At 42.1% G+C, this 69,004-nt stretch overlaps 2 protein-coding genes across 2 annotated transcripts; one reads left to right on the top strand and one right to left on the bottom strand.

Moving 5' to 3' along the window:
- Positions 1-5,923: 5,923 nt before the first annotated feature.
- On the top strand, positions 5,924-9,720 carry T265_00669 (hypothetical protein; the record flags this gene model as incomplete). Its single annotated transcript, XM_009164497.1, has 3 exons — positions 5,924-6,173; positions 7,182-7,667; positions 9,196-9,720. The coding sequence occupies 3 exons, from the start codon at positions 6,030-6,032 to the stop codon at positions 9,451-9,453; spliced, it is 888 nt and encodes a 295-aa protein (XP_009162761.1).
- Positions 9,721-35,208: 25,488 nt separating this feature from the next.
- T265_00668 (hypothetical protein) lies at positions 35,209-43,312 on the bottom strand (the record flags this gene model as incomplete). The annotated part of the gene is made up of 3 exons (XM_009164496.1): positions 35,209-35,382; positions 40,632-40,730; positions 43,268-43,312. 3 exons carry the CDS (start codon positions 43,310-43,312, stop codon positions 35,209-35,211), a joined length of 318 nt encoding a protein of 105 aa, XP_009162760.1.
- Positions 43,313-69,004: the final 25,692 nt, after the last annotated feature.

The raw sequence follows: 69,004 nt of genomic DNA, 5'->3' as shown, positions 1-69,004 counted from the left end.
AGTACGGGCTGTTTTGTTGTATGGCTGTGAGACTTGGCCTATTCGAGCAGCGGAACTGAGACGTCTTCAGGTGTTCGACAATCGTTGTCTCAGAACCATAGCTGGTGTGGGTTGGTGTCGGCGAATCCGTAACGAGGCAGTTAGAAATCGGGTTTTCGGTTGTGTAACGAGTACTTCCATTGAAGAATGTGTTCAGCACCAGAAGCTGCGTTGGTTGGGACATGTGTTACGTATGCCGAAGAGAGTGCTGTTTTCCATACCCAACTGAGTGGGGTAAACAGAGAGGTGGCCAACCCTTGACTTGGCGGAGGAGTATGAAGTCGATCACGAAGCGCTTGGGTGCTGTCGGCTGGACTGGACTTCCGGGATGGGGACTGCGTGATCCTCACTGCTTGGTTGGAGACACTGCAAGATATGCTTGCCAACCGATGTCAGTTCTTGTTGTCTTGTCAGTTTCTATACAGATTGCCTGAGTGAATGTCTGGAAGTGTAGGCACCTCGGAATGATTGTTAAACTAGCACTAAGTCCCTCCCCCCGTACACCTCTATTCTTTTCTTTACAATAAGGCTTTCAAATAAGTCATGGTTGTACGGCAGTGAAGCATCGGTGTTGAACACTGATGTCATGCTGTCGTTGATGATGATGGGGCCTCAGTGGTCGAGTTGAACAGAGCTTGGGGTGGTGCCTGCGAAGGGCTAAATTAAGGCAGCATCATCAGCCATGGTTTCTTCGTAGATGGGATGTTGGACAGAGAGGGGCTACGTCCTCTAATGTCCCTAAAAGAAGTCTTGACAACATGCACGGTGGTCTTATTTTCGACTCGGATAGTTCCGACCCATATGTACGGTCACATTTGAAGTGTCCAGGTCCGATGTATACTGGAACTTCTCGTGGTCGCGTGCAGTCACCGTGACACCTACCGTAAGTCTCAATCACTTAGCAAGTAAGATTCATTGGGATCAATGAATGGAACATTCATTTTCGCACATTAATATATATTTTTGTTGTATTCTTGTTTTCCGTTCTGCAAGTGCTCTGCCTAATCGGTCAATAATGACACCGGATCACCCGAGTTATTGAACCGTCTCCATAAGCGGTCAGAAGGATAATGTGCAGCAACGTGTAAAGATTCGGTTACCAGGCCTTATTTCCTGCAACGGGCCCGACGATTTGCACGCTTAACCGTGTGGTTATCAGTATAGGTTGTAACGTAACAGTTATGTTGCGGTTGTTAGCCGCAAACTGTTCTTCACGGCTATTTAACCGTAAAACTCGATTAGTGGATCGTTAAAAAACCGTCAGATAGTCCACCTAGGAAGAATCGCGCTACGGCACCGTTATTCAACGTCCCTGTTGGCGTACAATTAGGTTATTTCGTAGTTATGTGTACGTTTTGCTTCCTGGTCATTATCATAATGATGGCGGTAAACGTCTTTGTAGTGATTAGATTTTCCACGGGAATGCTACATTTAGACGCATTTGGCGCCTTTGTACTAACCGGTGTCCTCGTTGAGCAGTCCTGGAGTCAAACTAACCAGATGGCCATCAGTGACTGTTGGCGCGGTTTCATTCTTGATCTTTCTGAGGCAGATCTTCATCAGACTCCCCTGGAAACGAGCTCCTCGTCTAGTAGTAGAGAAACTTTATTCTCCATAAGTTTGGGCAACATGTCTGGGCCTACAGTGCAATGCAATTTCTCCTTGGAATACATTGACCGTAACCGGGATGAGATAACCACGACTGTATATGGTGTCAAGAACTTTGTTTGTCGTCCATCCGAGCGCACAAACGGATGTTGTGGATTCCAGAAGATTCATCGCTACATCTTGATGCGAGGCGCTCTATACTTTTTGTTTTGGAGCTACACAACTGGTTAAACGACAGCTAAAACTTAGCCTGTATGTGGACAGAGAGGTATAGTGGGAACAAATGCCTCAATACTTGGAAGAGACCAGTGCAGTATGGGATACACTGAAGACTTGCAAAACACGGCTTAAAAGTGATTAATCGAAGATAATATTGCAAGTCGAATATGTAATAAAGACCATGCTCTAGAACACTGGGTGGTATACATTCAGCTGTGATGAATAATTTAGCCGTCGGCCAATATCTGGTTCTACACACTGTTATAATCTCGGCCTCAATCATTTGATCCTGTGCATTGATGCGCTTATGGCCTCCAGCCTCCTTTTTCCTCCAACAGTCCCGGCTTTCCCTCAAGATGCGATCCCTCCTACGCATGACAGCTGGTATTTGGATATCCTGTGTCTTTGAATGAGGTAGATTGTATGCAGCTAGACACCGCTGGCTGTTGATAAACCGAGCTGAATAGTGGCTATATGGCCTCTGAATGGGCCATTGTCATCTGTCAGTCGGACGTGGTGGGACATGCCTGGCCACCTTATGTTTTCGATGTATTTCAAACAACTTCGAGCGCATCACTAGCAAGATCATTTGTTGTCTCTCAATTCGGTTTTGATGTGTGCATTCCGATCGCGTCTGTTCAGAGTATGTACGTACGCACGTTTGCGCCCGAGATACCGGTGTCCGTGGTGTCATCGGGGAGGCTAGATGGGTGCAACCACTAGTTGGCTTGATTCAGGATTGTCGAACCCAATAAGCTCCTTAGGCGTTCAAGAGAGCTTGTTATGTCATGCCGAGAGCCTGCATCGCGGAGCAATTTTCCTTCAATTTTTATCCCAGTCCGAATACCATGAGGAACTTGCAAGAAATCACAGTTCACTAACACTGAAGGGAACGATCTGCTTCGTGGCAGACCCGATGGTCTGAACGTTGAGGGGGTAGACTCCTTGTGGCAACGTTCAGCTCGACAGCCCTGGCATCACTAGATCAATAACACTAGCAATTCCGACCAGTTCCAGCATCCTTAGCCCAGTTGTTTTTCATCCCACTCACTGCAGCGTTATCCTAGACATCAGCATCTCCCAATTGACTGCAAACATCTCGCTCCACGCTGCCCCGCCTCCCGATAGTTGATGGGTTGGACATGGCGATTGGTCCCGTGGATGTGCTGGTTGGTGACCCCAGCACCGTCACATCAATAAAGTATGCCGTTATCAACGCTGGGAATAAATCTACCCTCGTGTTGTACTCTTTTTAGTGCACCTAATTTATCGCCAATGATTCACTGAGGAAGTACACGCACGTGTATAACGCAGAATAAAAATTGCAGTGCTTTGGTAAAGTCTTGGTGGACGTTCCGAACTGTTGTCAGAGACCGATTTCCGTGGACGTGGCATTAGAGGTGGACACTTTGGTCTTGATGGAGATGAAACCACCACATGCGGTGGTGGTGGAGCGGGACCGTAGGCCAATGAGATGAAACAGTGACCGACGAGACGTTTGGAATAGAAGCCGAAATGCGACCGAAGAAAAAGGAGCTTGGCTTGTGCTGGGCGAGGAAGTTGAAACTACAAAAGGCTTTGGAACACTGTACCGTTGGCGGGATAGATCGGGCGACCTGTTTGAATGCAGATAAGTCATTCCACAATCGAGAAAGCTTCGCCTTACACCCGAAGAGGGACGAGCCAGTTCCAAGGTAACCAGGTTTGTCATGAAATAATTTTCCTGACACATATTGTGCACTATGAGCACGAGCATCTGATCTGAAGACTTGCTGAACTGGAGGCACACTGGTAAGGTTGATGGGATTGCTTGGACAGTTGTCACGTGAATAGGGGTACCTGAAAATCAGCTTCGGTCACTGGACTGACCAAATGAGTCTTGAGCCACTGCTACGCGATCTCGGCCGCTAATCGATTTTGTCGATGTTTCTGGGAAAGCAGAAGATAAAGTCACTAATTTTGGCTTTGTCGCTGTGTTCACGACAGACAGGCGACGTCACGGTCATCGTACCGGTGGTGGGTGAATCATAGATTCAATCACGTGTCTTGCGCTTCGCCCATTGTAGTAAAATGCAACTCAGCCGGATGGGGTTTGCAACAGCAGCTTCAGCCGTCACTCGAAATGTTTCGCCATCTAATCCGGAGTCAAAGTTGAAGGGAGGTTCACGTGGCACGGCCGAAGAACTGGAACGACTTCGCGCCAACAAAGGTTTGTCTCTGCTCGGAGTAGTTGGTTCCAGTTTCCAGCTGGCGCTCATTGACCTAAACCGAGGACTTCGATCAAAGCTGGTTATTTTGGCGTACACCTCATAGTCCGATTCACAGAAACAGCCAGAGATTGAAGCGCTGCGTGGATCGTGGGCACGTGGAGCACCATCCTCTTCGCTCAGATGATTCGTATTGCAGTAATTCATCCCCTCGTTGGGCATATACTGGTTGTCATGGCTGGTTGTGATGGCACACGGCGAGTTCTATCTGGGCCAGGGTAAAAATGTCGATACAGAGTTTCCGGTCTCCCACCACCACCCGTTCAACCTCTGTTCTCTGCATAGTCGGACCAACGTCGTAAAGCTGCTCATCCCAGTTCCACTCATCCAGGTCTGGTTCCGACCGATTGGCAACGTCAGGGTGGACCAGCGGATGGTCAATAACCGGCATGGTTGACAAAGATCGGTCCATACTGATCAATATTGATATAGGGTGTTTCCATGCCCTACTCGATGTGTCCGCTGTCTGGTGCCATCATGGGGTTGCACCAATAAACAATCCGTACAACGACTTGTTTCTCAACTTGCATCGGCCGATTTGACTGTACCTTAGCCGGGTTATGCGTGGGTCAGAAACTCAGAACTTGTTTGGACGCATGTATCTCGTGCGATGGACCACTCGATAAACATGGCTGTCCTCCTACCAAATTTCTCGCCGACCACAATAATGAGTAATGCTCATCTCATACCGGCACACGGACTACTAGCTGCTCCGGAAGAATATATGGGTATCTGGACTATTGGTTTGGCGCACACGTTTTTACAAACGCCCGTTTTGCGTTCCCACCACCACCTAGTCATGGTTTCAACTATGCCAGCCGGCGCCAGCAGGAGTTGCCCACTCGTAGTCAATGTAGAGCTAGCGAGAACTTAGATAAGAGACAAACCATTATCGGTTCTATTGAACTTATCCAAATCGTGTGTGTGATGAGGTGATCAGGAAAAGGTGTTTTGTGGAGCAGGCAGCACTTCACTTGAAGAATGTACCCACTACTGCAAGTTAAGCCGACTGGACTTTCTGCTGCACGTTCCGAGTTGGTGCCTGCAGAGAACGTTGTTCTTTTTGTCTTATTCTACGTGACGAAATCCTAGAGGTAGACATAATTTGACATGGCACAAGGAAATGGGGGGTTGTTACGAAATGGGGTAAATCATAGGCTATACGTGATTTTCCCCGCGCTTGGCTGAAAACAGTGATCTGGTGGCTAATCCAGTACATTTGCGTTCCTGCTGTCGGTTTGTATTCCGGTTGTCCCAGGCTCCGCTCCATATTTCGTTTTCTCTCTCGACTGGCAGCCTATGTTCAAATGAGCTGACGCAGTTGTACGGTAGCGAAGCACCAGTGTTCTCTTCTGGTGTTGTTGTCAATGATGATGATGACAAATAGACTGCGGGCGCTTTCACGTCTCCCTTGATGTGATATCTGTACAGCTGCCAAGTGGTAGGCCCCTCAGTACAAATGAACGAACTGCCCTGTTTCGGTCACGAGCTTAGGATATCAGCAAACCCTTTATCTAGACAAACCCTGTCTGGAGTGAATCATCAATGGTACAGGTTAAACGTGAAAATCTAAATGGCCTAACCATCTTGGTCGAGATTTGTAAAAAATGACCAGTTCGTATGGAGCTGCTGTCGGCAGATTGAACAAAGGCTATTGATAGCTATGTGTTGAGCTGTATTGCTTATGATGGTCTTTGCTTGTACTCCAATAGCTGTACTCCAATGGACTTCAACAGTGAATAGTGACAAGTTACCATTGAGATAGAGGCTTTATTCGATTGGTCTTAAAAGTGAAAATCAGTGGTAATTTGCACGGTCGAATATATTCTATTTCTTTCGTCTATCCGCTTTTCTCCACAGGACTCCAAGTCATTTCGGGAAATGTGATTTCCCATCATGTCATGTTCAGGCTCAAGGGACTCAGAAATCGAACTGTTGAAGTCTATGTTTCAACCAGGGGAGGAATTGATTTTCGAGGATACGGAAGGTCTAGATTCTTGGATGCCGGAAAATCAGCGAACAATTGGCTTTGTATTGAAGGTTAGTTTCCACATTTCTGGTGTCTCCTTGATGAGAAGTATAGTACCAGGCATCTGTTGGCAGCTGTTTTTGAGTCACAGGCATACACGTTTGCCGTGAATCTTTCATACCGTTTCATAACATAACATACCGTGCAAAATAAAAACGACTGCTTGATTTCCCCTCCAGTAAGTTATGAGGTGAAATGACGAGAGCACATAAGATGTTCGGATATATCGCATGTACTAACATGAAGGTCATACGTGTGGTGCTAAGTAGGTATAAGGTCATGTGTGCGAGCCAACTTATAAACCACTTGTTGTTTTTGCCTACTGGAATTCAAAATTTAACATTCAATACAGTAGGAATTCCAAGGAAGGCATTTCAGCTTCACTAGGTACTTCCATCAGTTACCGTTGGAAGTATGCTTTCCGTCAAAACTTCATTTATGTAATCGACTTCTTTTAATCAGTCTCCATGGGTTCCATTGGAGTTCCTATCCATGCTCAGAAGAAATCATTATAAGGACTTGAACGCGTGGTGCGGAAGCTGCGTTACTTTCATAAGCTACGTGGATGCATGTTCCGATTCGTAAACTTACACACTTTGTCTTGTTATCGTGCGGCAGAAACGGTAGTGCCGGGATTAGGTGTAGATCGACACTTAATCCCCATCCGGAATGACCTAGTTAACGAAATTTCGATTGAATTCACCAGTTTGCCAGTCGTTTTATCCACGTCGTTTTATCTGAACTGTTGTGTTTGGTGTTTTCTTGTTGTGCTTCAGTGTAAACTCCAAAGAGCAGAGTTCTGCAGTTTGAAGTTGTTTTCATCACTAAAAACGTTTTACTGGCATCAATTTGGGTAATTTGTAGTCTTTTGGCCTTGCTCGCCTCATTACTTCGGTGGCGTTTACTACAAGACGGTTTCAGAGACATGCATTTGTTATTAATTCTATCGTTTTTTGGTTGTTCACTCTTGAAGGGATTGTGGATTACTACACCTCCATTACTGTCCTATTTCGTGCTAGCTACGTGAGGAGGTGGAACTCACTGTTCACCTGCCACCAGGATATCCTTCGGGTGATTCTGCCGATCCAGTGCTGCCTATTGTGACCATCCGTCTTCTCCCTTGTTCCAAGGCGACTGGAATTAATGAGCGTCTCCTCTCCAGCCGTTTCAACACATGGTTGGAAGAAGTAGCTCGAACCGGTGAGCCAGTAGTATGTTCGGCGATCGAATGGGTTCAGTCCGAAATAGCAGCACAGCAACAGCGGCACGGACAACAAAATTCGACCGATCCAGCAATTGAGCAGTTACCTGCGTCGGTCGATCCACCGCGCGCAAATGCTGGTGACTATGAAAAGTCGATCGTCTGCTTATGGATTGTCAGTCATCATATACGAAGTCCCATCAAACGACGTCTGATCTTGGAGTGGGCAGCCGAATTAAACCTGACCGGTTGTTGTATGCCCGGTAGACCAGGGCTAGTGATTGCTGAAGGTGAGGCACACAAAGTAAGTAACCTAGTTATAACCTGTTTATCTCGGTTATAGCCCCACTCCACGTTGTGTACGGAAGTTGATTATGTTCCGCCATCTGAACGACAGCCTCTGTCATCTTTACAAGGGAGCTTAGTAACCAACCACTTTTCTTGTCCAACATTTTGTCAAAATTCTGAACCATAGTCTTGATAGACTCAAGAGAGAACCCTGGTATCTGTTGTGGGGTTTGCGGGATATGTATTGTTCATGCCCACATCGCTGTCGTTGTAATTATTCTAGTGAGTCCACACCAAAGGAGGTAAGCACTTGACTCGAGCTTCGTTCCTATTAAAGCTCATCAGCAGTGCATATCCAATAACCGCGCCGCGGTTTGAACTCCCGACACCTCAATATGAACGATACATATCCCACAAACCCCACAACAGATATCAATAAAGTTGTCTAACGGGTTTGAAGCGTCTGTGGCGCTACCTGATTGGGAAATCCTGACAGGCGGGTTGATCGATTGTCACAACCAGAACAGTTACTGGGTCGTCGTTCGATGATGAGTCGGACACACCAATCACTCAAGTGTGAACACCTTCGCCCGTTCAAACGTGGAAATTCGGATGCGTCCAACGTGCGCTGATGGAGTAGTAATAACACGCTCGCCTCGTATGTGTTCGGAGTTCAAACCCCGGGATGGCCATGGGATATGCACTGCTGATGAGCTCTTATAAGAGCGAAAATCGACCCCAGTGCTTCCCCTCTTTTTTGTGGATTCACCAGAATAATTACGCCAGAACAGGGGGACGACTGGTCAGACGAGAATGGTGTGAATACGAACAAGACCCTTGGTAAATGGCTACCAGGGAGAAACTCGCTCAGCTGTAACTTTTTTGGTGCCCAGCTGCCCTTCAACCCGAGGAAACCACGGGGGCTGAGATACTGCCAGGAGCAGTCGAGATGCAGAGGCTGGTTTCGAACTATAGTCCACGCCTAAGCCACTGAGCTGCCTCGATTCAGGATGGTCCATCAAAATATCACTCGTCATCCATGGCCTAGCGTGTGGTTCCTGTGGAGAAAAGCCACTTGTTCGAGGCCTGGTAGAACTCTTAACAATGGGTTGCGCTATTAACTTGATATTCCTGTATTCAACTGCATCTGACTGGTTGCAGCAGAATGCTCTAACTCAACTGGTGTCACAGCATGTTTGTGAACTTGTGGCTTGTAGTTAGCCCATCACATAACATTTACTGAAGCACCACGTACCTGTGGACAGCTTGTGCGGCATGAAGAGTCCAAATAATTGTTTTTTAATGGGTAGTTGACCTTTTTTATTGATTGATACGGATGATGCTGATGTGGAGATGTCGTCGAAACTAGGATCCTAGTTATCCCCAACCAAAGTTTCTGTCGCTGTTAGTGGAATCTCCCCTGGTAACAATGGGTTGTTTTTACGGGATGAAGGCGGGATGAGGACAGGGAAGCCCTACTCCAACTTCGTGTCACTGCGTTTAAATGCTACTTGTGCCTTTCTCTGTTTGCTGTTTATTCTTAGGCCGATGAGTATTGGAGTCGCTTACGCAACTTGCAATGGAAACACATACAGTTAAGAGATCGGGAGGTGATCGGTAAGGAGGGCTATCGCTGTCGTCGGTTTCCAGACGGGTTTGAAGAACTCTTTCTTGCACATCAAAGTCGGTTTCAATGGTTGAATCAACGAGGTGTTTCTTCGGATCAGTTCAAATTGGTGTTTGGAATCCCCGGACGACTACCGCAAGGAGCAGAGATCCACAGGCGTCACCACAGGGCATGAAGATGATATATACTTGCGGTCGAATTGGTATGCCAAAGTGCCAAAGTGATTATCATCACTGTTGTTCGATAAAGATTGCCGCGTTGCATTTCGCCATTTTGTTCTCAGGCAACCTCCATACCAGCGATATAAATGTCTGTAAGCCTACGAACAGCTGGGGCTTCCTGGCACCCTTATTCCGTTATTTTTTTACCTGCACGTTGCCACTACTTTCCCTTCACAATGTTTGTTACTTCGTCTGGTTGTGATAAAATACAATTTTCGTAAATATTCTTCTCACAGCTCTGCGCTGCACCCTACGGGCCAAGCAAAATCGCAAATTTTAAGAATCTGCGACAAGGATTTGCATCCTTTCAGTAGCGTTGTAAAATTTTACTGTGAAATGCAGTTGCAGAAATGCTCAAGGGTGCGGTTAAAACTGTTCAACTCAAAAAGAAAACCTAATTTTGCATCAGACCAAGCAGTCGTCGAACTGCTTTAGAGTGTGAAAGCTGAGTGGTCTGATGACAATTGTGGGCTGTTCGTTGGATGAACGTGGCGGTCATGGGCAGCTGATGGACCTAAACCGTGGAAAAAACATGGTTCCCCAATATTTCAGATATCAACCTACCCGTCAACAATCCGAATATGTCTCTATAACCCTCTTTTGGTGACCCTCGGGAACGCCGAACTGCGGTACCACTTTGTCTTGCATCTGACCGCTCCTTATGAAGCTTATTCACTTCCCCCGGTCCTGAACCGAAATTTGGCGATATTGAGTGAATCGGTATGTCACATGCTAACATCAGCCATGTCAGGATAAATGTTTACTCAGCACGTAGAATTTCAATTGTGTAGGTGGCTTGTGTTTCATGTGGATTGATTACACAGGGCACGTCAGCTTTAATTCGACGGGACGGCTGATTAGAGAACACGCTGTGTAGTGACGAGTAAATCAGTAAGAGTATTCAGAGTTCCCAGCAGACTATTATCACGACTAAGAGTTTCCATGGGACACCTTCCGGTTCCCAAGTTCATCCGTTGGCTCAGTCAGATGTTCCTGTACTATGGCCATGATGAGGATACTGTGTTCCGGGATCCAGCTTTAGCGAAGTAAAACAATTAGGTTAAATAACGTTGTGCTCCAGCTCTGCAAGTTCCGACTTTGGATGTTCGATGCGCATACCGAATCATGGTTTACCGGAAACAGTGGCGCAATCAGGGGGGTGGTCAATTATTGATCCAAAAGAGTACTAAAGGTTTGGTTACTGACGGTATGCATTCCCTTCAGAATGCGGTTCGGAGTGTTTGTAGGTGTAGACATCCCGAATTGATTGTGGTAGACAAACACCAGGTTCATTTCACATCTTTCATTCTACAGGAACAAGCGAAGTGTTTTACGCAGAACGAACCGCAGTGAAACAGGTTTACAGACCGCTCCATGTCCCGACATGACATAATTTGCATTGATCCGTGTTGTCTGCTTGAGGCCAGGATGTCCAAGAAAGGTAGGAGCTTATCAAACTCACTTTCCTGCGTGGCTTCATGTTTACATGTGAGGCATTAAGTTTTGGGAATCTCGTCTTTAAGGAACCGCATTCGCGGAGTATATAATCTGTATAATTGATGTGGGTGACTGGCTCGGGAACAGATTCATACAGTGTGATGTTCTCCAACTTGGTGTCGAGTAACGAACCTGATAGCTTGTTCATCGCTGTGCCATCTTACGGGTTAGGTATTTTACCTAATTAAAACTAGTTTCAACGTGCACATCAGAAACAGCTTCTGAAGGGGACCACCAAGATTACCTCCTGGATGTCACATGCATATGAACAAACGTACTCGACTGTTTCCCATCCGGTGACCTTTTTGGGTGGGGGGACAACGTGACCACATTTTCCAATTAACAAGAGTAATGTTTCTCATGGTGCTTATCAAACAAAACGTGTCGTATGATCTATGTTTGCTTGAACGCTTCCTGGCAGGATCAATGGTCATAAAGCATCGTACTTGTACATGGATTAGCGAACAATTTTAAAGAAATTGGTCCTTCCAGTGTTTAATCAGTCCAAACATTTTGTGAGTGTGTTCATTCCTGTGCCGTTTTACTGCTGGTTTGTATTGCGGCCATTTGTACCTTGTAGCGGTACTGTGATATTGTATTTTGGCGTTCGCTCGCGTAGAATCATCTGTATGGTATGCTCCTTAGCTGAGCACTCCGGTTAGTGTTCCGCAGTGTAGTTTCTCTAAAGTCTCAGCGCTTGTGGGTAACCGTTGGTTCTTTTAATGATTTGAATAACCTAACACCTAACTGTGCAACCTGAGAAAGTGGCAACCCCTGCGTTGGTTTGGGTCGTGCTCTCTTCCGTGCTTCAGCGAGGTTTCGTTGGCTAAATGCCTTAAGTAATTTTATTACTTATCAGCCTTAGGCAGTAGTTAGAATTGTATGCTGGTTGCGCGCTAAATCCGTGGCCTTCTGTTACGTGAATTGCGCTAATGAGACGGATTTATGCAGATGGTCGTATGTTGGATACACAGCATGGACTTAATTGCCCACCAGTTATGCCAGAAATTTGAAGTTGAGATTATGCAACGGTTGGTCAAAAGTTGCGAGTTAATTGTTTATCCGTCACTCAGTGGAGGTGGCGGCACGTGCTGGGCGGGATTTTTTGTTTGTTAGTCTGTTAGCGGTGCTTGATGGTTAGGTTGAGTTTTCTTTCGAGTCATCCTTTTACTTCTGTTCTCCTTTTATTATCCGTTACTGGTGGTCCTAACAACACTTCACACGTATGGGGTGCAGTAACCGCCGTAAACTAATTGAACCTCACCCAAGTTCAAAGCCGACGGACTATGTATTCAACAAGCTAATAGGATCGATCATTATCGCACCAAATTAAAGCACATCGAATTTTATGGGATCTCAAAAATGCAAGAAAAACGTTGTTTCTAGTGAAATCAGTAGGGCGCATTGATAACCTACGACAGACTTGTCGAATCAGTTGCTCAGAAAATTGGCTGAAATGATCGTGTAGTCCAATACACAATTTAACCAGTCGGACTTGAATTCAAACACATCCTACTCCAGTGGACGAACAGCAACTGGGTCGCGTTCTGCGCGTGAACATCTCAAACGACTTTGGGAAAAGAGGTCAAACCATGAGGTTGAGTAAGCTTAGACCACTCAAATCAATGTCTAACCACCCGGTTATTTCGAACCGATCTGACTGAACAACTTATTAGTCAGGGAAGCTGACTCATCCAACATTACAAATAACTTGTAGGGATTCATCATGTTGTCCTGGGATGGCGGTTTCGGCGCCGTCCTTAATAGTCATTCAAAAAACGGAACGTGAATTGGAAGATGTCGCAGGGAGGGACATGTGGTTATCGGGCACTTAAGGGAACACCCATCTACGTTGTACGAAATTCCAAAGCTCACCAAAACGCAGTTGCCTTAGAACTTACCTTGTCGATGATGGTTACCGACATAGATACACTTTGGTCCATACGAACATGCTAGTTAAGTACTGTGTGGAAGGCATTTTTGAGGTTATCGGGTCTGTACCAGACGTTACTACCAAAGGTAGGATAGTGAGCCTGGTACGGCACCGCTTGTAAGGTTAATAAAAGCTTTATTTAGTCTATTGCTGGTTTCATCCATTCGGGGCCCATCAGATGTACATGCACCTATTTGCAGATAGAGATGTTAATGAATGGCTCTACTCAGTCTCTCTTGGATAATTTCGTACTGACTGAACTATGAGGTCAGAGCCTTTTTGCGACGCGAATCTCGATTTGTTTAAATTATCCCGTTGTCAATAATAAACGGCTTATTTCTGGAGGTTTTTCAAACAACGAAAAGATGTTGTCATCCATGAGCAGGTATTCGTTTTCTCTATGTGCACATGCAATTGACTATAAAATAGATGGCTGGAGAATATGACTCATGTGTATTATGCGGTTGTTTTTGGTCGCGAAATATTCTTTGAACCGAAGTTATTCGGAAGAAGACAAGCCCAGCACTAGCATTTCTGTTTTAATCGCTGAATGTGTATGAGGACGTGGAGGTGGGAGGCGAAACAGTACGCTTAATTTTGGAAAATCCCTTACAGTCTCCAGATGATTCACCTCAACATTTGAGTACGGTGACAGCGCTGACTTGCTGGCGGCGTATCGTGGCTATTTAAACGAACCATTGTGAATAAAATATTAAAATACCCTCATGGTTTTGTGGAGGTGAAAGATACTTCCTAATTATTCCACTCCCATTGCTGAGTTATTCAAGAGAACCATTCCTGCATTAAACACTCCTAACTTGACGTCAAGTGGTTTCCTACATTCTGTGGAATTGGCTAGCTCTCTATCAGTTTATCTCCTCCCAAGTCGTACTAAGAACCTTGTTAACTCTAGTATCCTTCCGATGGTATTCTCAGTTTTAGCCTACTAGAAAGCAGAAACAGGTGACATTCATATGGTATAATTATCAAGCTAGACATTGGTTCGCTAGCATCCTCCCTAACACTATCCTACCACCCAAATTACTTCCATTAAAACTCTGACGCATTCAATATTAACACAACGTATGTGTGTTTGGGCTTAATGCTAAGCTGTGAAAACCATTCCAGACAAGAAGAGTTCCTGATTGTATATTCTAGTCTTATCTGCCCTGGTTGGGTCTGTTGATGGACCGGCCTCTCAGGACTTCCTAGTCAAGTACTTTGAACCTGGTGGACTGTTGGTTTTTGAGGCTACTAGTGTGGACCTCATTCCAGAAAACCACTCAAATGAATCCCAGTAAATCTGGCGAATCTCCATAAAAACGGAACACAATGCGAGTACGTTTCCAGGGCTAAACATTTCAACCTTATATTAATCAAATTCAAGACCTATAGGGCTATCAGGTTCACCTTGGGGATTGTCAGGGGTTGCGAAAAATTTCACCGTTTATTATTAATCGTGTACCTAAGTAACTCGAATGCACATTCCAAACTAAGAAGAATCTTGTCAAGGTAGTTACTATTTCAACGCATGACATCCTCGCCAGCCAGTCTTTCCCATCTTTTGTAACGACCAGTTTGGATTAATAAAGTCAGGAACGTTTCTTTTGAATGGCATCTCCCTTTTACTAAAAGCTTCGGGGGGTACCCTTTGCAAAAACAGCCTCACGTAAATCATTTGCAGTATTACAATTCACTCACCATACGAACGGGAAGAAATGCGACTAGAGTGCGCTTGTGGTATCTCGGTTTTTTAGAAAGAAATTGGTGGAGTTGTGTCAGACCACGATTCCCAATTGTTCAGGATCCCATATAAATCGAACAACTGTCCGGGTTTCAAGTCTCGGTGCAACGGATTCATGCACTACTGATGCAAGCTTCACCGAAACTACCACCGCACTAGTGGTTGACGGTCTAATTTGTGCCCTTGACCTTATTTCGGATGGGTTTGTCTGGCGACTGAAGAATGTACAAGGCGTGCTTACATGTCGTCAGTTATGTATTCTAATTGTTCTGGCGTCTCAGTGTCTTATGGTGACTCGACACCTTACATTTTGGAAAAGAATACTCTCAGACAATTCGGATTTGCCTCCGGTATTTGAGTCGAACGAAGGACGCTAAGGATGTCCAAGCTGCCGGAACCATCACTGCCTCACGCGTCGGATTTGAGGACTTGGTTTGTGCAGTTAGGCATGTCCCCGAAATTTAACGAAGCAACATCGAATTTTAGGAACTCATTTCCGGATAACCGAACCCTTTTCCCAAGTCGTATTGTGGTGAGTGAACGTAAGGTGTTTTCACTTTGATCATCGGTTTAATGGGCCAGCTAGATCGGTTTCTATTCATTCAGAAGAAGTTTGATGATAGCTTATTTATGGTTGAACGTAATTCATGTTTTTCACCGTCAGAGTGGGATGGGATGACTTCATTGATGATGCTTCTACTGAACTGTGATTCCATTAGGATAATTTTTGTGGTGCGTTGTGGCAGAAAAGGACTGATTAGCCAAAATTTGCAAATGCATGCGGTATTAGTCACTGTTTGGTGCGGCGAAAATGTAAGAAAAATGTGTATCAAGCACAGTTGCACGCAAAACTCATTATCTAGGGGCAAATGTCATATAAGCGTTTTGTTCAACTTGAAGAAACTCTTTGGTATACTTCTATACCTCGAATGAGGGTCATGTCTTTGAAATTTGTGCGATTCTTTAGGCTGGTTAGAAGTCAAGGTACTCGCATCCCTGTTGAAGATTGACTTCGTTCTCGCTTGCGCCTTCATTTGGGGGATACGTCGAATCAAATGACAGTTTGCGTTCTCCCGTAAGTTGTCTCTTGTGAAACGGGAGTACCGTATTCCCGAGACTACGAAGTCCACATCCTTGCCACTGAAGTTTGTGAGTGATTGCCTTTATTGGCAAAGCGGTTTAAATCTGGTGTATAGGTCTTTGTAAGCATTCCTACACCGGCCTATAATAGTGAACCTAGTCACTCATAGGTGAAAGAAAAAATGTGGGATTTTGCTAAACGGGGGTGTTGTTCTATCAGAAAAATTGTCTCCAAATCTGGGTCTAAAATTTTGATCACATTGTGTTTACAGGACATACTCTCAATCTGGCCGATCCATAAATCACTTCCAAAATTTGAAGCCACAAATCTTTAAGTTTAAATGGTTACATCGACACGCCTCACCTTTATACATTCACGTTACCATCTTTACTGGTCAGACTTAACTGTCATTCAATACACCCGACACAACGCGTACGGCCGGACTATTTTCTAGGTTCTGCAATGCATTTCCTGAGAGCATCTTTTATGTGGTCATTACGCCATTGTCGGTCTTTACATGGCTGGTTTTTGCACTTTTCTTGGAGCTCATCAGATCACGAGACTTAAACATTTACTCCACTCGAACAGTGAATGTAACCACACTGGGTAAAATGCCTTCCTCAAGAGAGGTCATCATTCACTTTGGACCAGGGATCCGTGTTTTGATCAAATTCTTGCAAAAATCCTCATACGGAATCATAAATTCACCAACCTTACATTTTTTATTTCTTCCCACCATAAGTTTGAACGACTGTGAACAACATAAACCAGAGTTGTACTAATTAGCCTTATGAAGTAAGTTATTAGCTTAGCGAATATACACTCATTTGCAAACCAATTTGCTTTTTTTTCGAGAGACTCACCTGAAATCCAGCTGAATCTCTCGTTTGTGATGTTCTCAGCCGGGTTCCAGGTGAGTCTCTCGAAAAAACCAAACTGGTTTGCAAATGGGTGTATATTCACTAATTTAGTGCAATTTAGTTTCAAGCAGAGCATAAGGTTGACAGAAATCCGGAGACTGCGACTCCCTGATGAGCCCTAAAAGGGGTGAAACCGGTCGTGGGCTGTCGACGGATCTTCAGCAACCTTATGAGTAGTACATCACAAAGATAAATTGTTCTATGTTTAATCTCTTATGTAGCCAGATCATTTGCGTAACTTATTAGCAATTCTCGCAGAAGAAATTTCAATAACAAAGCAATATATATTTATGGTAAAGTAACCAGGTTAAAATTTTTTTAGGTATACGAGGATTTTTGGCAGCAGCAATAGAGTAGAGCCTCGTATCGCTGAATCAAAACAGCTCATCACAGTGTGGACAAGAACGAGTTTCAGTTATCAACAACCGAAAACCCACTGCCAGAAACTGAGGGAAGAACAGAGCAGTCAGGCGATGCGGAGGTTTGGTAACTCCTTGAATTTCGTTAATGGGTGCATTTGACGGTGAGGGAATACTGCTTGTAAGTTTTAAGTCTTCTGAGGGATACACAAAATTTACAATCTATTCGGAGGGAAATGGTGTATCTGAAAAATTAGGAAAAACTTTTCCTTACGAAGAATATGTTTTGTAAGATAGATTATTCGATGACGAGAAGTACTGTACAACTTTTTCACCCTTACTTAGAACCGTCAGAACTGTCTACCTTGAGAAGTCCCGGGGTGATTCCAATCCAAGCCTCCGGGCCAGTAAGTGTGGACTAATCTGGCCCACCATAAATGGCTGATGGGCAGTATGATTAGCTCCCATTGAGCTAGTGAGGTTTCTACCTGAGATGTCATTTCCCCTCAATCAAGCATGAAGTAGAATATTCAGGTCATCTACTGGTGGATGCCCGAAGTTTCAGGGGACTGATTTCATCTATTCATGTGCTACTTATAAGCACTCTATGCATGAACAAAACGGCGTTTGCTTCATCATTAACAGCAATTTCCTTACGCCATTTCATGCTTGAATCGTAACTGTACATACTGTTTGAGCAAACTGAGAAAGAAGCTTCCGATAGCACGTCATTTCCCCTGTGTTCCTTACGTATTTTCAATTTTAACGTAAACTTTTATTGGTGAGGGTGATTTCGTTTTAGGGGAAGCGAAATTTTATGGTGAATTAGCTGCGCAAAACTAGATATTGTGACGCTGGTTCCAAATTACCTATTTCTAATGCCATGTCTTATGACGCATCCTTCTCTAAATGTTCAACCTGAACAGAGGTAGTGTGCTTTTTGCTCTCCCGAAGTACAGCCGCATCAGCACTCCCTCGTCAAGAAATTTTCTGCAAAGCCAGTCAAGTTGTCCTGTTTCTCAATTAAAACAAGGAATTCCCGGCTTTGGCTACGGAAAAATATACTATCGCAACTTTGTACATAGATTACTGAGTCACAATTCGCACAGAGCCACGATTTGGCCCGGTTTGTATTCTGCGAAATTTTATTCCTGAGCTGTGCGTAACCAGCAGGTGGGAAAATTCTGAACATATCATCCCGCTTCTAGGCTTGAGACACTTCTCTTAACTCCCAGCTGAACTGCGGTATGTCGACGAACGACAGTTCATCAGGTTTGTCACTTTTCTGTTGAATTCTGCGGACTAATCTGGGTGGAAATATTTTCGTACCACGTATCATCAACATAGAAAACAACACTGTCATCTCCCTCTGCATTTGTTCACTGATGACTGGAAGGTGCTAATGATTGGTCTAACCATTTGCTTTATGCTTCTAGCCCACAGAACAAAGGGGTCCTAAATGTGCAGACTACTTATTTCTGAATGAGCAACATAGACAGTTTTAATCAATACAGTTACCGTCTCACGGGAATCAATTTTTGCCGTCTTGAAAATCGACCCATTCGGACAGACTGACCGCAGTGAAGAACACTGTCTCAAGCGAAAGACCTTAACACATTGTAATGCACTGTTAGTATTTTGCAGAGCAAACCCACTCGATGAGAATTCCAGTCACGCGTATCGCGATGTGCTACCATGCGGATCGAATAAATATGTTGAGTCTGACTACATCACCGAGGCCGGATTCGTCTAGTCGACTGTTAAGCAATAGTTTATATCCCTTTCGATACTGAGTGGCGAGAAAATATCTATCCGCTGGGAGCATTATTGCGGCTGTCTAGTTTTAGCGCACAAAATTCACAATAGCACATTAAGAGACTGTGTGTTGCTGAGTGTTTTGTGTGCAAACTGGCAGACTGTTTGCCAAGCGGCAGAAGTCGAATGTGTCTGGAGTTTACCAGCAAATGAAACACTTACTGCAGGCCATGCGTTGTCGCCAGAATGGCGTCGATATTGAGGCCAGACAAGTATCAGAACGTAACGTGTGCAAACTAACGTGTATTAGATCATTCAGAAGCAGCATAGAACTGAAAAATTAATCCTAAATCGACGGTAAATAATTGAAAGAATTATGTAGCCACCAGTAACTAGTGTCAACAGCTAGTTTAGCGCCCAAAAGTTGTGTTAACAATAAGCGTCGATGAAAATAGCCAACCCAAGCTAGGACACTTGGAGACAATAGGAAAAACGAGGGGAAAACAACTGGTACTTGGCGAGTGGGCAATGGTGAAAAATCTAGACAAGACTAGCTTAGAACCTCATTGAAACGTAACGTGTCACAGCATAAATAAAATTTTGTTTTAGTGCCCTTTTCGGGAGGCAAAAACGGATTAATTGTTGTATACGACGAGAAACCCACAAAGAACTTTCAATCATTTCGCTGAGTCTTGTATCACTGGTCAATTTACTCTTGACTCTAGAAAAATGGAGAAATATCAGTAGCTTAGAGGAGTAGGACGCCCATATAGACACTACTCATAATTTCACATACTACCACAAGTGCTTTAATGTATCCGATAAGCATATGGTAGTGCTAAATCTGACTTGACCTTATGATAAGTCCCCTATTCATTTGCCTACTCCGCCTATGTACTTTTGAGCTTCAGTTGTTTTGCTTATCCGTACCCACCACTCACCTTGCAGCAGAGGCCAGCCTTTCCGATACTTGTGTATTGACATGCGTGTCTGTGTGTGAATGCGCGCTGCTGACCTACGTACCCATGCACGTTCATGTCCCTTTTGCTGAACCTTCCTTGACCTGTTTTTCCATGTGTTCCGTGTGACCGCACGTCCAATGAGAATCACGAGACCGTCGTCGGAAGGGACGATCGCAACTCACGCCACTCAGCCATCATTCCGCTCGTCGTAGTTTGGTCCGCGGACGTTGACACTGCACTATGACTGTCAGTGATGGACCTGTGAGGTTACTGACGCTACGAACGTAAACAAAAGAGCACTGTTGAGGTTCCCGATACGGAACTTTGAGAGACGCGTGGAATTACGAACTCAACCCTTCCTTTTGATATTCGGGATTGTCGAACTTAGGCGTCACTTAAAGTTCTGTCTCGAGAACCTCAACAGCTAGTTGATTTCTAAGAGCACCTGCGTCATTCCATCGCTACAGAGAATCATGGGACTGGTTTCGGAAGAGATGACTACAATCCACACCAACATCGCACTCGCCGTTGTCCGGTGTGCGGAAGATGACGTTGCATTGTGCCGATCAGTGATAGACTTGCGCACTTGTCGACGCTACGAACGTGAACAAGTCAGGTCTGTTGTACAATTTCGCTCACTTTTGTGTAAATAGTACTGCACACTTTTAGATCCAACTCTTTCTTGTGATATTCGGGATCATCAACCCCACGGGTGACTCAAAGGTCCACATCGGGAACCTCAACAGCTGCTACCAGTGGAATACCTAACACATGCATCTTACACCACCGAAATGTGTTACCAGAACAAAAAGCTGCTAGTTGTTCCAGTTCATCGCTGGTAGCGAGCAAATGGCAGCAGAACTTATGTATATTAGAAGTTTGGCTAGATGGCGTTCAATAAAAGAAAAAATGGCCTTTAAGCACTCTATCAAGTTTCCCAAAAATGTGTTAACCATATTTGATAGCGCTCCGCAGTTATCTTATCTTCTTGGGCTTCAAATTGAAACCGAACATAAAACTGATTCAACTGAACGCATGATTACAGGTCCAGCCACTATGAGTTGGAATGAGAAAATAGTAGCGCGGTGTGAGTGGTTCGCTGTTCTGCTTGTGATTTATTTTGTTCCCTGTCTCATTGTACCATGAATGCCTCCAGTCTCATCCGGTCTTCACTCACCCAAGGCATCAGTTTGATGCATGACATGCAGTCATTGTCACCATTTCCAAAAAGCTTCAGTGGACGAAAGGGTGCGAGGCCTTTATGAAGTGCACCTCTGTTGCTGTAATGTCATGCAGAGTTGAGACAGATTGATGCTACAACATGAAAGCTGGCGTAAGCAGCTCACATAAGTAGACTTAAAAGACTTAATGTTCTCCAGAAAAGCAAGCGATGAATACGTTGTCATCTCAAACGAAGAATCTAGAAAGACTACCCTCTTCAAGAATGAATGAACTCGTGTTTCTGGGGTCAATCTACCCAATCTGCTAAAGTGAACCTAGACAGCAGCCGAATTAACATATCGACTCTGTCGCAGGAAGCGGATGGTCTTTCAGTCAGAAATATTCGGCAAATTATATGGGGTACGAAAATTTTCGGGCTGCAGATCCGACTAGAAAAACTAGAACAATTCCTATTTGTAATGCACTACTCATAAGGTTGTTGAAAATTCGTCGACAGCCCAGTTCCTGTTGGAGTGAAAAATGCGCTTCGTTTAGTTTCAAGGGTTGGTGAATGGCTTGCACGGCTTCGTTCCAAAATATACACAAGAACACGCGAAACTCACGGTTTCTTGAACGGCGCCACTTTAGATCATGTAAAATCCAACCCTTTTATACAGAAAACAGCTATAGCTTAAAATACTATTGTATAAGTCATCGAATGATGCTGTTTTGATCTAATTGACTCATGTACGGAGTTTACCCTATAGCAAGGGATCATATTCCATAGACTCTAGGTTTAGATATGTTCGTGGTTGTAGCGGACTAGGGCCTTATCAGCGTGTTCGAACAAATTAACAAGTAAAGTAACCAATACAAAATCACAATAAGAAAAGGATGAGTAGTCAAACGAGTAGTCAAATCACGTAGATCCAACAGTCCACTACACCGATCCAAATGCAGTAACCGGCTGTGAAGGAAATATTCACTCCTAGAAATTTCCCACGGATGATTCGCCTGTGAGTGAGATATTCCACGATAGGAAAGTTATTCACAGCTGAAAAGTGCCACGGGGATTTATTGTGTCGTTCAACGGTTGACGCAAACCCAGAGATTTCAGCAGTCAGCAAACAGTCCAACGGAGTGTAAATACACTCGTTCAGCAAGAAGTCAGCAGGTCGCACCGGAAAATTGTGTATTCGTAAAATCAAAACAAACGTCATGATAAAATATGTACGACATTTACAAATTGTAGTTTAAGTTCAGGAAAAATGGTAAATATGTGGCAACGGATTACAGACACTACATCGTCAAGTTGCAGTATTCTGAAAAACTCAGTTGAGTATTATTACAAGATATGGAAAGTGTAGCCTCAAGGTTCATCGGTTTTTTGCTTATAAGCGACTGTTCCCTCAATGGACCAAAGCCCTCTGGTCTTACGAAGAATTCTTTCTAAGAAGAATTTGAGGTTGACAATTACCAGCACCTATAAATGTCTTAAAATGAATTCATGGTTGTCACTTGCATCCTCCGGCTATGTGCACACTTTCAGGGTGGCTTCCCTTTGTCTTGAACGGACTGTTTTCACAGAGGCGAATTGGACGCCAAGAATCTTACGTACAACCTTAACTATTGCAAGGATAGTATTCCAGTTCAACCGGTTCAGTTTAACTTCACTCCTATTTTCTTCAGGCTTATAAACGTCTCCAGTAAGCTAAACCATAAAAACAGGTGCCGCAGAGCCATTTATTGTACGCGAGGCTACTGAAAATTCCAGGATATGCGCTATCCGCAAGCGTCACTGGTTTAGGAATTCGGGAAATCGGAACACCATCAAACCTGCAAGTTGTCACCATTTTTCCGCATCCGATTAATAAAGAGTAACAAAATACGATTCTGCTTGTTCCATTCAACAGGACAGCTGAACTCTCAACAACATACAAAACCTGTCGATAGTGTATTGGTGCGTTGGTGTTCCGGATACGGGTGTCCCGTCTTTTCGGTGTTAGTTGCTGGATCAAACCTCCAGCATGCCTTGAAATAATTATCATATCCATCTGGTCAGCTAACCGACGAGATTATAATGGACCACCCAGACGTTATTGGTGATGCTTGACTAAGTTGCGGAAGCAAGACAATCCGCAGTGAGCGCTGTCTATGAGGACTGGTTTCTGAACCGCCTTTCTTTCCTTAAATACGAATAATTGTCTTTGGAGTGTGGGTGATCTTCCATTATGAAGACAGCACACAATTTATGACACAAGCTTATGGATTCCAGAAAGAAATTTCGAAATGCTAGCAAAACGGTATTGAAATAAGCACCTAAGTGAAATATAAGCTCGGTTAGATTTAATACTAGGCGTTCCGAAAAAAATTACCGTCATATTCACATAGATGTCCTTCTTATGCAAGCCAAATATTTCATTTTCGAATGGCCACGAACTACTCACAAGGTTGCTGAAAACTCTTCAACAGCCATAAACTCTCCTAATAACCACCACTAGACAGTTTTGCAACTTCCATTGCCGCAAAAACGTGCCTTGGATAAAAGTCAGTATCTCATGGTAAACGTTCACAGTTCCAGTAGATATCCCTAAATGAACACACAGCGATTCTTTCATCTAGATTTTGAAAGTTGACTGGGATTGGCAAGAAATCGCGAGAGAAAGTGAACAAGCTGCTTAATTCTGGACACCTCCGTTTGTCGGTAGCAAATAAAAACATGACATGTCTCACATGAACCATCTTTTGAACGCGGCAGTATTTGAGCGAAGGTCAGGTAAGCATAACTGTCGTCGATGTCGAACATCATACAATCGGGAGAAGTCTTGCTCACTTTTGGATACGTCAGTTGGTAATTGATCAGGTGGCTGTTGATCTGTTCGCCTAGCTTGGCAATTGATTTGCAAACGTTTCGTCACCATTCGAGAAGACATCTTCCAAAACACTACCGGATACGTCGGTGTTAATGCATGCGCTGTTACAGTCACCATCGCAATCACCATCTGGCTTTTTTGGAATGTCAAATATCAGCCAATATCCTAATTTCAGCGTCTTCTTTGATCTTTATCTTTCAGGATTCTACACTTTCAACAACGTCCACAAACACAGCTGCAACCCGAACGGATCGGCTGGTGTGCTTCACACAAATGAAGAGTCACTTCACTTTGTTTGCACAGAGGAAGAGAGAAAAGTCCTCGTCTACCGTTCGGTAGGGACTGGTCGATGAACTTCAGTCACAAACAGAGACATTTGTGAGTGATTTTAGGGTTTAGTGTTGGAGTAGATTGTCCTCTTGTTTGGAATAGAACTGCAATCAAGTTTGGATAAGGAGGAGATCCTGAACTTACGAATCTTCACAGGTGATATTTTTTGCTGTGATCGCTACATGATACAGCGTCGAAAACCTAAATCCTATCACAGTTAAATACTCCTACTCTTGTTTGCTTGCCGTTTTTCAACCTAACTTGCTTGAGTAGTATGACTTGTGGAACCCAAACAATTGAACCACTTTTAAGGCGCAGGGACTCAGTTCATTCTGGCACTCGAATTATTCAGAATATAACTGGGGGTATAACAACTCTGTCTTTTTCTGAGGAAAACATGTAGTTTCATGTACAGTGGCACTACGTCATTTTGGTGGAGCTAGATCTGGTGAAGAGCTCCCCAGCACTCATTATTTGTTGCCGACCTGTTGCGTGGTAGACTTAGTACAGTCATGTATAAACTATTTGGGCAGCCATGCGGTTTCCTATATCACTTACATAAGATGCACGGTCTCTTGCGGTGGAAGGCAATCAAATAAAACATAACCAGAAACAGAGCAGATGGTGACTTCCGTTTCTCTCTTGAAAAGAACACATTTAGGGCAGGCCCGGATAAGAAATACTTATCTGTCCGTTTTCAAAACATTCGTTCCAGCTTTTTGATCGGTATTCCTTTTCCCATTATCCGCCAGGATTTTTGAGGCCTTGTGTGTCTGTCACCAAAACGAACAAAGTTGGACCAATTATCCCCGCTTTGTTTCGATGCCAGCAGAGTCATCCTGTAATCTACTTTACGTTGCTAACGCCCTTAAATTGCAAGTTACTGTGACTTAAAGACTGTCCAGGGCACCCTATTTTTTCTTATTAGCATCATTCCCTAAATCATTCCTTTGTTATTGATCCACATTTTTTACAATGGCCATAAATAGGCGATAACAACCCCACCCTTATTACTTGTTTGTCGTAGCCTCGTCTTACAGTACCGGAACCAAGAGCGCAAAATCTACCGTCTGCAGCACACCTTTTAATCGTATGAGTAACCTTTAGCAAAGGGTAGTCTGTAAAGCCGAGACGACATGTTTGTGTCACTACACCTGATTCAGTTTTACTCCCGCTTCTCTAAACCGGTGCTAAACTTGCGTGACTGGACGTGAAAGCAATTGGACGCATACGTTCACTGACGCGACACTGTGAGACTTCGTAAAATACTGGTAAGAAGTCTACTCAACGACTTGCATGTAACACTGAGTTCATTTCCTGAAAGTGTATCCACATTGTGTACTCTGTCGCACCATGTTGGGATATCTTTTCTAATGAAAATAGATCAAGTGAACCACTTGCGCTAGTCAATTTCAGATCAAGTTGAACCTTAGCATTGTGTTATAATGATAAAGCAGTCCTCTAATTTAACAAGTCGCAATTTCAGGATAGTAATCTCAAACTTGAACCGTTTCCAGCAGCGTGCAGATGACACCAGACTGTACTGTATGGTGTCCTGAAATGCATCAACGGCGTAAAACCGAGAAGGATATAGAATATCGTGAACAAATAATGACGAACTGTTTTCCACTCACTGTTAAACCAGAGGTGCCATAGGGGGAACTCAGGTACATAATTTCAGTGTATTGGAACTGGATGGGGAGGCTAGCATCTTTTTTTATTATACATGCGCAAGCGACGGATAAGACAAAGTCCAGCTGCTCCATTTTCCAGTGACGCATGATGAATTTTAACCTATACGGTCAGTTATGTCCGACTTGGAAGCGACTGATGTATTCATCCGCGATGAGATTTTATTATTTAACGCTCGTCCAGAAGGCTCGAATTTTATTAGGTGCCGGTGGGTCACACACTGTTGGTGACGCCCCATCAAGAAAGGATGGAACCAATTCGTCTCTATTTCAAAAAGGTTGGTTTCGATCATATAATAACTTGGAAGTTGATGCCCCAACTCTTCGTACGAAGGAAAGTATCCCACGACATATTGGCCATTATTTGGGTGATCACTACCTGAGGAGCTAGTAAGCATCAGATTATCTAGAAATCACGAGTCAAGATATGCAATAGCGGTTGATTTCAGCCGATCCTGGAGATTTACAGCTGCAGTATAGTAGTGAACGTGATGTTTGATGTATCGAATTTCTCACCTTCTGAGAAGAATGAACTAACATGTAAACACACTCCACCCTAATCGCTAAATGTTAGAAAAACCATAAAATCTTCGCACTTTTGATGCACTTAAGGCAGTTAAGTCACTTTTATTTTGTTCAACAACTTGGATTAAAAAGCTCACTTGTCAATAGTAAACCACTGAATCGCGGTAATTTGTTCCATGATCCTGGAAAGAAGTTATTTTCTGTTAATAACAACAATTAAAACTTATCTGTCCCAAATACGGGCATTACTGACAGCAAGCAATCCAAAAACTAAACGTTCTGTTATGTAGTGGTACCCTTAATTTTCGACATCACATACTGTAAGTCAATCATATCATCTGCGATCACGCCGCCATTTCAGTAGCAATGATTTTAGAGCGATAGTAAATCTGGCACTGACGCCTCGGTTTTCGGTGGTGGAGGCTTTGTTCTGATGGAGAAGGTGGGGGTGAATAACTCCTACCCTGACTGCTGAAGAATTACCCTTTTATTAGATTGACATTGTTTACGCTCATGTGCGTGCCGGCAGATTAATCGAGCTGGCGACACACTGGTCATGTGTCACGGTTGTCAGAATCTAACCCACTTTGAATGTCCAAAAATACCCGCCCAAGTAAACACGGATCTTGAAGTTTTCATCCACGGCGCTGATTCGCTTTGGATTTATGGACTTCGGAAGAAAGCAACATTTTTCCATGGGGTGATAAAAATCTCCAACGAACAAACTCTTTCCTGTTAGCTCCGTAGAACAAGTCAGTACCACTCACAAATGATACACTGAGTCTCAGTTTCCCTGTTGTCCTTGTGACAGATCTTTATTTTGAATTTCAAACTAGTACGAAGCGAAGACATGTTGTCATTGTATGGCGTCGTTTTCAAGTTAGGTATTTACATAAATTGTCAAGCTTTTCTATTGTACACGTTGCATGAACTTTTATTCTGTCCATAATTGTACGGTTCAACCAACCCAAAGGCGAATTTAGCAAAGCCTAATAACTGATCAGTGCAAGAATTCTTAATCTTATGTTCGTTCAGAGGTAACACTCTTTTGATGCCTAACTACCACGCCGCTCAAAGGAAGCTCGAGGGCTGAGATACTGCCAGGTTGCCCAAGTCTATAAAGGGGAAATCGAGAGGCTGAGATCGGGTTTAAAGGCCTACTTAATTCGAAAGTTTTAGGTACTCCGGCAGTTAGTTACATTAGGCTTTACCAGAATGTTTACAGTGAAGTACTTTCGAACAGTTTTTGTCAAAAACGTGGGACTACTTTTCAAAAGGTTCGGACTTGAAGCTCTTACCAAATCGAGATGGGCTTGATCACATTCAACTTATATTCGATTTTTAGAGGAAGAAAAGAGTTCCGTCAGGAAAATGTAGCGGGCTTGCTGACTACAACTTATACGTGGTGGTTAGCTTCCATAGGTGCATTTGATTCACATTTTATGCGGCAATATCAACCAGATTTGATAGCTTTTTTGTATATTAGTATAGACCCTACGCTGTTCGAGCATAGTCGACCTAACAGGCAGAGTAATATCATAAAATCTATCCTCTTGGGAAACATGTAGGAAGGCAGCAGCCAACCACAAGTGATCGTCACCGAAGCAGCCAGCATCTAGTAATAGCACTCATTAGGTGGCAAAACTGAGTGCCATGCAGCATAAAACTACGGATAGACTTTTAATTGTATACTGCAACTTCGTTGATAACTAGGGTGACCGCCCTTCTTTTGTATATTTTGTCAAACGTTCCACCACGTTTTTCGTTTGTTTTTCAGCTTTGCGATATTCATCCGTTTGCGCTTACCTAGGGACGACGTTCGTAAAAGGAAACGTTCACTGACAGCACATCGAACAATTAGCAATCCTATTAGGATGTTTAAAATTACACTCAATTACACTCAGAGTTGAATCCGTTTGAGGTGAACACGTGAGAGAACCGACCAAAATTCTTGCATTTCGAGAGAGCGTGATCAGTCTAAAGAAGATATTTTAAAGCGTCAGTTTTTTTCAAATTCCGATCTCCTTGGGGAGGGAACAAGTGTTACCTGGGGCGGAGAGAATGCAGGATAGAACCTGGTCACGCCTGACTATGCACATTGTGTAAGACTAGCCGGTCTAGCGCAGACTGCACACAGTACAGGCACTCCTGGATGTAGCATGTAGTGTTGAAATAGAAAGAGTATAAAATACGTCATTGAATACGGTTATTCGTATGATGATGATGCAGGCTTCTGTGAACCCCGAATGCTGTATAGAATCTGGGGGCCAAAAAGCAAGCTTTGGAAACTTTAATAAACCGTTCGCTGCACAATTAAGTCTTACCCTAAACGATTGCATCCATGATGAGCCATTCATCAGTTCTCGACGCTTACCTGATTTTGTACTCAGCACTAATCATACTACAGCGACTGGTTCACCGAATACACCGCTTCTCTATTCAATATTCTAATCCCATGTTTTCAGCTCTGGTTTTAGGGAATCCGCGACTGACTGCTAATGAGGTTCATTACCAGCTTGGCGTCTTTCTCTATGGCCTACCTCATATTATTCTTGTACCTAAGTTCACACTTTGCATTCCTTGCAATAGCTTAAACGTCATACCCTTTTGTGGCCCGGCCGAAATGATTTTTGTATGATTTACCATTATCGTAATCAGTATAATACTCATCTCAACGGTCTGAATCTTTGTTCAGTCAGCTGAGCGATTCTGTACTATTTGACAACTCACTCGACTCCACTACATCCTCAAATCAGACACACCGCCCCACCAAATCTCCCGAATTGGCCACCTCTGGCATGTCTTGGCAAGACAGTCTCGTGTATTTTTTCTTTCCCATTTAAATTAAAAATTATAGACATATTTAAATGTATCTGAGCGTACGCTGTGACTTTCCCGCGCTCATGAGTGCTTCACAGATATGTCGAAGGGTTTCCAGCAACCTAATGAGTAGCCCATCATATCAAGAAATTGCCTCCCTGATGCTCAGCGAAATCCCAAACGCTGGGGTTACAATAGATCAGATCACAGATATGCTTGTTTTGTAACTGATCTGCCAACAACACAGTACGAAACTGACCTTTCAATACCTTCGACGGGATGCATCATCGTCTGACAACAAACATAAAGCATTGCCACTGCTTCTCAAAATTGATGCCCCGCACATTCGGAACCTCCTTAACTCGAACTCTTGAAATGGTTAATCACCCGTTTGTTGGTAGTGTGAGGATATTTGGGATTTTTTGTGGAGGTTTCGTCCTTGACTGGCTCCTCGAGCAACGACTTCTCAGATAGAAGTTTCACTCATCGGGTGAAGTTTATTCTTCCACTGAGCTACTTATATATATATATATATATATATATATATATATATATATCCTAACTTGTCCACTTGGTTGCCGACACCATCAACGTGTGCACTGGATCACATGTTGTCCGCACATTCCGAACAGTGCAGATGACACCAACAAGCCCACTGTGCCAAGGTTTGCTGCAATTCGGTGCAGTGACAACGAATTCTCTTGGATTAGTTTTTCTCAGAGAGCCGCGTACAGACTTAAAAAACCGGACGAGGACTGGTATTCCGTTCGCCGAGCTTAGTGACATGCTTGTAAAGTTTCGCTACCAGCTAAAATGATATCAGTGGTCAGTAGATTAGCATTTCGTCATTATATGTGGTGTGTCGGTGCGAGGACGTTATTTTCCTGTTGCTATAGTGATGCTGGTCGGAGGGCAACCGTCAACCGTGACTGAACGTGTTTTTTAGTTAACCCGTACACTGATGAGTCAACGTCCAAATGAACTTTGACCTTGACCTATGTGACTCGTGTCCGAGATTCTTTGTCCTTCGGCTCTCTGGCTGCCACGGTTGCCTACTGCCCCACCCGTCTGGTGGCTGGTTCTTTTTGAATTATCTTAATAATCCGGTGATTCTTTATTCTTGGTGGTGCTTGAATAGGGTCGTTTTTCGTTTGTTCGTTTGTACAGTGTGCGATGGAACGCAATATATGGATTGAACTCCCTTACCTTCCTCGTATTTGTACGTGTCAAGATCCCCAGGTTTTCTGAATCGAAGTTGTGTCTCTTGTATGCAGACCATAGAGAGTGGATTGCGTTTCTGATATTATTTTCTTTCATCCTTGAAGACAGATTTTGTCCGGTTTATCTTATGTAGTGTTTATCGCACACCATGCACTCCACTCAGTACAAAATGCCCCATACACCCTACGCTTGGGTATTGAAACCAGTGACTTCAGTGTGGCTGTTGGTTCATGATCTACTCGGATTGCCTTCGGTTGCAGTGATCTTATTGTGAGTTCGGATATATTTCTGATGCACGGTAGGGCGGCCCAATTCCCTCCTTACGTGTCTTGTTGCTGCTGCTGTCGAGAATTACCCCCACCAAACTTCTCCTGGTGAAACCTCGTGGTTTGCCTCTTTTCAGCTAATCAATATGGGTCGTTATCTCCCGTTCCAATAACAAATTTGGTAAAAGTTGGTATTTGCTGCACGTCGCTACAGACTTGCCGTATTAAAAAATTCTAATCCGATAGCTTGGTTGGCACTCTTTTTGAAAAACCATTGGACCATTTTCATTCCGGACAAACTGAATGGTAGTTGCTGTTATTAAGATGGAGAGTTTATTCGTTGTGACCTTACCACGCAAGCGTCCGATGCAATATCAAGTTGTTCTTCTGATAAATTACTTCTAACTCCAGTGGAAAATCATAATTTTACGGCAGAAATTTTGGTGGTACGGCAGTAGAGCATTGGTGTCGAACACTGGTATCATGCTATCGATGATGATGATGATGATGATGATAATGATGATGATGATGAATTTCAGTAGGATGTAGGTTCGAAGTCCACAGAAGCTTCCGAGTGGAGCAAACAATGACAATTGCATCAGCCAAGGACAGCCATTCGTCCGGCCACACAGGTCTCCGGAGCGAGCGCTCTCAATATCTTCCTCTTGGACTACTTGAAGATGTGTGTCTACGGGACTGGACTAGGAAATCGTCAGCGGTCACGATCGAATATCGTTACCCAGTGTCATAAGACAACGCAACCAACTGAGGAATATGATGACCAGTTGTACGAAGGTACCGGTAGGCAAACAGAAGGTCTGTCAACAACTCTGATTCAAACCTTGACGATCTGTAAGTTTTTTGTTCTTACTTTATTATATCAGTGAGATTTCCATGCTGAAAACGAGTATTCGTATGAACAGTTTCACAGAAACTGCGGCAAGATGAAGGGGTTTGTTAACATCAGCCTGCACGTTGCACCACTTGAGCTAAAGGGGTTGCTTCCTCTAGTATCGCTTCTGCAATAGAAAAAAGCTTCCATATGATCAGGCACAACTGAAATCAGCATGAGGAGATTCTCAATGGAAATTTCATCCTGTAAGTGAAGTCAGTCTATGGTGAAAAGCTGTTTTATCATTATTGGGAATTATTAGCAACGCGTATCTAACTCAAACTCAAAGGAAACCTTTTATAAGTTGCTCGAAAGAAGAAAATTTCACAAGATGAGTGTCAACCTCTTATGGGTTAAGCTTTTCCCGCCAATGCTTCGACAACATAAAGCTGTTTATCCGAAATTTTGAAAGAAGGTGATGAGACAAATCTAACTGCCTATTGCTTGCCGCCTACCGATCGGTATTTATTTGTTAGTGTTGTTTTTCGTTATAACTAATCGGGCGGTGGATGAATGAATTCACTCACGCGACTGCCACTGCTCCAATCGACTACCAAATTTCTGCTTCTGATCGTAACGACGCACGAATGAGTAATACATGGTCATAATGATCGTAAGCTAAAGACACTGCTCCCACAGTTTCACGAAGGAGAAAACTGCACAGCGAAAATGGGGATGCAAGATCGCTTCAAATGGATGACAACGACAGTTTATTCCTCAGCCTTCTGTAGCGAACTCGATTTACAATACGCTGCAAAATCTTCGTCTCAAAATTCAGGTAAACGATGCTGAATTTATGGGAATACGCATTAAGCCGTACTTTGGGTAATTCTCCAGAAGAAACAAGTACGCAAGGATTAGCCTGACGAAAACTACAACAGTCTCATTTTTGGTGATGCAGGAGGTTAGGAGTCTAAGCACTACACTCAGAAACTCATCAAGCCTTTCGTTCAAGGGGAATCTCTAGCCGCAAGAGCATTTGCGGAAGTTGAAGACTAAAAGGTGGAGGAAAAATCAGGAATATTCGGACATCTGTAGGTCGCCATCTGCTTGAGACGTGGCAGTATTAGCAAAAATATTTCTGACATTTACTGGATGAAAGTCAGTCTTTTTAACCTATGTATATCTTAATGCAACAGAAAGTGAAATGATAGAGGATGTCTGCAGATAATAGTATACTGGTGTGGCAATGTACTCTCCCAGAGAGTACACTGAATGAGCAAACGGAAAAGTGCAGTTTAGAAAAGGCTGATGTCCAGTGTTGTCTGCGAGGTCATCCTTAAACTGTATGGATTGTGCGTGTCGAACCGACGGAGAATCGGTTTGTTACACATGCTGGTTAACTCTACTGGTTAGCTATTCGCAACCAACATTCTTCATAGATTTTCTTTACCTGAGCAGTATGGATAGTTTTGAATTGATCAGGGCTAGTACATTCAGACTATCGTCGATCTCAAAGACAATTGGAATCTGACTGCGCGAGCCACATCTCTGCGTTCAAAAGAAGCTTGTGCGATCGCTGACACTGACCTCGACCACTTGACTCTAACTCGTTAACCCATGGACTTCCCACCTCATTCCATTTGTATTCCTTATCTTTATTTTTTTAAAAATGTCTGTGGTTTTCACAACTTTTGCACATGACATCTGGTATCATATGAATTTGTGAAAAGTTCCCCAAAGGGCGAATTTAGGATACGACCCCAAACAGACGTCACTCTCGACTGAGCACTTAACTTGCCCCGATAAGCCGATTTTTAATTCCCGGTAGTGTAGAGTGTCATGTAATTATAGAGAATGGACAAACTTGAGACACTTTCTCAATTGCGCCAGTGTCGACCTAATGTGAGGAAAAATATGTTAGCCGAGTTCAAGTTGCACTGAGAATGTGTGACCAAAAGAAACTGGAGAACTCAATCTTCTTCTTTCTACATCCTAAACGACGGTTAAAAAATGTTCCTCCACGTTGCTCACTGCTTTGCTCCTTACTAATGTCTACAAGAAGCAGTCCGATTCCACCGCGGGTAGTTTTATTTCCACACTGCACACTTGCAGAAATATCCCGTGATTCAAGCTTGGCGTCTGACATATTATATTATAGTACAGTGCAATATAGCATACGACGGTGTAGTTAAAACGGGAAGAAATAGGTGCCTTTGGTTTGGGGAACTACGCAGTCTTTCGCTGTTGCAGAATGAATCAAGGTTCAAACCAAAAGTTTAGACATGTTAAAAGAGTTTGCAGACCAGCTTGTTTGTGAAACATCTGTCATTTCTCGACAAGGTACCGGATTAAACAACCCTCATGCGCACTTCACTGATTCCTCAGCCAGCTTGTTTGTGAAACATCTGTCATTTCTCGACAAGGTACCGGATTAAACAACCCTCATGCGCACTTCACCGCTTCCTCAGTAACTGTATTTGATTTTCTAATTTGAAGGGTAGAGTATTGCTGGCGGCTGTCTACATTCCATTTTTACAACACCTCAAGAAGCCTGAAATTTCTAGTTTTAAAATAGTCCGAAACTTCTGTTAGATTCGGTGCCGAGTAATATAAAGTTATTCCGAGTAGCTTAGTCCCGTGAAACGCAGGTTCCTCCAAATAATTCTACACGGCTTGGGACGTTTACGCTTATGGCAATACGCCATTGCTCGGTGAATTGGCAGCACGGATCACAGACAGTACTTGTAAGCTTTTATCCGGGAACTAATACACTACAGGAGAAAGGTGGTTTCCCAATTATTGAGCCAATAAAGTGAATATTTTTGGTGATTTGAAGGGACCCAGAAGTTCTTCGACGGAGATTTCCCCCCTCGGGTGAAGCATATGTATGCTGAAAGGCCAAGAAGCACTGCATATCCGTTTCCTTCTTAACAAGGGTCATCAAAGATGAGCGTCTTACTGAATGAATGACAAGAAATATAAAATTTAATGTGGCCCCATATGGTAAAGCTAAATACCTTTGTTAAGCATTTTCGGCCTTCCAGGACCGCGTTTAACTCCACCTGTCTGACCTTCTCTAGTTCTCAGGGGGATGGAGGACGACAAGTCGGTGGAGAAATAAAACATTTCACAGTGTAAAATTTCCGCGTACACGGATGCTTAATTTTGGTCTGAAATCACTGAAACATAATTTAGGATAGCTGAATTCACAGGTGTTCGTAAATTCAAGGCGCCGTGCGTACTCAGAGAGAAATATCGTTAGTTTTTCTCAGTTCATGAAGTTGGAACTGCAGGGTTCGCTTTGCTATTTCAAGGATACAGTGTCCGAAAACGAGCCCTTCCGAGTGAGCACTCAGCTTGCTGAGGGCATTGATAAAATAGAGCCACTCTTCCATATGCTCCACTCAAAATCGTTCGAAAAAGAAGCTGCACCGACCTCGTATTTCCAGCTATTGGCAAAGTAAACACAGGCTATTTGATTTTCACAAGAGACTCAACTGAATCTCTCGTTTATGATATTCTACAACTGAATGTGCTGCACACAAGCCACCTCATGATTCAGTTGGAACGATATTCGAGATATTGCAGTATTTTTTCATAAAGGAAACTACTCACAAGGTTGCTGAAAACTCTTCCTTCATGAAAATATACTTTGATATTTCAGATATCGTGCCAAATGAATCATTAGGCGGCCCGTGTGCAGCACATTCACTTGTAGAATATCATAAACGAGAGGTTAAGTTGAGTCTCTCGTGAAAGCCAAATTGATTTGCAAATGAGTGTATTCCTCAAAAACAGTCCATTTTGGGTTGACGGAAACTCGGGGACTGCGCCTACCTGATGAGACCCAAGAAGGACGGAACCGGTCGTGGGCTGTCGAAGAGTTTTCAGCAACGTTGTGAGCAGTTCCCTTTATGAGAGTAAACACAGACTAAGTTATGCAGGGGACTTACGGCCAGGATGCCGTTTTAACAGGGTCTGAGTAGGAGAGGGCGAGAGAAGTCCACTTATTTTCGCTACCATGCATGCATCAAAGAGACAGTTTGAAATTTTTATGTCAGCCTGATTAACAAAAGTCAGTCAACATACAGCGGAATAAAACACTCGATACCAGACAGTAACGCCACAACCAGGGACTAGTGATCGGCCCACATTCGTGTCTGACTGACAGACCGACGAACGTTGTAACCCAGGCTAATGAGTGCCATTCAGATTTGCACACGATGTTTGAGGCCTTGTTGCAAACCTTATAGTGAAAGTGGCGTAGCATCCTCGCATGAATATGTATCATCCTCGTGAACTTTGCAAGCCTCCATAACTAGAGCCTCTAGTTGATTTTGTGATTACTTGAGTAGATCCATTCCAATCGTTTTGATCTCTCTACCAAAATTACGCGTTATACAAGTTGAGTACAGGATGTTGTATACAAGATAATGATTTTTTTCATGTTTTTGATGACTGATTCACCCTGTTCCACACCTCTGCGAGTTTGTTTCCTTTGAAATGAATCTCTCAGTATCCTGATTAAACCATACGGGACGCCTGGTGCTATTGTATGGGATCAACCTTCTGATTCTGGTCTGCATTCTCAGCATGAAAGTCAATCAGAACCAGCCTTCTTAGTGGTGGTCATTTTGCGCTGTTTGATAGCTTTATTCACGTGCCAATTTTGGTTGTCCGGCATGATTAAGTCACTCAGCCAAGTGCAACGCATTAGTGTGTAATGGCAAATTACGGACGGTGAAATAATGCAAATGGTAGAATGACGGACAGGTTTGTTAAAGTGTTTTCACCATTCAGACATTCCAGACAGGGCTATGTAGACAGTGATTAAATCTATACAGGGGTTTTTCAATGGCACATGGATGGCATTTGATTGCAAAGCACCTCGGTCAAACGACCGGAGACATATTATCAGTTGATATCCCTCCAGTGAATTAGTGACTGAAGTGAGGTCAAAATGAAGCCTAGTTTCTCTGCGTTGACAAGACAGATGATGATGGTGATGTGTTGTGGAAATTCACAATTATATCCCTCCAGTGAATTAGTGACTGAAGTGCGATCAAAATGAAGCCTATTTTCTCTGCGTTGACAAGACAGATGGAAGCTTGTGGTGATGTATTGTGGAAATTCACAATTTTCCGGCCATGTATTACCTCGAGAATTCCAAACGGACAAAATTCAACAACGGCATCAGTGCTTCAGGCACCGCAACCCAGTCCAACCAACCGTCCCTTCAGTTCGGTCAGCTAAGTAAAACTATCAAAGTGACGGTAATCGTTATTGGTGCTATGGCTGAACAACAATGGGCATTTTAGAAAAAAATGTTTCACACAACTTCGTAAGCAGTGATGGTTTGGATATAAGAGTGCCTAAGGTCAGTTGGCATACGTGTATACGAACAGCACCACAATCAAATAAATGGAGCCCGGTTTTGAATTTCCAGCGTCCAGTGAATCTGTTCCTATCTAGGTCCTTTATATTTTGACCAGACACATGCACATACATCCAGCTGAAACTTGCGGGATGTACCAATAAAATGGAACTAATGCTGGTGCTAACTGTTAAGCTTCTGAATTGCTGCACGTTGATCTTATTCCATTATGTACATTTCAAAAAGAGTACCTTGTGAGCAGCTCCAAATTCCATTCAGCTTGAACCATTTGTCGTCTGTCTGCTATGCTAGGCGTCTAGTGAATAACTCACTGCTGAACGCCAGACCCGGTTCGGATGCAGGTCCCATTGCCACTACAACTGAATTAGATGTGTGGGAGAGTGATAGGGATATGGTGTAAATAAGTTGATACTAAGACCTGGATAGACTGCTGCTTCACACTTGCCTTGCATGCCAGTCAAGCAGTTGCCCTGCTGAAGAGGTCTATGACGAGCAGAAATCAGTCCAGCGATTTGGTATGGTTAACTGAAACAATTCATCTGGGACAGAAGTACGACTGTTCAGAGGAAGATAGTATAAAAGCCAATTCTACGAATTCTGCAGCTAGTCGCGAGAGGACTGCGTGATGATTAGCCAAGAACGACCAAAAGCTATAATGCGAAGTTAGTACCAAGATAATCGTGGTTTAAAATCGCCCTCGAAATTCACGAGTGTGTATGGCTGATGAGCTGCAACAAGACCAAATATTTTTAACATCCCTGCTATCCTTAAGAAGATTATACCACGAACAAAAACAAACAAGTTCATTTTCAGTTCAGTTCCAGTAGATTGTTGATGTGTAAATAGGCTGCACCATGCAAGTGGGTAGGCAGTTGAGCTTAGTTCGGCCTAACAATAATTTAAGACAGATTTGAAAAACTTGTCTGGACCAAAAGTGACGCAAACTGAAAGCATGAACTTCGAAAGAGGATTGACGAAATGCACAGAAGCAAACTTCCTTGTGGACATGTCACTCATGAAAGTCATCCCCTGAGACATGCTCACACACAGTAGAAGATTTTATGCCGATTGAACAAATTTTCGACTAGATTTCAATCCAGGCAACCCACACCAGATCCAGGCACATCTCGCACCATTGTTTCGCCAAAATCCTAGTGGTGAATTTAACCGTTTTTATTTTGCCAACTTACGGTACTCGAAGCAAACGAATGCTTCCTGCTGGGTCAGAAAAATATATTTTTAGGTGAACATTTTCAACAGCCCTCGTTTCAAACAACCAATAGAATTAGAGCAGCAGCGTAAAACACTGGGTTATAACTGCGTTTGGTCACAAACGGCGATCAAGTGGTAAATCAGCAGCTAAACTTGATGTGGTTAGCATATGTCACGTCAGCGGATGGACAGTGACCAGATATGTTTGTTAGTTTTTGTGCCTTTCCTCACGATACTTAGTCGGATGTTGCTTGTCATTATTGTAAATTACAAGGAGCAGTCACCTGATAAACTAAGCCCAAAACGAGTATACGGAGGTTGACACCAACGGTAAACTATATAGCAGTGTGTGACACATTGCAAAGCAGTTCGGAAATAGTGTCACGTCATGCGGTATCCGTGAGAATGCATGCGCGCTGAAAAAATCCTTTACGAAGAGATTGCTAATACCTGTTCAAGAAACTCACTGCTTCGTTTGCAAGCAAAGCGAATAAAAAGCATTATAAATATTGTTGGTCTTGGACCCCGAATCCGCAAGTTTCCTTCCGAAAGACAGAATGCTTGAAATCAAATGTGTTATCAGCAACGATCAAATTATATTTCAACCACTCAAACGTCTAAATACTAGTGAGAAGTGATGATCGTGGGAAGATGTAAGTCGTGCTGAAACAAGCACAGATTAGTCCTTCATGAAAACGTTACTTTTGGAAGACTTGAGTGTTTCACGACCACTTCTTCAGATGAAGACAATGGGTATATGCAGAAATACCAGGTACACATTGTACAAAAGCCACAGTGGCATTTTTTAGAAATTCAAACTGACTTCGGATAGGTGTTCTTCAAGTGGAGGTCCCCGCATACATCGTTTCACCGTAGTTCTGGACACAGCCGTCATTTAATTTTTTGGATATTTATCTGATATCTCACCAAATTTTTGTCAGCAACTGTGGTAGCTGATCAGGTGGTTGTTGGTCTGTTTGCTGAGCGCAGTAAACGACTTGCAGATATTTCGGTAGAGTTCGGAGGCTGGGCAATGCGCGTTCGGGTGTGTATTTTCCATCTTTATGCTTGCGCTTATATAGTTTGCAGAAAGCGCCTTTAGCATTCAACCAGAGTGGTTCTTCAAAATCACTTCACTTGAAATTTGCTTGGTCCTTTCGTGATCTGGTTGCGTCGTGGCCTTCATGCCTTGCATTCGATTGGTCCACCATGTCCGATTCTTTTGGTTTGTTGTTTCTAGTTCTGATGTGTCCGATCATGATCTGTGTTGCACACGCAAAGAGTGGAACTTTCCAGCCGCAGCTACTTGTGTCTCCTCAGGTGGTGACGAAACGTCTGAAAGTGAATGGCATAGGTTGACGAAGAGATTAACAGGCACCTAATCGACTACCAATGGATGCACTCTGGCTACCAATATGCCAACACAGTTACATTTTACCATTTGCCAGAATAATGCAATCGGATGTATCGGTAACTTGAATCCGTCAGTAATGACCTAAGTTCCTCCCATTTGTGCGGCTTACTATTTTCCTCTGGAGGTGAGCAAGCAGAGCTTATTTAAGACAAGTGAAACATTTCCAAAGTGACCGCTAAAAATCTCCAGAGACAACTTAGATTAAATGATCAAAGGTGAAAACTATCAACTTTTTCGTTAGGATCTTGGTTTGATTCAGCGTTGAAACCAACTCCAACCAAGAAGCGAACAAAGTGAGCAAAACCCATTGTTTGCTGGAGTAAAAGTACAGTTAACCGCAGAAGCTACATACAGACAGGTGTAGAACTCATATGCCCTGTCGAAACCATTGATTAGCAAACAGTGTTTGGACACAGTTCTGAGTTTATGTATGGAAGTTACTCGTTACTAAGTTAAACCTTAGTGACGCTAAACGAGTGACGAACGGATTGTCTTTCATAGGCTATACATTGTAATCTCTATCATAGTTCAAAAGATTTTGCCGTTCAACCTGTCTAATACCCGTTCCAAAACCCAACCATTATTGTTTTCGAAAAATTCCATATGAACAGGAGCATCCTCGCATCGGGATCTATTTTTTCGAGGTTGGTTTGTAACTGTGCATGTGAGTAACTCTCCTACAAAGAATGGATGTGTGGGCTAGTGGGATCCAATGCCTCTGTTATAATTTGGCCTTCTGGGAATAATCTGATAGATGTGCACCTAATTGACTCGTTAATTTATCCTGACATTTGATTAACGCTCGTTCATTTTATGAAAGGATTGGAGACCACGAAAATTCGCCGTTGTGATCTACATGAAAACGAAAATATGTTATCTACCTGACGGATCAATGGCGTGACAGGTTGTTTTTGGATATTGATCGATTTTTGCAGCTGGCTAATTTCATTGTTGCTGTTTTGTGAACCGTAAAGTCATACAAATGTATCCAGTGAATGTTTTCCTGTATAGAATAGAATGGCTCGAGCATGGAACTCAAACAATTCATTATCTGTCAAATGAATGTATTTTGTTAATTTTGTGAAATTTGGCTTCAGGTGGAGCATAAGGTTGACGGAAACTCGGAGACTGCGCCCACCTGATGAGCCCCAAGAAGGGCGAAACCGGTCGAGGGTTGTCGGCGAATTTTCAGCAACCTTATAAGTAGTGCACGTAGTTCTCGAAAAGCAATTTGGACCTTTATTTTGTGTTCTTTGCATTAGATATCATGGGGTCGCCTCGGAATTTCATTGTCAACATAACGGATGATACACTGTCTACAAATGTATAGCTTATAAATCCTCAAATGTACCTAAAACAACCTAAAACAATGGAAATCCAACTGTGTGAAGTCCATATTGGTTCTGCACATGAATCTCTGTGATGATTATTGCACCGACAGGGCTAAGTAGTACGGACACCAACTAACCATGCACGTGCGTGCTGAGTGAGTGTTTTAATTGATATGGGCCATCAGACAATCCTTTTCACACACTGTGGATTCCAACTGTCAACTGTCTTCACCTTGTTTGACAGTAAGGAGTTATCGGTCAGATTTTTTGGAAGCTTTAGTACTACTCTCGTTAATTTCTCAGTTTTTTCTTTGGGTTTACACAGGGTACAGGTTATTCAGCTGGTTTCACGTGAGGCTCGATGCACATCGGGCGTGGCACTTTTGCCAGCGGGCATGACAGAATACACCCTATGGAAAGAATCAACATTCGTTGAAATGCAAGCGTATTACATACATGTATATATGCAACGTAATATGCGTTTGACTAGTCCTAGTTCGTTTTGTTCAAGTCCGGCGCAAGAATGTCGGGTAACCGGGTTTCTCAGTTGGCTTCGAAGTGCTTGCTAATTCATAGATTTCCCAAGCACGCTGGACGCAAGGAAATGCTGTTGGAATGGAATCACATCTGGGATGAGTAAATATGCTTCAGAGGGAACTTCTGCAAAAAATTTGCCAAGGAGTTCAAGTGTGAAGCGTCCGCCCTTTTTGTCATCATCATGGAAAATTAACGCTGGATTTATAAACAATCAATAACTGGTCACCAAAGGTACAGTACCGGCTGATTCAGCTCTCTAATGGTCAGATAAATCAAGTGACTCAGTGTAAGCGTTTTGATGACAACTATTAACAACTATGCTTGTATCTAAACAATACCCATGCGATTATATGGCTACTTAGCGATGAATTCTAAGACTGACTAAAATAAAAGAGTGGTCAATCGAGGCGTAGAAGCACGGTGTGATGTGCACAACGCTGCTTCCTGCTTAACTGAGAGTTCATCAAAATTCGTGTCAGACGCTTATGGCTAAACGACCTAGCTCTTAAATGATAGCTGGGGTTCACCTGTGTGAATCGCCCTAAAGATCTTTGAAATGCACACTACCGATAACCCACGATAAGGGTAAAACACTGAGTAGAGTTGTTCCGCTTATAGGCACAGATGGACTCCACTTACAAAAGGAATTCTCTAATGGATAATCACATGAATATTAGCTATCGAATCCGTTTTGGTCATTAGCCGATGATTTCTCACCAAGTGCAAAATTTACAACCAAAATACAATGGCTTCTACCATGACGCTGCAACACTCGATAGGTGTGCTGTTCGCACTGATTTCTGACTAGTTAGCATGAGATCATTATCTCGCTTTACCCAATAATATCTGAAGCTAACAGTCACCTAACCGGCTAATACAGCGAGCAAATATATTCCTATATTGCATACAAACGAAAACACTAGATTCACGAATAATTTCCAGCCAGCTAATACAGGAAGCTAGTGTAACCTGGAGACATCTTAGCGCGACCAGGATTCTATGAAAACCGCAAATACTTTTATGATGCGAACTTCTTGTGTCTAAATAGAACGATTGTAACACCAGGAATTCAAAACACATTTGGTCTTTCGTGTTTACCATCACTCGCGTATGACTGTTTTATGAATGGTGGCATCAAATCTGAGATAATGCTGACAGTGAGCTCAGGCGAATGGATATGAGAAACTTCGCCACAATCGCTAAACGTGCGAGTCCCTTGCAACGGGGAAAGAGGAGAGTGCAGCTCTTGGAGTTTTATTGCTGAATTACTTAACTCTGACCAAAAGTGACGTCATAAGGGAACTCGGATTATTTCGAACCACCGTGTTCCATCACCATTTGAGACTACTGAAGAAAACAAAAAAAGCATTTGGAGAGCTTTCATTTATGCATAACCGCTGCAGTCCATGCACGAGACCATTTAGATACTTGCACAGTCCGGCGACCACGGCCAATTCCATTCAGAACAGTTATTACACTGGTATTTGGCTAAAATTTGAGAGTGTTATTTGAACCATTTTTCCGTCTGGTTCATCATTTACTTTCAGTTTTTGCCGACATTTCGAAAGCTCAGTCCTGATGTTTTTAATCTGATTTAATGCACTTGTTTTGTCGGATATTGGACTGATTTGATAACCGCCAAATTCATTTGTCGAAACGAACCGGATATCAGTGGGTTAATCTCATCAGACCAGAACTGCAACCGTGTTGCTTTTGTCCATGCCTATCTACCGCAGTTGCTTGAATGTGTTCGAATTCACGTACAGTGATATTCGGGTGTGCTTGAGACCGAGTCACACACTAGCCTTTGCTTTAGAGCACACGTGGATGTAGTCTTCACATTGTTCCAAGTGAAAGAAGTACTTTGGTACGCGGTGGTTCGTAGATAATTCTTCTCTGTACTTACCACTGCGATCGTTATGGTACCATTCTCTTCTTGCCACAGAGTCATAAAGTCGACTGGGAATCTAAGTTTTCTTTCGCCCAGGTGGTTGCTGTTAATCTTTTAGGCGGCGTTACACTGGGTTCTTCCATGCTTACCAACCTGAATTCCTTCCTTTGATACCCAATAACACATTCACCTCTTTTTTCCTGGTCTGCTCACTTTCGTATCTTCCGAATGCACTTGCCCTCAGCATGACAACACGTGATTTCGTTCGAAGCAGTGACCGCTTCGTGTTTTCAGGTTTCCTCATTCTCGTGCATTGCCCTCTGTGAATGTTTGCGAATATTTCAACCGGGTTAAAAACGTACGTATTACAGAGGGAACGTTATATTGTATTTGTGCAGTGCACCCTACGCCGTGATGTGGCCCCTTTCAATCTGCACCGATAAAACGATAGCCAGTCTGAATAACGAGCAAACGGTTTAGCCATAGGGCAAGGGAAAGCTTACAGGCACAGTAGAGTATGTTTTCTGTTGACGTGCTTCTCAAATACGCATGGCGTGATTAGTAAGCCCACAGATATTTAAATTATTTGCTCAGTGTAGGAACTTTATGGGCTTCTGACCCCTCCAACCGATCCCATCCATTTTCCACTGTCCGAAACATAAATTAATATCTTGATTTCAGTTATCCATAAAACAAACAGTTACAGAAGGTTAGTTAGGTAGGCAGGTAGGCTCAGTGAAACACGTGGAACTGGTAAACTTATACGTAAACGTACATAGTTCGTTGATAAGCAATCACTGCTTGCCTATTTCTCTTTACGTGAAACTGGTGACTTTCTGTGTGACAGGATTATCTAAAAGAATGTTCAATCTGCCATTCGAGTAATGGTTTTCAAGAACTAGCTTTTGCCTTTTTATTTGAGCCGTTGAATTCATTTGGCAAGCCAAATGATGTAAACGCCATCGAAAGTGAAGCGGACCCGCTGCTGACAAACAGTTTTATGATTATTATAAGGAAACAGCTGAACTTTGACATGCATTCACATTTTCATATCAATTTGGTTTTCGCGGTAAAGTCAACTGAATCTCTTCTTTATGACATTCTTCAGCGTAAGGTGCTTCACAAAGACAGCCTCATCTTTCAGTTAGAACAATATTCGAGCTACTGCGACACATTGCATAGGCGTGATATTCTACACATAACGTTGCTGGAACCTCTGACAGACCATGAGCGGTTTTGTCCTTCTTGGGTTTCATTACGACGTCTTTGTGCAACGTATATCATAAACGAAAGACTCAAGTGAGACTTCCAGAAAAACAAAAGTGATATGCAAATGAGTGTACTGGTCGAATGTCGTGCACTTTAAGTAGAAAATGAAGTTGGCGTAAACCCGGAGACCAAGCCCACTTGATGGGACTCATGAAGAGTAAAATAAGTCGTGGGCTGTCAAAAAGTTTTCAACAAACTTGTGAGTAGTTTTCTTTATGAAAACAGCTGTATATCCTTATGCCAGGTTGTTTCTAGTAACTGAGCCCTAACCAACACGGCTCAACTGAATCACCCAGCAACTTATGAGGAAGAAATTGATGACTGCCTCCAGTATTTGGACCTACCGAGCGCGGGCCCATTGACCTGGTAGCCATGTCGTTCAAATGCATTCCTCATGGTCGAGGCAGCATTCACATTCCTGAAGCTTTGGTATTTTGGACTAAAAATGATGAATCATCAAAACTCTGTTCTCAACAGGACATCTGAAGATCACACTCAGTTGCAGCTAAACTAAAGCTGACAAACACTGGGGACGGCAATGGATTGTGACGAAGAAACTTTAGTCATGGCCAGGTATCCGAAAAGACCACTAATGGCATTCCCTCCAAATGGGACACATCAGCTGCGGAACATCTAGTGTCAGCACTAAAACAGAGGTTGAGTGCTGCGGCGACACCCGTCCTAAATCTGACCCAAGTGTTCGACTAATTTCAACGAGGTTAGTCTGGGTCAGTTCTTATGTAAATTTGGGAAAACTACATGGAAAAAACCGGCAGATATCTGAATAATCGGACAAATGTCCACTCATAAAATGCTACAGCTGGCAAGCCTAATTTGGACACCCGTCACCAGGTCCATTTGACTTCGTTCCCTTAATATGCCGTACGTACATAACTGTTAAATAGGCCGGTATTTTAGAGGTCTTTGCCTACGTGCACCCACAAACCTCAAATTGTCAAGCATTTTAATTGAGATCAATTTAACCAGAATACGGTTTATTTGGCGTGGAAATCGTGCTATAATGTGGCTAACGGCATACAGTCTGAACATGAATACTTTACTCCCATTTCTTCTTTCAAATTGACATTTTCCGTACACAACAACATCAATCTTTTCGGATGTAAAATATATCAACCAAAACTGGAATCCCATAGCAACTGATCAACATATTGAACTATCTCATGGATGCGGATACTGTTTTGGGAGATTCCCACTGGCGGAAAACGGTTGTTTGAAACAGAGTAGGCAGAATTTGTTTGGGGTATTTGAGAGAAGCCTGGGAGTTGCGTGCGTCCGAAAATGTGTGATTTTAAACATCGACTCCATTAGCTAGGATGGGCTTGTTTAGTCTAGGCGTTTCGGTTACTAAGATAACATTTTTGACAACTTTGTAGGCATCCAACCTTAATAGAACAGGCAAAAACTTCATACGGACGGACCTTGTTTCATACCATAATTTCGTTCCTGGTAAGACAAAAATTTAATTAAGCTTGTGGCGGGCTTAATTAGAAAACAAATTCATGGTCCATAAAATACTGGAATGAGGTAGCGTGAATGAACAGAAAGTGGAAGTCGGAACCATGCAACTGCAAGACCAACCGAGAATGTGTTTCTATTGAATGAGTTTTCTTAAACATTTTATTGCGTCTTTGCGTCGGAACCAGCATAAACCCTTTAGTTTGCATATATGACACTCACAATAACGACCCAACGTCCTCCCTTACTATAACTAGCATTTTCTTTTCGAAGGCATGGACGTTTGTTTAGCTGAACACTCATCATATTAGGATAACTGGTGGATTTTGTCCAATTTGCAAGCCACTCTATGATTATATTTAACCATATATGGTGATTACGTAGGTCACATACGGGTGGTCATGTTAGCCGAGATGATATTATAAGGATATCCGTTTTAACTGATGCGTACAATATAGTAGCCAAACTCAGAACATGTGGTGTAGGACTGAAGGGTTTGTTCGCTTAACTGGGTCACATAAGCAATTTTATCATCAACGGAATTTCGAAGCCAGTTGTATTTTGCCGATTATTTCCCAATTCGACTGTAGGTTTGTAAAAGAAAATTACTTGTCAGATTAGAATTGTGTGAACCACTGCATGACAATCTGATCTCACGATTGACAAAGCGATGTGAATTTTAGAGAAACAGGTTTGCTTCGCTTGCTCACTAATCGTCCATCGCTTAAGAAATTAGGTTTCACAAATATTTCTTTTTCCTTGTCAGAGGAACTATTGCAACAGTGATTGAAACCAGATGACAAACTACAAGTGGAAGTATGTGGAATCTTTAAAGGCAATAGACACTTGAAAAGCTCAGTGTTGAGAAATTGACGTGCTGGCAAATAGAGGTGTTTCCTCGTGGTTCGGCTATTAGAACCACATCACGACAAACCGACTAATTCATATTGTAATAAATGTTCTCATCCTAAAATTTTCTTCAATAACCATCTAAGGTACAATACCAGAACGGGAACCAAACTGTTAGAATCAAATGTAAAGTAAGTAACGTGCCAAAGAAAGATCTACAGTTCCGACTGGCTCTGTGAATCAAGAAACTTATCCAACGAAAGCTTATCCCTCGGCTCGTGAAAGTGTAGGCCACTGATTGCTCACTTTATCAAATATTATTTCTTCTTCTTTCATCTGATTTTTTAGTCAAGGTTTGGGCTAGTGTGTAATCATTTGCCACGGTACAGCCGCTTCTACCATTTTGAACGATAAATCCTTAAAACTACAAATTCTGGACGTGTATTCATATAAAACTGAACGAAGAATTCGCCTCAGCTCAGTTCTTCGCATTGTTTTAGGGTTCACAGTGAGGTGCATGAAATGAGTGCATGAAAAAAGAAGCCCTCTGTCTATGTACTTAATCTAACCGGACATGCCCATGGAATGGAATTTCTCTTAGGTGATGCTTTAACGACACACAACTTGTTCAAAAGGTCGTTTTAAGTGGGAGGAAACTGCGCAAACGCTAGCCCTCTGTCTATGTACTTAATCTAACCGAACATGCCCATGGAATGGAATTTCTCTTAGATGATGCTTTAATGACACACACCTTGTTCAAAAGGTCGTTTCGAGTGAGAGGAAACTGCGCAAACACCGCCATAGTAGCACACAAGGCTTTGTTCTGTGTGGCTGAGTTTTTACATTTAATCGTGGTTACTTTTGAGTCTTGTTCACCACGCCCATGACGACGTTGTCTTGCAAAAGCAGCCATAGCCATTGTGTCACAAGTACACAAACTACTTGCATTTAGGATTTTATCACGGCCGCTTGTTGATGAGCACACTCGTAATGAGCTTGTCAGGGGCGAATTTCCTTTAGAAGCAACACAGTGTAGAAACTTGTTGCTTCAGTTTGCCATAGACGTGGCACAAAGCCTCTTACAAAGTAATTTAATTCACTGCCATTAAGACCACAAGAATAAACACTATTAGAAACCAAACCCAGAGGGATGGGTTATGAAGTTTGCATAAATACCACTTGAAAAATTGGTAATACGACTCAACTTGACCGGTAGGTGTCAAGTTCTGAAGTGGTTTCCTTGTGAGCAAACCGTAGCATGTGGAATACCGTGATAAAGTCGCATTAAACCGAATAAAATTATTCTTGACTCCATGGAACACTGCCTCATTAGGTTGAACGAACAGACGTTTTTCGGGCAGCGAAGTACCACTGTTCCCATCTGGTGTTCCTGATGATGATGAAGCTGTTTGAGTTAACCAGCAAGAGTTATAGCATCATCCTAAAATAACTAGACCACAGGAACTTTCACTAATTATCTGAAGATTCTTGTGCAGGTGATGTGCGTTCCAGATCGGAACTAGCTGCAGCAGACAGCCGGTGATTTGACCAGCACAAGCAGATCAATAAAATTTTGTTTCAGACCTCTTCCCATACCGAAAAATGATTAGAGTACACATTTATTGGACATCTTCACAAAGTAGGTTCAGTGTCGTATTATCTTCGGTAAAGTCGAATTAGGGGCATCGAAAACAAAGTAAGCATTTTTAAGTGTTGAATTTTTACGTTCTTTAGATTCACAGTGAGCTATCCTTGTAAATGCCAGCTGCTCTAGAAAATTATCTATAGAACAGCTTTTTGTCGTAAAGGTACTCACATGGTCAGAAGGATAGCGAAAAGAATTTTGGATTTTCAAGTCAATGCTGTGTTGAAAAATACAAACCAAGGCGCACATTTTCAATAATTTGTAGGGATCTTTAAGTGCACTAAGGTCAGAAAACTAGCCTATTCCCCAATCCACTGCTCATCAAGACTTACGCCATTTTGTGGTATTTGATCACAATAAGTAATATTTCTCCATGCTTCAGCTTGAACCAAAAATTTGTATTCAGATTTCACATTTATTAGTGACAAATGGTTAAAGTTCTCATAATCCAAAAGCACACAACCTCCAGGCTCCGAACAAATAATAATAAGACTTCAAAATCCGGAAACGTGATTCAGCTTAATCTTCTATTGGTGTCTCGTTTTCAGTATGAGGCGTAAAACGATGACCAAGTAGCGGGTCAAGTTCAACAAATCATAGGTTTAAGATTACATTGCATCTGATGGTGCTTACGTAACGAAGATATTCAGGGTTCTCAGCCAAACTGACTTATCCAAAGGCGTAAAGAAATGGTGGAGCAAAATCATATTCAGCCATACTGGTCGCAAAATAATTTCTTCAGGTAATGAGATCTTTACATGAAAAAGTTCGGCTAAAAGTAACATTTTGAGTATAAACCTCAGTCTCAGCAAAACTACCATATAAGCAGACTCCAATAAAGTGGAAACAACCTGAAGAGTAAAGACTGAAAACTTGACCAAAGCACTTAATGGTTATTCTCCTATCACAAGAAATCAGGGATCTAGTCTGCCTACTAAATGTGAATCTCTATACATATGGGACCTATCCTGACAGAGTCATTGTTGGAGAGACCGGAATACTAGAGTTCACTGGAATAACACAAACTCATGAAGGGGAGGCTTTGTTTTAAAATGAGTACTCGGCTACCCTCAGTTCCCTTTGTCAACTAAGTTGCTCACACTGGAAAACAATCAAGTGTTATTATCCGAAATCAACTATTTCAAAATATTCTGTTTATATTATGTGGGATCAACAACTTTTTGTACTTTATTGTAGTTAGAATGACCTATTTATTTTGCTAGTTGAGCTTTCTGCTGTGTGACGGTTGGTATGGACTAGCCAGAGTGAGACAGAGAAGGAGTAGAGTGCTAGAAGAGCACGCATAACTACATACATCACGTTATTTGCGCTCATCAATCAAGTGAACTCGAACCGCGGCTCCATGGGAATGCAGTGACTAACCTGTGAATAAATGCACGAAAAATTTTTGGTCATGGACCGCATGTAAACAAAATAGATGAGGACTGTATTTTGCGCCTCACATTATGCGCCTAATCTGATGTCCAACTGTTACTTCCTCTCTATTACTGGGCATTGTTTATCACAGCTCACACGGGGATGTTCTTCCCGTAATTTAGCTGCTTGCGTTTAGAAAATATTGCAAGGGGTATCGTTTACGAAATTCACTTAAAAATGTGGCTAATGTTTACCATAAACAGTCTACCGGTAACTGCAACAGCTTTTGAATACTGTTTTGAGATCTGGTGAACGCCCATCGGGTTTAATCAAAGAACTTGATTCCCAGGATGATGGCGTGACATCTGTTGTCTGGCTTAGATTGAATGACGCTAACATTGCGTACGGGCAAACGTTCGTAGGATAACTGGTCCGTCAACGTTTAAATTCGGTTATGCAAACAGTTCTACAAATGGATAATAAAAACTCGTATAAACATTTCCGAGATTTCTTGCTCCAGAGTGGTTGTTTTCTGACTTCTAAGCACCACATGAATTGCCCAATCACAAAAGTAGGATTCATTCTATCACCAGTTTTGTTCAAATTTAATATGGTGCAAAGTTTTTAATTCGTTGAAGACAGTTGCAGCCAGTAAGCGAGGTTCGGCTTGGCTGCGCCCAAAGTTTGGAGCTACTGGTAAAAATTCTCGGAAAAAGTCCTTCCTTGGTAATAAAAGATATAGTGTACCGTCAGTGTAGCTCGCAGGATCTCCCTAAAGAACCATTTCTTCGCACTTCAAATAAAAATCTGGGCATTCAGATAGTCGTTTTGTGCTCGAAAGTGAAAAAATAGACCCAGCTTCAAAAGGTTTCTCCCGAGTTTAATGACACCTACCACTTGATAACTTCCGCTACATAAAAGTAGCTGGATCCAGACCGACGGTACTTTATTGAAAAGCATTCTAACCATTTGACAAGCAAATAAAAGCAAGAATCCAGGAAACGGGGGTAGTTTGAATCTGACTGAACCAAGACCCCATTTTTCCGTACATACAACTTTCGAAAAAATTCATCGCTTTTATGTGTAGTGCAGCAGAAATCAAAGCGAGTGAAGATGTGATTAAGTTTCGCGCGTGTTTTCTAGAGGGAGCTGAGAGCGTCGTATGAATTCAGGTGGGTCACGNAGCAGTGCAGTGTAAATTGTGAACTTGAGTAAACCACACTCTTATCCGCTGTTAGCTTCTTTGCCACAGAAACGCATTGGACAGGCGTTGCATTCGAATTTTTCTCAGTCTTATTTTTCATTTTGGTTCGGTGAAAACTACACATTTAAACTGAGATCGTCATAGTGTGAGACCCGAAAAATATCTTCCTCATGATGATCACTATTGGCTCTTTTATGTGTTGGCTACCGACAAAAACTTCCTAGCGGTTATGCAAGGTTTGACCAAGTTCCGCTGCATGAAGTGCTAGTACAGCACATGCCAATCACTAGTAGATCCGGGCAAACATTTTTGGGATCAATTAAATAGGCGACATCCTCGAGTGGGCGGATTATGAAGGATGGTTGGGGGATTAGAATGACCAGGACTGGTCGCCGGGTGACCATAGTAACTCGGACGATTCAGAGTTGATGAAGACCATAATTAGGCGCAGATGAATTTCAGTGAGAATCCAGAATACTTTTGCGCACTTGAAAAGCAAATCATTTAACACTAACGTTTTTTTGTTCCATTCGACTAACTCCACAATGATCACAAACTGCTTTTGCATGCTTGAAAAGTAATAAAAGTGATGGGCGGTTGCAAGTGATGCAGTTGTGATTTGTTTTTTTACTGAATTCACTTGATGATCAGAATTCATTCCGTGGTTTGTTGCGAACTTCGGTTTTAGCTTTCTGAAATTATTTATATGATTGTATATTTAATCATACACCTTGATAAATGCTTGTCCAGCGAATCCAATCACTTAACGAGAAAATAGGTATAGGCTTACGAATTGTCCAATAAGATCGCCGGAGGCTGTCAGATCAGCTCAAAACATGGGTAATACCAAGTTTTCCCTGATAGTCCCCATCCGTGTAGCATTTTCAACAGGTTTGCTTGTTGCATCTGACAAAATCCATCATCTGAGAGCATCAGTATGTTGAACTGCTTGAGTACTACAGTGACAATCAGGATTACATTGGCGGAAAACTTCTTGCTTAAAGGGTAAGGGATATGATGAAAAGAGCTAAGAATTTCAGTTTATACAGATCATTGAATTCACACCAGATTCTTTGGTGCATTAAAGGAAAGTATGGACAGAAATCATAGTATTGTCAATAGATCCTGGATGTTTATGAACTCAGATGTTTTTTGGTGGCTGGACTGTTTAGTTTGCAGCATTTGACAACAATCAAAGTAATGAACATTTGAAACACCTGACAATTCTCTCCTGTGAGGATGAACACTCCGGGTCCATCTTTAAGGTTCAGCTACAAAAGATGACACATAAATCGCAAAACAGAGAGATCGCGAGAGAATACAGCTCAATGCTGAAGGAGAAAGCCGGCAGACAACGAGCAAGTATTGAGGAACGGGTTAAAATTGTACTTATGACAGTATCCTGGTGTCTTATGCTTTACCAGCCAAATGCTGAAATTCTGGTAACATAAAAGTTTTCACCCCGGCACGGACGCAGGAGAAATGAACTAATATTTGCTGCATATCATGTGCAAAAAGGAAGGCCAGAAACGGAATAAACCGTTTGTGGTCATCTCAAAAGACGGAAAAAAGTGAACATGAGGTATTTTTATAAAGGAAACTACTCACAAGGTTGCTGAAAACTATTTAACAGCCCACTCTGGGTAGTTTCCTTTATGAAAATATACTGCGATATCTCGAATATCGTGCCAACTGAATCATGGACGACCTGTGTGCAGCACGTTCAGTTGTAGGATATCATAAACGAGAGATTCAGTTGAGTCTCTAGTGAAAACCAAATTGATTTGCAAATGAGTGTATTTCTCGAAATACGAGGTATGTTTTGGTTGTTTCTATGAGGTTGACTGTTTCTGGTGAAACCATCTACGATAACAAATATCAGGCGTTGTCACAAATGTGGGGTCAAGATAAGGTAGTACTTCCCAACTTGTTCTTTGTACCGATCCCGTAAATGGCACCGGTTGACTGTATCAACAACCTTTAGGCTTCTAATAGGGACCGAAAATTTACGGTAATTATGGTTCAGCTTCCTCTCAAAAATCCCCACACGCAAACGCCTTTCAGCATCATAGTTAGTTTGCGTTAAGCAGTGCGTGCCAGAATGTTGGAACGCCACACCAAGCTCCGTCAGTATCCTTGAATATACTTTAATTGCAGGAAATAATAATTTGGACCAGTGTACTTCTTGGGCAAATGTAAGATCATATGCTACATATATATTGCAGCAAAATACTGAAGCAGTATATCAATGGCAGTTGGTCTTTTAATGCACGCAACGCCAATAATGTCTTAGTTTAATGGCCTTAGGCTCCCCATGTTAGTTGAAATGTCCTACTTCGAGCGAACTGGGGTATTTCTGGTTCTCAAAGCTGAAAAGCAGGTTGTCAGGGCGTCACAGATTACTGTCTCGACAATGTACGGCGCTTTCGTGTAGTTAGTGAAGGAAATATACTCACCGAGAATTATGAAGCCAAAAAAATTTCATGTTACCTGAAGGTCTACACGTAGACCATATAAGCTGCAACATTCAAACAGCCAGTGAAGACCTCAAGCGAGCTATAAAGCAGAAATATGTCATCGAATCAACTCTATTCTACTACTTTCAGATGAGCGAAACTCTCATTACTCACAATTCCTAAAAACACAAGTTCCAGATAGTGTCGGGTTTGGAAAAGCCAAAGTAACCCTCTAAAACGAGCAAATAAATGATTTGGAAGGTCGAAGATTGCTATCATCCAGTCCTTCAGTTCGTTAAAAATTACTCTCATCAATCGTCTGCGATAATTAAGCTAGCTGTTTTGATGCCTACCGTAACGCCTGCTTTCGCTGAGTAAAGCGTAGACCCCGGAGTTGTGTTTATCTGATGAATGCATTATTCTGAGCGTCATATCATTCTATTCTAAAATAATCCAGACAATGTGGATAACTGTGGACGGGGTTTTGCCAGGCGCTGATGACCGTCAAGTGTTTTGTTTCGTTTTTGGGTGGCACTCAGGGTATACATATGGTTACAATCGGTCATGCCAAAGCTGACTGCAGATCCATACGCCTGAGGACGCTGCGATATGAGCTAATTGTTCCGATGATAGACCATATGCCAAAGATATATCACGCACTTGGATGGCCCAAATTTAAGAAAACATGAATACTAGCATGTCACGTTATTTGCATCCAGTTTGGAGACCCAACTTCACAGTTCATCATCCTTGCTACTGACCGGTTTCCAACTAGATTAGTGTAAAAATTGATCATCGTGCTAACTTCGATAGTTGAAAACTTATTTTCAGTAATATGCGTTAATGATGTTGCTCTATGTTGGAGAAACCCGTGATGGCTCAGTTACACGATGATCAGTTGGCTTGTAAAAAACACCGTTAAGCTGACTAGGATAGGTTACACAGCATGCGCTTCGTCTTACATAGTTCCGCAATGTTAGCCAAAATATGGGCTCTAAGTAGCAGACCAAGTTTTCTCAGTTTCGGTAAATTATCTTTCAGACACGTTCAGTTAGTGAGATGTGACCTTATTCGCAAACTCTTAAAATTTAATCATGTGGACCATTGAACATGTACCCTTCACAAATTGTTGTAGAACTGATCTAATCGCATAAGAAAAGACCTCACACCACAGCGGATCACTGTAATTAGGGTTCACCGTCCATCTCTATTGGAGAATCACTACATTTCCCAGAAGCGATTGCCTTGGGTTTAAAAGAGCGACTACAGTGTCCTGCCGTCACTCAACCTGGTAATTCGTTTGTAACTGAAAGCGAATACAATTGCTATCTGCCTTCATGCATTTCGTCTAAAGGCTGACGAAATTTTAAAGTGTAAAACAAACGACCTTTTACAAGTTCCACTGAAGTAACCGTTAGAACCACAAAGCTGATGAGCTGAACGAAGTTGGCTGTCAGCACGGAAGTATATTGGAATATCATGCATAACAAAAATACTTAACAAAAATATTAATTACAGATATCCATGGTCAATTGGTGCAGAGTAATGTATTGCGCAAGCCCCATTCCGATTGTGGCTCATCATGAAGCGGGAAAGAGAACAGCGTGATTTAAAAGTGTTTTGTGTATCTAGCTTTTCGGCGTCATTTGAAATCTTGTCGTTACTTATGCCCTTTTATTTGGTGAATTTTTCACGACCCACAGGGGGTTTGATATTTTAGAATTCCTCTTATCAGACACGCAACCCAACTTAACAGGTGTCATTCAAGATTTCAATCGACTTTCATAGAATTTTTCAAAACACCTGGTGGTCTTATTGAGTTAGGATTAAGCAGGTGATTTTGAGAGCCTTCAGAAACTTTGTTGATGTGTATTCAGTGCTTATCGAAGTGATCATAGACTTTATTGCCACTAAAACGATTACGTCCATAATTAATCTTGATGACGGGCATCTGTTGTCTGGTTTACGATTGACTGACGTTGATATCATGCATGGTTAAACGTAGATAAAATTTGCCTCGACAGATAAAATGTCTGCCTGCCCCTGAATTATCTCGCTCATGTTTGCAAAAAGGTAGGTAAACTTATGCAGATTTTTCTGAAGTTTTGAGTTCTACAAGGGAGCAGGAGCTGTTCATTGATCCAATTTAAATTTGTCACATTGCCTATCCATTTGGGAAATTGTAGTGCTGAGAGGATTTCGGAGACATAATGGTAGGAACATAAGTTCGAGATTATTCTTTCTGTGCGATTGATTCAGCCAGTTGGTATGTCCAAGGAAGTTGACTCGCACGGAGCACATACCTCATACAGAACAACAGAATAATGCGAAGTCAGACGTACAAAAGAGCTAATGATCACTGGATGTCGGGTGCTCCCTGAAGAACATATAGAGATCAACGAGAGTGATGTGCACTCGTGACAACGTAACGAAGGAATGTTTAAAAAACAGCCTTGATGCTCGGTGGACGGATGAAAGCTACCCGAGAGGAACCAAAAACCATCAACCAGAACTTCCCTTTCCAAAACAATGCTTAATTAAAGTCGAGTCTTGGATGATAGGACGTGTCAAAACGTATTATATGCAGGCCACAGAGTTTCATATTTTTGCTGAAATTAGCGATTCCAGCGCAGCGACCAGAGACACCACAGCTTCAACGATTACGCGCAAATGATGATGTATCGCTTCAACTGCGTTCCATTAAACGGTCAAATTTAGCAACCACATTCGAAAATCGGGAATTCGCTTTCATATGAAGTGTAAGGTCTGAAAACAGTGCGATAACAAAGTGGTGAATATTTGTACAGCATTCTACGTAACAACGACTGAATTGGTTTATGAGGTTCACTTGGTTTAATTGATTCAAGTTGAAATATACAGGTGTTTTTCTGAATAAGACTGATGACTGGGTAGAATAAGTATTTCGCTGGCTTCTGTAACACCAGTGTTCCAGATGCAACAAAGAAAGTGAAGGGGTTTTTGGCTTATTAAGATCTTGGTACATTCGGATACCTTCTAGTCGCAGTCAGAACAATATTTTTCTACCTAACTTTTAGTTTCATCGATTTGCTCGGTCTTATGTACAGTAACCCTCACTAACTTACCACTTTATTTGGTTTATTAGTATACGTCGACATACCGGAAACACGTAGTGAAATTGAGTACTTTTAAATGTGAAAAAGTGACGTCAAGATTCAGAAATGTGAACAACAAAAAATAGCTTTCGTTTTTTGCTGCAATTACCGGTGCCGCTATCATTATAACTCACCTGGCAAAAGGGCTGCAGGATATGATCGAACACTGGGACCTGTGTAAGGATTCAGTGTGGCACTTGGTGTTGTAAAGCATAAACAGAGACCTCTTCTCACCATCGTTCAATAGAAAATGCTAAAGTAATGAAGCATCTTGAATCATCAGCGAAAGCGTTTTGATGAATCGGTGCTCCTAGAAGGGTCATACACGCGCTGTTTTGCTGCACGACTTAAGTCGACTGTCATTTTCAAGGGAACGAGTACTATCATAACTCACTTAACATGTGCATTCTGCGAACCGTCAGTCTTAGTACATATCACCTTACGTATAAATACGAATGTGTTATTTTTACGAATTCACGAACCTTAATGTTTTTGGTCGTTGGCATGTTCGCTGAGCTGGGCAATTTGATTGCAAACGTTTAATCGCCAATCGAGGTGACATCATCAGTGCGTGGTTGTGCGTAGCGGTGGGTTAGTGGTTGTGCCATGCATGTAGGAGTTTACACCAGGAAGGAAAGCATCTCGGAAGAGAGTTTCGCTAATTTTTGTCTTTTCGGATGGACTTCGAAATATACCGTTAGGGTTTGCACTTTAATCCACTTAGGGTACCTGACTAATATAGTTTATGAGCATCCATATCACCTGGCCACCAGTAAATCTTACATTTGATTAAGCACATGAACAGTGCACTCAGATGAGATTTATGGAACGGTATCATCCACAATCAGTTGTGAAAGGACGCTGGGCCTGGCACGGCCTGACGAGGACTTGGTTTACAGTCCTATGGGACAAACAAGTTAGTTGAGAAATCAAATAATATTTGTAATAACATATAAGATATCCCCATCTGCTGTACGTTGTTTTTTCAGTGATAACGTTAGCGTGCGCCCAAATGCCAAACTACAAACAAGGAACTTGTTTCCAACCAATTAGATAAAAGAGATATAGAAAAGTACAAAATAAATGCTCAACCGGCATCCTTTTTTAACAATAAGTTGCAAACAACTGTTTGTAATGAATATGTGCTATACACACCACAATAAACCGAATGAACAACTAATTCCATTATTAGCGGTAAATGTTTGCTTATTCAAATACGACATATTCCACTATCTATGGTCCAACGAGAGGATGGGTTTTATTTACTTTCCTCACTGTTCCGATAACTTCCAGATTTTTGGATGAGACAATTTTAGTTTGGAGTGAAATCAGACTGCTTGCCAAAACGTTGTTTTTCATGAGTTTGGACACACAGCTGATAACTGTTATCAATTAATTCTATCCACCTAAACAAAAACTTTTAGCTCTTGGAAACTTGTCTGATTTATTAAAAGTAAGGAGTTACGAGTGAACTTGCCTGACTTTGACAACAAGCTGTTGCATTTAATGAGTAAAAGATGTTTTGATAATGTGAGCGCACCCATCTTTCTACCTAGGACCTGTCTGAAGTAGTTCGCCGGAGACCCGAAAACCTTATTTTTGTCATTTATTATGTACCCGAAAGAATATCGTAACCCTGCCATGGGGGAACTCCGTTTCCCACGTGGGGTTTCCTTCACACAAAAATGACTGCATTCAGCACCCAAAGTCTACTGGGAAATGAAAAGCACTTTTCACCGCAGTTTCTTTCACTGTGAAGTCATCACACAGCATAATCCAACGATGGTTGGCGCGTGACAAATAATTTACATTTTTTTCTACCTAAACATCAGCAATGTTCAAATGTTTCCACGATTCCCCGCACAAATCAATGAGCTGTTCACAATCTATACATAATTGGGCTTATCCATTCTTAAGCAAGCACCGGAATGAAGAAGCACTGGCAAGCATAAAATTGATACAAACTGACTGTAGAGTTGCCTTAGCAGTAGTTTACGAAAACGCATCCTGATTTCTAATTAATATGAATTATATACCAAAGCCCAGTTAATGCAGAGTACTGGTGTCTATTCGTCATTAACAATGATAGGGCTTGAAGCAACAAAAACACTGACGCTCCGGTGGACCAAGAAAGAGAGTTTAGTTGATTTGAACACTGCAAAGCATTTAGACGAAAATATGTGATTATCGAACCAGAACAATGCTATACAGCAACTGCTCTTAGCTACTTTAATTCTCGATCAAACATTAAGCCTATGCTTGCTAGTTTGCCTACATTCGATGGCACGATAAAAGTAGAAAGCCATTAGTCTCATTTGAACCAAAAGGACACTTTATTGTCCTACAAAAAGGGGTCTGTTGACCCGGAGTCGAGTTTGATACCGGAGTTCGCACAAAGTAGAATGGCAACCTACTAGTCTGATAATGCTTCACGTGGTAACATGCTTCAGAAAAGCTGATGTAACTGTTGGCCATTGGGTCTGCTTGAACAGCTTACGCTGATGAAGAAGGCCATGATCATAGTAGAGATACTTTCTTCCTTATTTACTTCTTACTTCCTGCTGTAACACACTTTAGTCGGTTAACTTTACAACAAATCAGTGCAAGCAATATCCACAAGGTTGCGAGAACTCCTGAGAAGCAGAATTCAAAAAAAGTTGGAAAGAACGCTGAATTAATAATCTGTAGTTTCGCAGTTGACCACTGTTAGTTAGTGGATACACTTAAGTCACAGGTACACCACACAAAATATGAAGCCGTAGTCCTTAAATGGTCTATCGCGGTTAGGTATTTTTCTTTCTATGGGTTGAGCAACGCTAAGAACATCGAAAACCACTAATCACATTCCGATCAATCGATTTATAATGCTTAGATGGAGCCTTCTCATAGGAGATGTTCTCTGTTTCTCGTTCCTTCTAATCCAAAGATTGACTGAAGACCTACTGGCACGCGAAAGGGATTAACGATAGAAACGTTGCCGAGCGGTTGTGTTAACGTTGAAAACAAGGGATAAATCAATCCCAGTGACTCTGATAGCAGTAGAGCAAAGCAAGTTAATACATCCTTAAATTTATGTGACGTTTATATCGACCCATGATAGAAAATTTAGATGATGCCGTATCCTGGTAAGAAGCTAGCAAAAGAAACTGAGCGCCAGGAAACTGTCAATTAACTGTTTGTGGTTCAAACAATTTTGCATACCCAAAACTTCAGGATTCGGACTTAGTATTTTCCGGATTTTAAACAAATGTTGGTGCCATATGGAGGAGAATCGGAGACGCAAGTTAGAAGGAGGCAAACTGCATTTTGGTCTCCTTTCATTTCTTTGCTTTTCTAATACGAAGACCAAAAAAGTGGTCAAGAGTGACAGGTAAATGAGTAGCATGTGAACAGGCGTTTGCAAACTGCGGGAATATCACAGACAGCACTGTTTTGAGGCAAACTGAGTAACTGCTACGCACCAAACGACGGCATTTTGTGATTGAGAACAAAACAAGATAAAATTCCGCAAACACACGGACAGAATGTTTGGTAGCATTTCTGCAGCATGTGACTGATTAGACGCTTAACAGAATATTGCACCCCCACTGGGAACTAAGTAAGTTTCACCGCTAACTGACGACCCACCCCTGGATCAACACACGAAATGATGGATATGACCTGCTGTAAATAAAAACCCTAGGCGGTACCGACTGCCTAGGTTACCACCATGAAACCCCAATCTATTTTGAAGCCTTTTATTTTGCAGAATGTATCATCACTCAGTTTTGTGCAGATGAGCTAAGCACTTGAGTTTACTCATGGGTCGTTGAGCAAAATGACAGTCGAGCGAATTAATTCGCAATCTTTGCTTAATATAAATGTTAATTGTGACAGATATCATAACGATGAGTCCGGCTCATCAGTGAAGATGCCACCTGCAGCATGGTGACCTTGGATGACACTTTAGTTTGACTGTTAGCATGATGGTTCCGCTTCATTGCCATGAGTTGTAGTAAACAGTGCATTATACACTGAACTCGTTGTCTACCATGTGCTTTCAGTGCATTATTCATGGTTAACGAGTGCTTTTGGTTGAGCTCTGACAAACGACCACCCGTTTTGATCACCATTATTTGTTGACATGACCTTGTTTTCGGATGCATGCACCGGCTCATCAGTGAAGATGCCACCTGCAGCATGGTGACCTTGGATGACACTTTAGTTTGACTGTTAGCATGATGGTTCCGCTTCATTGCCATGAGTTGTAGTAAACAGTGCATTATACACTGAACTCGTTGTCTACCATGTGCTTTCAGTGCATTATTCATGGTTAACGAGTGCTTTTGGTTGAGCTCTGACAAACGACCACCCGTTTTGATCACCATTATTTGTTGACATGACCTTGTTTTCGGATGTATGCATTCATTTCGAGATGTGTGACGTGTATTTTTAGGTGGACCCATGAAAGATGCTCGCTAGACCAAACTCAGCTTATTGTATTTGCATCGCTATATATATCAATTTTGATTCGAAATAAAAGGGATTTAGATTAAGCTACTTTTATTAAAATGTCACTTAGCAACATCAAATCACAATCGCGGACTAATCGGATGGAAATTTGCCTCCTTTTCCCTCGGTCACAGTACATTATTTGCCCATCACATTTATTTGATGTACGAGGTGTGACAACAATAATTCTTGTGATTCAATCAAATACACTGGGTTGAAATAGTCGAGCCACTCTTTTTTTCAGGCCAATTCGATGAATATATCGGATCTTCTAATAAAACCGCGCAGAATGTTAACATAACCCAATTGAAGCACTCGTTTCCCATAGTTTTTGCATCCTCGTTGATGTGATAGATGACCGATGGGTGCTTTATCCTTATAGTAGTGCCCAGGTTTGTTATTCAAACAATTGGAATATAGAAGTTGAAGGTATACTATCAACCTCTCTCTGGCATGAACATAAAGGAGCATAGGTAAAGAATTATATAAGAATGCTGTTAAGTTAAGTACTGTGGTTTTTAACAGCAAATTATGTCTTCTAATGATCGCTTGTAAATGGATTTCAGACCTCGGTGAATAGAGGACGAGATAATATACAGGGCACTTAGCTGCCGAAAACTGAGTTCGCATCGCCGTTCGCGTGATTGCACCACAAGTCAGAATCACGAGACTGGCCTCGGAAGGGATAGCCGAGACAAATTTCCGCTTGATGTTGTTCGGTGTGTTGACTCTGATGCTGCACTGCGCCTGTCAGTGACAGACGTGCGCAAGTGTTGACACCATTAACGTGGAAGTTGTACAATTTTGCTCATTTTTGTGTAAGTAGTAACGTAAACCTTCGAACCCAGTTCTTCCTTCTGATATTCTAGATCGTCAAGCGTAAGCGTGACCGAAAGTTCCGTGCCTGGAGCTTGAGCAGTTGCAAACTAACACTGAATGGGTGAGTTTTTATTAGGACTTAAAAAAACTTCAAATCACCCTAGATAAAAGCCCACAAACACTGCACACATGGTGTTTGCGAAGCACGCTTCTTAACCACGTATCGTTTCCGGTTTAATTCCGACAAGTGAGAAACTTAAATAACTGACAATGCATACTTTTTTGTGAGGTAAAGCAAACTGTTGGTAACACATTTCTAAATGACCACTTCTGGGCTACTGGAATAGTTTTTGCGACATTCGCCAAATCCTCCTTTTGCACTCGTATTAGGGATTTTGATCAATAGGAAGCAAAATAGGGAGCTTGAGTTAAGGTTTTAATAATGGAATGAGAATGTCTTATTGTCTACTTGTGGTTGGTTAGCTCACAGCTATGTGAAAGAGTATCATTTGTTTTTAAACAGCTAATGGTATCTGTTTTTGCGTCCACTAACTTGAGTCAGATTACCTCGCATCGTGTCTGAAACATAGTTCAAAAGAGTATTTCGTCTGGGTACTCTTGTAAATATCCAAATTTCTTGGGAACTTTCTGGTATGCAAGTAATCACTCAGTTCTCAAGCAACTCGAAAAGAGCGGAAGTAGTAAGTGGCGGATCCCTCACATATTTTAACGACTCCATCCTATCCTTCTCATTACCTCCAAAGTGCTCACTGGTTATTGGGAAGACACGATGACCTGTTTAAGTGATTTTACTGATTTGAATTAAAACACAATGATGACTAGTTGTTTCAAAACGATTTGTTCAGATGACTGCTAGATGTAAAATTTGTTCCCCATGGTAGTCACGACGGTTTTATTTCCACCGAACTTCGTGAAATAATTACTGAGGCAGTCTTATTAAAACATTATATAAATCATTTCAGCGTTTTATGCTTCACAACTGGTCCACCAAGTAGTCCGATACTGGCAATGAGGAGGTCGTTAACGTTTTTTTAACTGTTCACTGTTTACTCAAACTTCTAAGTTGGTCCGTCCAGTTCCCACATTGCATATAATAGTGTGGTGATGGACAGTTTGGCTTCTTGGCTTAACCGGAACATTACAACGCCTACACACAGTGGTTTTATTTTCCCATGTGCATTTTAATGTTATTCACTCATACCTGGCAGTCACGCCAATCCCTGGTAAAATATGTTTAATTTGTGTCTAGTTAAGTTCGCAAGAGTTTATTCGTAACCCATAAGTTTGAAACTTTTCTCCCTTCTACAATATATTATTCTAAAGCCGATTGCCGTGTGTAGCTTTATTCTCTGGCGCTTCAATCCTACTATCTGGTCCCACGTACTAGCAGGAAAAGTGCATATTTTTCCCGGAATTCTCACTGGAATATTAGCGCGAGACCGCATGGTCAAAGCTGAAACAGGTTACGTAAAACCGCTTTATGTAGTGGCTTTCAGATTTGTTTTGTAAACGTTCCAAGACCATTTCACCATTGTTTGAGAATTGTGTTTCCAATAAATCCTAAATGAGACCATGGCAAAGTAAGATGTCCTATTCTAGCTGTTTGCTGGTAGTTTGTAAGAATATTTCACAACCAACCCCTCAATAACTCGACAGTTTGAACTTCCCCTTCCTTCACATCTAACTTCTCCATATAACCTAATTTCACTCAACTGTCCTTAGTAAAGTTTCATCCTTTGGGTGCGCGAAACTCTTCTTCATTTAACTCAATTCACAATTAGCTAAAAATTAAAATAAATTGTGTTTAACAAGGATTTGTGTTACGATGTGATTTCCGTTAGACAGGCCAAGCTAAACCTCAAGAGACAGGAGTAACTCAAATTACATCGATCGATTGAAGCTTGTGACACGAGAGTCTGGAGTGTTCACAATTTAAAAACACAGGTATTTTAAATTGGTGTGTTCACAGCAGAGCCAGTAAAATAAGGTAAGCGGGTGAACATTTGTTCAAATGCTCGTACGGGTACCCAACCCTCCTCCAGGCGCATACCGACAGCAGGTCACTCATATGATAGCGAGCACTGAACCTGTGAAACTAAAGCCTCAAATGAACTATTAGTTTACGTCATTCAAATAATTGTGAAGCTAGTTGTTAGTTAGTTCGCGGAGCTCAACAAGTGAATTGTGAAAACTTTGTCGTATTCGGTGGATTATTGTTTGCAACGCCTCTTTTTCGAAGCTTGGATCGAATGACTTCGCTGTGAATGATCACAAGTTTCAAAACTTGCTGTGCTGTGGTTCTCCAAAATGGGTTGCAGCCAGCCTTCCCGTTAAGCAATTTGTGTTTATTATGGCCAACCAGCCTCTCGCCTCCAGTTCTGCAAGTATTATGTCTGACTATTTGTAGTCCCCTTGTTTAGAAAATTTCGCGCTGTCATTGGCCATTTTGTCTTCACTAGGTCTCCCAGTGTTTGGAACCTTGTTTGATAATCCATCTTCAGTAAAGCAAGGAACAACACGAGCATTATGGGATCAGCAATTTTTGAAAATCATTCTGGAAGTTATGATGGACATCTGGAGCTGAGAAGACCACCCAAATATAACGCAAAATCACTGATTCGATGTGTGATAGGATGACCTGGCACGAAGGATTCCTTCGATAAACAAGATACGCCATAACAGAAAACAGCATTCTGGCGCCCCATATGAAATGGTTAACCGAATACAAACTAGTACCAACTTAACCCCACATCACATGCATAAGATCTGAAGTTATTTGTTCAAGATGTGTTTACATCCTAACATTAAATTAGCGCTTTGAGGCGTGTAACATTACAAAATTCAAAAGCAGAACGAGAATTTTTCTTGCAAAATCAAAGTCTATCAACTTTTTTAAGCTCTTCAATAGAACGCACATAAAAATAACATTGCCATGCTGACCACAGGACACTTGGGACAATATGGAAGAGCAGTCAACTCCAGACTTGCAAAAACACTACTTCAAGCTATCGTCAAACTGGAGCAAAGACTTGAAGCAACAAAGAAAAATTTGAAAAATCCACAAGCTTAAGTGCGAGGGCTAAGAACAGCACCGTGTTTGGTTGTATAAAATGAGGTTTGTCGAACAGAATGCATGAGCGAAATGTCCTTGCGAGAAACTAGCTTCAAATGAAAAAAATACAGCTTTGGCACAAAAACTGGTTTTATCCCTTTAACAGCAGTACTATAAAACAGCCATTTTTACGTTATATTTAGTGCAAAAATGTTTCAAACAATAGGGGAGATGGGTATGTCTTAAGGTATCATGGACACTGTGATCGACAGCAAAATCAATCTATGGGTACACCGACCCGAAGGTTAACTGCAATGTTGTCATATCATATCTGAAGGTCTAAAAGGATGCACAAGTCGAGGGAAGATACAATAAATGACACTTTACCAGCTGTAGTTCCTCGAATGGCAACCAGGAGTTTGTAATTTACTTATTAATTGGCATACCAGCTCACCGACGAAACAAGGACCGTAGAAACCAACTTCCTCAAAATTAAGCTGAATGAAATTTGGATGTCAATATCCTCTTAGTTTAGAAGGGTTCAATGCAAACAAGACTAATATACAGTCGACCACAGTCTATTACCGGAATCACCCAGTTTCACTTTTATCATGGAGACTCGAACTATAAAAACGGCCTAACTTGACGGAAAAAAGTGTTAGTCAAACACTGATGAGTGTCTTTGACCGGAGAAAATTGAACAACCATTTCGCATCAATGAAAATTGATACAACGGCATTTTTCCACAAAAACAGAAGAACGACCTTAAAATAATATCTGATAAGTATAAGTGGCATTAGGAACTGCGCTTATGTACCGGATCTTCACTAATGGATTTTGAAGGAGCATCTTTACTCAATATCATGTGACTCAAGCTGTTCAAAGAGGACATGCATCTTGAGCGAATATTTGTTGGAAAAAATTGGGCGTATACCTGCAGACAAATTAATAAATCATCCTCGTCTTTCATCCTTGGAAGATTTTGCGCAGACCGAAAGAAAAGAAGACTATAAATTAGGTCTCCTTTATTTGGATGGACTGATTTTGCGCTCAAAGTGATAAAAAATATATCAATTTATATTTGACAATCTGTGATATAAAAGCAGACTTCTTGACTAACCAAAAGTAATAGACAATAAAGCAGTAGAAAAATAGGGAAGCACTTCATCCTTAGCTTCAAGATTGCATTTTCGACAGGCGGAACCACGCATTGTCGTGATGTCAACTATCCCTGGATCAGACGTAGACCGATTCCTTCCGCCATCTTTTTCTAGATGAATGAACTATTTTTCAACAAAATAAGCAAAATCATGTAAAAGAAACTTATCCAGCGTATTGAGTATTAATCGAAATAAGCGCTTCATATGAAACCAAAATCACAGTTATTTCAAGTGGCGACCAAGCTAGCAAAAACAGCTTTATCACAGCTTAAAACAACTTTTTGTACACCGAACACATGTGGCTTTCAAAGTTTTACATTGTTTTTTCTGCCGGTTGGTTGTCCGTTATGTCTGATATTTTTGCGAGAGGAACCCAGAGCCGTGTTGCAGGGCTTGGAAATTTTCCTTGTGCTGTTGCGTTGAAAGAGCAAGGCACAAATATCTGTGTTTCATAAAAAAGAACCTTACTGAAGCATTAATGGGTTGTCTTCCATCAAAACAACCCTTAAAATGTTAACGCAAATAAAAACGAAACACGTTCTTTACCCGCAATTCGGCTTTTGCACCGTAAAACCGAAGGGAGTCAGTAGGGGTAGTACCGCAAATTTGATTTCATTCAAGTTCTGCTCTTATTGAAAAGTTTGCTTGATCAAAATGCAGCAAACCGCACTGCAAGTCGCTCGCTATTAGAGAGTTAGTCTTTGAGACTCATGTTGGGTTTTTCTGAAAAATTTCACTCGACAGGACCTCTATTCAAACTTGTTAGTATCTGACTGTCTTATGGTATAAACGTTTCTACCGGATCGCCACCCACATGCCGTGTAAAAAATACTTCATTCGACTGGATTTACTCCCGAATATGGAGTAAATGATTGAGCAGAGTTTTGCCATGATAAATGTCAATTGTACATAAGATTTTTATGATTTCTACTTTCCTGTGTCCTGAAAACGAAGTGGAGCCTATGAGGTGTCATAGGTGATAATAATCTAAGAATTTTTTTCCATATCATATTTAGGTTAACGAAGGTCGATGTAGAATCTCATGTCACACACATGTGAGTCACACCTAACGAAAAAATTATAATCATTCGTGTCCATTTTCGACATGATCGTCTGGAAATGTTCGCCAAAAGTTGCTACTCCATAAGTACCCTCTGCGATGTACCACCCTTTGTATGCAACGAGACTGATTTATTTAGAACGACGAGATTGTGAGAACTTGACTGCAGCGCCGCAAGTCTGGCTGTAGAGCTGCTTCTGTGGTGGAGTCTGCGGACTTGTGGAAAACTATTTTCATAAGTGAATATTCTAAGACAGGCTTATCCATTTTCGAAAAAGTTTGGTGACAATCGGTAGATTTATTGATGGGCAACGTTTCGCATCACAGAGGGTATAGAATCGAGGGTGTGGAGCTAGCGAGTGTATGGAAAGTGGTCTTAGATAAGCCGAGTTGACGCGTGACGGTGTGGTTGTCAATCCATTTAGGATCATTAGAAAAAACCGGGGGGTTGGGGTGGAAGCCCAAACCCGACCAAAGGTCACAGCATCCCTCTAACACAACTATCTTAGCACTAGCTCACCTACACAGACTGACAGAAGGTTCAAACGAAGTTCAAGAGGAACCATCAAATGAACCGAACCAGAAGAACTAGACCTTAGGCTGAACCTAAACACATGTAGGTTTCCCCACCGACCCAACACTTGTTCAACCACTGTAACACACCTCAGCCGACACCCAACAGAGATTTAGTTTGACTTAGCTGATTGGTTCTCCTTCCGCCTTAAACCTCAACCAACTTCGGAACCTACTCATTTGGCATGACGAAGCTTTTGTGTCAAAGGCGAAACGTTGCCTAGCAATAAATCTACCGCTTGTCACCATACTTTTCCAAAAACGATGCCTACCCAATCGGTTCCAAGTATTTTTCATGTAATTGAACAGGCGTATCCGGTTCAGGACGACCAATGTCACTCCATGAAGGTAGTCTCCGGAAAAAGCAAGACAAAGTGCTAACGGCTAGGCTGAAACGGCTTAAGTTTTATTGTCACATGTGGAAGTGTGAGCCACAGAAGCATTATTACTAATATAGGTTACTTAAGCGTTTTTGCAGAACACACTAAATTGAGATCAAGAAACTCCGGACTGTCCCATAAAACCCAGTGAATCTTGCCAAAGATCGAAACTAACAGAACGTTTTGAATGAATGCAGACAGATTTTCTCGGCTTAATCCATGATACATGATGAATAAAGAAATACTGATACGCAACTGTCGATCCAAAAAACTTTCTACTTCTTTCAGACAGATATTGGATAATAACCCTATCTTCATTGGCTTCACCATAGCGGTTTCTAAAGCAAAGATTGTTATAAATACTACTGGATGAAAAATGAGTCGGTTGCTTAGACAAATGGCGTAGCAATCTCCATTTACTTCACATTCACCTAGCGACCCGCTTACGAATGAAGTCACGAATCTGAATATTGAAGCATTGCACCATGCATTTCCAGTGACTACAAAAATTGTTGAATAAACTTTACAAAGAAACTATTGACAGTGCTTTGCTTTCACTTTTCAAAGCATTTTATGAAGATAACAAAATGCTTGCCTTAAAAACGTTGCGAATTCGTTTCCACGTTGCTGAACATAAGTAAAAATTACACAGTCACGAACGATTAATTCGGTTTTAAATGGGCGACCTCAAGTTCACAAATGAAGAGCGGATTATGGGGTTCGTTTAATATATATTCCTTTCAACGGGTCCAAGGGTTTGGGTGGCTAAACAATGGATATGGTCAG

The sequence above is a fragment of the Opisthorchis viverrini genome (genome assembly GCF_000715545.1).
Source record: "Opisthorchis viverrini unplaced genomic scaffold opera_v5_6, whole genome shotgun sequence".
In the NCBI taxonomy this organism is placed as follows: domain Eukaryota; kingdom Metazoa; phylum Platyhelminthes; class Trematoda; order Opisthorchiida; family Opisthorchiidae; genus Opisthorchis; species Opisthorchis viverrini.
This window is presented reverse-complemented; position numbering and strand designations above follow the sequence as displayed.